At 63.3% G+C, this 68,748-nt stretch overlaps 1 protein-coding gene across 1 annotated transcript; it reads left to right on the top strand.

Annotated features, from left to right (window-relative positions):
• The first annotated feature begins 12,573 nt into the window (after positions 1 to 12,573).
• FOXO6 (forkhead box O6) lies at positions 12,574 to 52,250 on the top strand. The gene is made up of 2 exons (XM_054223700.1): positions 12,574 to 13,011; positions 49,986 to 52,250. The coding sequence occupies exons 1-2, from the start codon at positions 12,574 to 12,576 to the stop codon at positions 51,396 to 51,398; spliced, it is 1,851 nt and encodes a 616-aa protein (XP_054079675.1). The 3' UTR covers positions 51,399 to 52,250.
• The last annotated feature ends 16,498 nt before the right edge of the window (positions 52,251 to 68,748 follow it).

Here is a 68,748-nt window from a genome sequence, read left to right as displayed (position 1 = left end):
CCACCCAGCGTGCCCCGGCGGGGTGAGGCTCGCGGAGACGCCAGCACCCGCCTAAGGCTTCCCGTCAATCCTCTGGCACGGCGGAGCAGGGAGCGGGCCCTGCGCTGACCCGCTCGGCCGCACCCTCCTCCCCGCCTCGCACCGGCTGTTTTCCACTCGGGATGCTCCCCGTGATCCAGCCGGGCTGGCAATGCTTGCACTTGGCATCCCGCCGGTGCGGCTACCGTCCGGCTGGCAGCTGCGCTCCCATGGATGGGCTTCCATGGATGTGGGGTTCTGGCAGGAGGGGGATGCCTGAACCTGGCTGGGGCTTCGGCAGGCGAGAGATGTCCCCCCGGCACGAGCCTCAAGCCCAGGCGTGTGGTTTGGAGGTGGGAAATGCCTCTCAGCACCACTTCTGCCTACTGAGGGATGGGTTTTGTGGCAGTGGGGGCCATGGGTGACAAACTCCCAAACCACAAACGGGCTGCCCATCCCCACGGGAGACAGAGGGGAAGCAGCGGCTCAGCGCAAGGGGAGTGAGCGCCAGGGAACAGCCTGGTGAGGACCGGGCAGACGGGCTGGGACAAGGCCGGGGTGCCCAGGCTGTGGGTGCAGGACTCGGCCCCGTTCGGTGACCCGCAGGCAGCCCTGGGGACACCCCCGCTTTGTGGACACGCCGCGGGAGCCAGCCCCAGGTGGCTAGTGCTGGCTGGAGGGGCAGAGCCACCGGGCTGCCTGGGAGGGTATGCGTGTACCTGCCTCGGAGCACAGCCCTCCATCTCACCCAGGCACGGCGGAGGGTCCCCAGGCGCTGGGGGACACCCAGCCCTCCAGCATTTGGCCCTCCTGTGCCTCCCCAGCCCAGCCTCATCTCCTCTGCAGCCTTCCCCAGGGCTGTGGCATCACTGGCAGCATCTTTGCCTCTGGGCGGGCTCTCCCACGCTTGCTCTCTCCTGCCGGGACCTTCCTGCTCTCCCTGTGCCCAAAGCACGTCTGCCTAGGGGAGCCGGGATCCTCAGCACAGGCTGGGGGGGGATGTGGGGGTGGGCATGGACATATGCCCAGTGCAGAGACCCAGGAGTGCAATGGCCCTGGCAGATCTCCCTCCCGGCTTCCCCCGGTCGGTGCAGGGCTGGCACAAGGGTGCTGTCAGCTCCCGGCGACCTCGGGGATGCAGGACCCGTCTGGGTCTGGTGCTGGGATGGGGCGAGACGGTGATGGGTCCCTGTAGGAACCAGGTTTGTGCCTTTGGTGGAGGTGACCTCCCTCCTGCAGCGTGGCGCTCGCAGCAAAGCCCAGCAAAGTGTCAGCTGGCCGTACCAAGAAACGCTTGGAGCAGGCTGGACGCTGACCCACGCTTGTCCCCACGCTGTCCCCCCCCCTCCACGCCTCATGGCACGCAATGATGAGAAACACGTTCCCCCGCCACGGTGACCGGCAGCGCTGCCTTCTCCACCCGCCGGTCGCTGGCTCCCTGCCCCGCGCACGCAGAGGATGCTTCATTCCTGGCTGATGACCCAGCTGCCTGCCCCGAGCATCTGCTCTCCCGGGGGCAAAAGGGGATGGCTGGGCTGCGTGGGGCGAGGTGTGGGCACGAGGGCAGCACTGAGGGGCAGCTGGAGCCTGGAGCTCTTCCCAGGGCTCTCCAGGAAAGCAACAGAGAGCTTTGGTACTGTCATTATGGCAGGGAGCTGGCTGTCCCCGTGCAGTGGTCAGCATGGGTGGGAGAAGGTCCTGAGCACTGCGGCTGGGTGCTGCGTGCTGGTCGGTGCAGTGTAGGACCGGGCTGGGTGGCTGTGGGAGACCTGGAGCAAGGGGTCTTCAAGGATCTTGGGGATCTTGGGTGATTCCTGACCTCCTCCTGGCCGCTGTGGGGACACAAGGGGCTCTCTGGGGTCCACGGACACAAGGGCTCTGCTTCGAAAGGGGGCCCAGCTCTGCTGCCGGAGCAGCGTGGCCCAGGGCAGCCAGAGGGACGGGCTTGGGGCTGGAGCCTGGCCCAGTGGGAAGAGCCAGGGCCTCTGAGCAGGTGCGTGTGCGTGTTTGCATGGTGCATGTGTTTGCATGGTGCATGTGTGTGTTTGCATGGTGCCTGCATGTGTGCCCGTGCTCCTGCAGCCCTGCTGCTTCGCTCCGGGGTCCTGCCCACCTCCCCGTCAACAGGCAGGGCATGCGTAGCCCCTTCCTGCTGGCGTATGCTCCTGCTCCCTCCCTTGGAGATGCAGGTATTTATATGGGAAAATATGGAAGCGCGTTCAGCCCCTGCTCGGTGACTTTCAAAACCATCCAGCAAATTCAGCTTGGACCGCAGGCCCAGCCAGATGGCCCTTCTCAAACACGCTGGCCGTGCAAACTGGGGGTTTTACTCTCGATTCCTGCTCCCGCTCCAAGGCAGGCTCGCGAAACAGCGTCGTCAGTATGTGCTCTGGGAAGGCAGCCACGCAGCCCCGCGCCGAGGCGACGGCAGTGGGGAGAGCGCCAAGCCGGGGTGGGGAGGGACGAGGCTGCCGGCCGAGAGGCTTTGGGGTTCCTTGCTGAAACGTGAAGCGCAGCCCGGAGTTTGGGGGATCCAAAAAGGGAGGGGAAGGGGCTGGGTGAGGGCACCCAGGGCAGCTGCCAGGTGCGCGAGCGAGGCGGAGGGTGGTGGGAGACATCTCTGGTGCTGGCAGAGAGAGGAGCCCGTGGGGGTGAGCGGACGGCGGGGAGCTGGGCAAGCCCAGTGGGGACCCCTGAAGCCCAGGAGAGGAAAGAGTAAACCAAAAAAACATCACCTATCGGAAGGGAAGGGTTAAAAGACCTGCCAGAGCCGAGCCTCTCTGGAAACATGGGAGACAGCTGGAAAAGATTTAAATAACTCTTTGCTGTGTGTCTGCAAGCCGTGGGTGCCAGCGAAAGGTAGTCTTATTTCTGATAATATCTGGTCTGACACACTCAATGTGTTTAACAGTTTTCAGTTCACTCAGGCAGATGAGACTAACTAGGAGGCAATCATGCAGGATGCCTGGATGCTGCATTAGCATGCAACCTCCGAGGAGAATGTTTTCTCCTCTAAATGCAAATAGAGGTTGAAGCTATTGAAGAAGCTGCGACTGAGCTCGGTCTGAGGAATCAACCTCGCGAATTCGGGGGGAACCAAGCCCCCGGCGTGGGTGCCGTCGTGCAGGGCAAAGCCCAGCAGCGACGGTGGGGACCCCTCCGTGCGGTGACCGGGGAGGGCCGGGGCTGGGGGGCCTGTTGCCCACCTCCGTGCTGGCCACCGACAGCACCCAAAAGGGGAGACACTGGGGGAGGTGGCCAATGCTGGCCGTTTCCTACAGGTCACTGGGACCCTGGCAGGACACGGGGCAAAGCGGAGCCGAGGGACGTGGGGCACGGTCCCCCGTATGGAGCTGGGAGGTGGAGGAGGCTCCCCGAAGGACCTCAACTGCTGGTAAGTGCTTCCCATGGGGATCGGCACATCCCTGCTGGGTGCTAACGGCGTAGTGATGCGTCCAGTCAAAAACTGAGTCCCTGGCAATGGTTTCGTGCCCTCACCTGTGGGACGCCAGCGCTAGGAGCTGACCACATCCCGCTAAGGTCTCTTGCCAACACAGTCCCCCTTTAGATGATGGGGGGCTCTGCCTGGGGAGACGGGGAGCGCGACGAACGACTGTGAGCTGCCGGGGTGATGCTGAGCCCGGAGGAGCCGCTGCGGGTGTGGGGCGAGGGAGCGCTGCGCTGGGCTGGGGAGATTTCACCGCCTTTGCATTCGGCCGTGGGAGCTACGCCAGGAGGTGAGGTTAGAGGGTTCAGGAACTCATTGCATGACATACAGAATCACAGAATCACAGAATCATCTTCAGAGTTGGAAGGGACCTCTAGAGATCATCTAGTCCAACTCCCCTGCTAGAGCAGGATTACCTAAAGCACATCCCTCAGGGCTGCATCCAGGTGGGTCTTGAAAATCTCCAGAGAAGGGGACTCCACAACCTCCCTGGGCAGCCTGTTCCAGTGCCGTCACCCTCACCGTAAAGAAGTTTTTTCTCATATTTGATCAGAACTTCCTATGTTCCAGCTTGTGCCCGTTACCCCTCGTTCTGTCACTGGGAACCATTGAAAAGAGTCTGGCTCCATCCTCCTTCAACCCACCCTTTAGATACTTGTATGCCATAATAAGGTCTCCCCTCAGCCTTCTCTTCTCCAGGCTAAGGAGTCCCAGCTCTCTCAGCCTTTCCTCATAAGGGAGGTGCTCCAGTCCCTCAGTCATCTTGGTTGCCCTACGCTAGACCCGCTCCAGTAGTTCCCTGTCCCTCTTGAACTGGGGAGCCCAGAACTGGACACAGTACTCCAGTTGTGGCCTCACCAGTGCAGAGTAGAGGGGGAGAATGACCTCCTTCGACCTACTGGCCACAGTCTTCCCTACGCAGCCCAGGATTCCATCGGCCTTTCTGGCAACAAGGGCACATTGTTGGCTCATAGATAATTTACTGTCTACCAGGACCCCCAGATCCTTCTCCTCAGAACTACTTCCCAGCAGGTCCACCCCTAACCTATACTGGTGCTTAGTGTTCTTCCTCCCCAGGTGCAGGACCTTGCACTTACTTTTGTTGAACCTCATGAGGTTCTTCTCTGCCCAGCTCTCCAGCCTGTCCAGGTCACGCTGCATGGCAGCACGGCCCTCTGGAGTGTCGGCCACCCCTCCCAGTTTGGTATCATCAGCAAACTTGCTGAGGATAAACTCTGTCCCGTCATCCAGGTCATTAATGAATATACTGAATAAAATTGGACTGAGTATTGACCCCTGGGGGACACCACTGGTTACAGGCCTCCAACTGGACTCTGTGCCGCTGATCACAACCCTCTGAGTTCTGTCACTCAGCCAGCTCTCGATCCACCTCACTGTCACCTCATCTAGCCCATACTTCCTCAGCTTCCTAATGAGGATGTTATGGGAGACAGTGTCAAAAGCCTTGCTAAAGTCAAGGTAGATGACATCTAGGGCTCTCCCCTCATCCAGCCAACCCGTTATAACATCATAGAAAGCTGTCAGATTGGTCAGGCATGATTTACCCTTGGTAAATCCATGTTTACCACTTCCAATAACTTCCTGTTCCTCAACGTGTTTGGAGATGACATCCAGAATGAGTCGCTCGTTTTTCTATCTATATTTTCAAATACGCCGTTTTCTATCGAGCAAAGGTGTATTTAATCACGTGGAATTGTGACCAAGGATTAACATTGAAAACTATTATTAAGCATTACTGTTATTAAAGAGCAATTTTTTTCCCTAAAAGCCATTCTGGAGCAAAATTTAATACCCATAGCGTACACCAATTGTTGTTCAGAAATTTTCCACCCAACTCACGTAAAGAAATGGAGCGATCGGCTGCACGGGACGATTCCTAAGGTGTCTGCTGAGTTTTTCAGCAAAACTCCAGCCTTTCAAACTGCAATGCTTTTGGTTTTCAACTAAAGACACTTCTCCTTGAAATTTCCCCAAGTAAAAGTACAAAGATTTAGTCCCACTGGGATGTACTTGGTTTGACGTGATGTGAGCGTGAGGTAGGGGACAAGCCCCGCTGCTGTTGGGCTGCCGGGGCCGCTGGTACGGACCAAGGGCTCGGCATTGGCCCTTACGAGACACTGGAGGATCCAACCCCAAGGTGTGCAGGGTGCGCCCATCCCTCCTCAATCCCGCCCTTCCCCAGGCAGAATGGAGGCAGCTTTCCGTCCTTCCCTCCCTCCCCACCGCGGCTCCGGGAAACGGCTCCGGTGCCTGGCAAGAAGGTGACCCAGGTCTCTCCTGGAAACCTGCTCCCCGTGCAGGGCTGAAGGAAAACATTGTCCGGAGCGTTTTTCCATCAGAAAACAGGGGTTTATTGAAATCAAATCTTTCCCCGGGAACTTGTCGATTTTGCTGCCATTTTCTCCAGGAAGAAGTCTAGCAGAATCACTTTGACTTTCTTGTTTCAGCAGTGTCAAAATGTTTATTCCGATCATGTCAAAACACCAAGCTCATTTCAGGAAAGTAAAAATATTTCATTTCGACTTTATCATTTCATTCGCTTAACTTCCACTTTATGTTCCGTGAAAGGATTTTTTAATACGCGCCCCTTGAGATCCCTTTGCGCCGCGACGCCCAGGCGCTCTGCGAGGAGACGGCGTGGGATCGTCACACGCGGCGTTTCAAAGGCCTGAATTAGCATTCGGGTGAATTTTCGTTTCGCGGGACGTGCTGCACGTGCGGCTTTGCCTCTCAATGCGGAGCAGGAGCCTTGAACGCTGCTGGGATTTTCTCGCTGCTATATCCCCTGGTTCTCTCTGGCCGCCCGTGGGAAATTTTGTCTGCCGGTTCCTGCCAGAACTGGGTGCGGGGGGTGGCCTGGGGCAAGGGTGATGGGCTGTGGGGCGCAATGGGCACCCTGGCAGGGCTCCCTTCTCCCTGGCTGCCGCTCGCTCTCCTCTCCCCGGCCCAGACCGTGGTGCTGGGGGAGCGCCCTTGCAGCCGGGTACCCTCTGTTGCGGTGCTGGAAGCGGGATTTTTCTTTGGCGGCGAGACAAATCGGCCACAAACACAGTCCTTGGAGCCTGCTGGTGTTTTTTTTTCGCACGGGCAGATATCCCCATCTGCCTTCTAGTGGGGCACTGCCCAGTGCGGTCCCTCCTTGGCTCCCACGCTGGCTCCCACAGCTCCATCACCCTCCCGGGGGGCTCTGCCACAGGGCCTGGGTACCCCCAGGAGGGGTGGTGAAGGAGACAGGGGCGTCAAAACAGCCCTCGGGTGTAAACGAGAGGGGGAAAGAGGGCGGAGGGGGCCTGCACGGGATGTTGCAGGAATGATTCGGGTGGAAGAAAGATGGAGGTCCTGCTGGCCTGGTAGGACAGGAGGTGACGCCAGCAGCGAGCAAGGCCACCAAGCCTTGGCTCTGCTCAGAAAGAGATGGTGGAGCGGGGGCTCGTCTGCACCACCCTGCCCGAGATACAGTCATAGAATCATAGAATCATAGGGTGGGAAGGGACCTCTGGAGATCATCCCGTCCAACACCCTGCCAGAGCAGGGTCACCCACAGCAGGTGGCACAGGAACGCGTCCCGGCGGGTTTGGAATGTCTCCAGAGACGAAGACTCCCCCACCTCTCTGGGCAGCCTGTGCCAGGGCTCTGCCACCCTCACAGCAAAGAAGTTCCTTCCCATGTTGGGATGGAACTTCCCATGTTCCAGTTTGCGCCCGTTACCTCTTGTCCTGTCGCTGGGCCCCACTGAGAAGAGCCTGGCCCCATCCTCCTGACACCCACCCTTTAAGTATTTATAAAGCATTTATAAACTCCTCAGTCAGTCAGCAGATGCCTGGAGCAGCAGTCCTCCTTCCTCCTCCTCCTCCTCTTGCTCCTCCTCCTCATCCCACAAGGGGCCCCTCTCCCTTCCCGCCTCCCGTCCGTGGGTATGATCCCCCCCAGCTCTCCCTGCTGTCCCCCATTCCCCCATCCAGAGGAGGGTTTCCCCTGGGGAGCAGATGCTGTGGGGCTCAGCATGGGGCACGCTGGGGGTCCTCCTGCTCAGACCATTCTGGGACCATCCAGACCGGTTTTGCAGATGACTTGCAGCAGCCGAGGCACCAGAGCACCCACCACTCCCCAGGCACCAGAGCATCCGTGCTGAGGGTGGGCACAGACCTGATGCTTTCAGGGGGGCAGCGCTGGGACAGGGCAGTTACAGCCCCCCTCGCTGCCAGTGTTACTCGCACGGAGCAGCTCACACGTGCACGGCAGGACGTACCAGAGCCGGTCCTGCTCGCTCCATCCCCACTGGGCTCCCGTTTTCCATTTCAGACTCATTCTCCCCACCTCAGAGGTGCCGGGCACCTCACCGGAGCTGGACACATCCGTGTACGGCACCCCTTCCCTCCCTCTCCTGAAGCATGAGCTTCACAAGGTAAACCAAGGTGTTGAGTGGCATCATCGTCATCGAGAGCAAACTGGTTCCTGTCCCGCGCACGGACCGGGGGGCCAGGGGAGCCCCGTTTTCCGGCCAGCGGGGAGACAGGGGGGAGTCCCGCACCCCACGGGACGCCTTTGCCCCGGTGCGGCAGGGAAAGGACAGAGCGGGGCGCTGCGTCGGGCGGGGGCTGCGCTGGCCATGAGGAGGATGCTGGGGAGAGATGCGTGCCTGAGTCCCGTGGCCCCCGCCACCGCCATCACCCCCTTCCCTGCTCCTCAGCCTGGCTCTGCTCTGCTCTGCCCCCCAGACCCGCTGCTCTGGTGCTGCCCCCGGGCCCCGGTGCTCACTTCTGGGAAAACAGGGCTGGAGGAGCAGGTGAGAGATGTGGGAGGGTTTTGACTTTTAAAAATCTCTGAAACCCCAGTGCTTACCCCGCAGACCCCCACTCCCCCGGCTTCCAGCCTGGCATCTGGGATGGGGCAGCGGGGACCAGGAGGGGACGCCGGGGTGTTGGGAGAGCGACACGACAGCTCGGTGTCCCCCAGTTCTGCTCCGGAGACTCCTCTTACCCTAAAGCTCTGGATGAGCAGCGAGGCCTGCTGCTTAACGGGGACGGTGGCAGCGTGCAGCTGGCTTAATGGCGCTGCTCCTGCCTGCTGCCAGGCGGTTAAGTGATAATTAAGCAGGTGCTGGGGATGGTGGTGCGGGAAGCCAGCCCCGCGCTGCTGCTGGGGGGCGGAGGGTAGAACACCCACCGGTGTGCCCCCCCCACCCCCCGCCCCAGACCTGCGGGTGCCTTGGCCGGGACCGCGTGCACCCAGAACCGCGCCGCTCCGCGCCCTCGGGGACGAGTGAGGAGGACCGTGGGCAAGCCAGGGGTGGGAGCACTGGGCAGCTTTTGGGCACGAGGAGCCACACCGCCGCCCGACACCTGCCTGTCCCCCTTGCGCCAGGGTAAGTGCTGCTCCACAGGTGCGGACGCTGAGGCAGCGGGTGAGGGAGAGCAGCGCGTTTCTGCAGCGTTAGGTAGTGATAAAGCTCGGTGGGGACCTGGCAGCGCTGAGCACTGTCGCCCAAGGGAGGGGGTGGCTCAGGGTGGCCACAGGGAGATGCGCCCGCCGCAGCGGAGGAGGAGAAATGCTGCTGGAGAAACCCGGCGGCACCGGGCAGGGAGAGACCCCCGCGGGAGCCGCGCGGGAAGAGTTGTGCAGGATGGGACCCTCCCACCCGGCTCGGCACTGGGGAGCAGAGCCTGGGCTGGAACAACAAGGCTGGAAGAGCAGGTGAGAAATGTGGGAGGGTTTTGACTAATAAAGGCAAGACCCAGGGAAGAAACGCCGCCGGGCTCCAAGTGGGGAAAAGGAGAGAGGAGGGAACGATCCTGCCTGCGGGTAGGGGAAGGAGAATGTGGGTGTGAGCTGTGGCAAGGGAAATTTGGGATAGATCCCAGGAGAAACGCTCCGGGGAGGAGGGAGGCACAGGGAGATGTGGGGGATTGCTCCACACTGGAGTCTGTGGGGTCGGGGCGGGGGGGGTTTTGGTCCGTCTGGAGGCTGCTCTGGCACCGCACGCCCCGTGTGACCAGGGCACGTCTGGTGGCAGCCTGGCTCAGGCTCAGCCCGGCCGGACCAGCTGAACCGGTGGATGTGGGGCTCGGCCAGCAGGTCCCGGTCTGCGGGGCAGGGGGTGGCGAACGCAACCCCTCACCCCCCGCGAGCTGGGATGTGCCTCCAGGGACGCTGGGGCACCTGCAGCCACCGCCACCACTTGCAGTTTGCGTGAAACAGAGCACTTGTCAAGTACCTCCTGTACATTGTATTATATTTATTACATTATATTATATTTATTAGATTATATTATACTTTATTATATTATTAGAGCTGTCAGGCCAAGCACTTCAAGGCCGGAACAATCAGCTTCAGAGTTGCTTGGGTAACCTTAGCCCGTCCCCTCGGACAATGAACGGGGCCGCAGGAGGAGCGTGGCATGTCACCATGGCGCTAAAGGCACAGGCCCAACCAGTGGCAGCCAGGGTGACAAAGCCCCAGCGCAACCCGGGCTGCTGGGTGGCACGTCCCCATGGCGGGTGTGGAGGGCTGGGTGGGGGGTGGGGACGGTCAGAGCAGGCAGCGTGGGGGAGATGGCCTGGGTGTGCGGTGGCGGGGGGGGGGACACAGAGGTGCTGCGGACACCAGTGGGTGCAGGGGCATGTGTGTGTCCCCAGTGGGTGCAGGTGTGTGTCCTCAGTGGGCGCAGGCGTGTGTCCCCAGTGGGTGCAGGGGCAGGTGTGTGACCCCAGTGGGTGCAGGCGTGTGTCCCCAGTGGGTGCCGGGGCAGGCGTGTGTCCCCAGTGGGTGCAGACGTGTGTCCCCAGTGGGTGCCGGGGCAGGCGTGTGTCCCCAGTGGGTGCAGACGTGTGTCCCCAGTGGGTGCCGGGGCATGTGTGTGTCCCCAGTGGGTGCAGGCGTGTGTCCACAGGGAGTGAAGGGCAGGCGTGTGTTCCCAGTGGGTGCAGGCGTGTGTCCCCAGTGGGTGCCGGGGCATGTGTGTGTCCCCAGTGGGTGCAGGCGTGTGTCCGCATTGGGTGCAGGGGCAGGCGTGTGCCCCCAGCGTGTGCAGACATGTGTCCCCAGTGGGTGCCGGGGCAGGCGTGTGTCCCCAGTGGGTGCAGACGTGTCTCCCCAGTGGGTGCAGACGTGTCTTCCCAGTGGGTGCCGGGGCACGTGTGTGTCCCCAGTGGGTGCAGACGTGTGTCCCCAGTGGGTGCTGGGGCAGGTGTGTGTCCCCAGTGGGTGCATGGGGAGGGGTCCCCCCTGGTGCGGTGCAGGCAGGGGGTGGGGGGGGTCAGGCACGCACCCCCAGTGGGCGCTGGAACCGGTGCGTGTCCCCGTGGGCGCGGGGTGAGCGGACACCACCGCGGGTGCAGCGCCGGGGGGAACCGACCCGCCCCCCTGCCGCCCGCCTGGCCGGGGAGGGGGGGCTGCGGGCATCCCGCTGGGTGTGACCTCATCGCCACCTCACACCCCTGCGGTGACGTCACTGGGGAGCCACCGGCCGCGCCGGGACCCCTGGGGGTGTGTGCGGGGCCTCGCGCCGGGGGCGGGGCCTCTCGCGGGGGGCGTGTCCCGTGTCCTGCCGGGGGGCGTGTCCCGCCCGCGGGGGGTCTCCCCGGCCGCGCGCTGGGGGGGCGTGGCCGCGGGGGAAGGGGGCGTGTTCCGTAGTAAAGGGGCGTGTCCCGCGGACGGCGTTGCCCGGGGTGACGCGCGGATGCGGCCGGCACCCCTGACGTCACACGCGGGGCGGGGCCGCTCCCCCCCTTACCCAATCCCCCCCCCCTCCGCCGAGCGTCCCGCCGGCGCCGCGCCAATAGGCGGGCGGGGGGGGCGTGTCCGCCGGGCGCCTCCCACCAATGAGGAGGCGGCGGCGGCTCGGGGCAACAATGGGGGGCGCCCGGGGCGCACGTGGGGCCGCCGCCGCCGCCGGGGGTCCGCGGACCGGGGTGGGGGGGGTCGCGGTGCCGGGGCCGCTCCGCTCCGTCCCGCCCCGCCGCTGCCCCGCGCGGCGCCGGGGCCCTCCCCGCCCCCGCCCTCCCCCCGCCCCTCCGGGCCCTCCCCCCGTGTCACGGCGGCGGCCGCATTCGGGGCCGGGCACGGCGGAGGGAAGGAGGGCAACGGAGGGACGAACCGAACCCAGCGAACCGAACCGAACCGAACCGAACGGCGGCCGCCCCAGCATGCGGCCCGTGGCGGCAGCGCGGCGGCGGCGGCGGCGGCGGGCAGGTGCGCGGCCGCTGAAACGGAGCGGGGGGGCGTAGGGGCGGGGAGCCGCCCGCCGCCCGCCCGCCGCCCGCCGCCGCCCTCGCCCGGCGCTGTCAGGTGCGTTTGCCGCCCGCCAGCATGGCTCCGCCGCGCCGCCGGACTTAGCGCCGGGCCCCCCGCCGTGCCAAGGGCTCCCCCCGCCCCATCCGTCCGTCCGTCCGTTCGTCCGTCCATCCCGCTTCTCCCCGCCCAGGTGCCCCGCCGCCCGGAGTACGCCGGTCCCCGGCAGAGGATGCCGCCCGCCGCCGGTCGCTCCGGTTCATCTGTTGCTGCCTGACCGCGCCGCCAGCCCGGTGCAGCCCCCGCCGATGGATGCGGCACCCCCCGCGCCCTGCCCGCCCGCAGCCGCCCCGCCGCCTTTTGTGCCGGGAACGACTCCGGAGCTCCGCGGTTGGTAAAAAAACAAAACAAAACAAAAAACAACCAAAAAAAAAAAAACAGCGAACCCCCCCAAAAACCAAACCAAAAAACCAACCCCCCCGTCTCGCCCGGGGCCGGAGAGGCGACCGATGAATATGCAGCGTCCCCCCCGGCTCGTCTCTCCCGTTAGCCGCCCGTCCCCCGGCGCGGAGCCGGGCAGAGCCGCCTGCTAGAGCTGCGCCGGACCCGGGGCTGCGCTGCCCGCGCCCCGCCAGGACCCGCGGCTCCTCCTTCCCTTCTCCCCCGCCAGCCGGGCTTGGAGCCCTTCTTCGCACTCCGCTCCAGCTCGTGTGTTTTCGTTTTGTGTTTTTTTTCTTTTTTATTTTTTTTAAAAAATTTTTCTTCTTTTTTTTTTTTTTTTTTTGGGTGGAAACCACCAGTAACTCCGGGGAGGGGGTTTGGGGGGGAGCGGGGTGGGGAGCGGCGGGGAGGGGACCATGGAAGAAAAGCTCCAGGCGCATCAGGTGGAGATCGACCCGGATTTCGAGCCGCAGAGCCGGCCCCGGTCCTGCACTTGGCCTCTCCCGCACCCCGACTTCGCGGCGGAGGAGGAGGATGGGGGCGCGGCGGGGGGACCCCCGGCGCTGGCGGCCGGCGGCGGGGAGGGAACCGAGAACGCGGCGGCCCCGGTGGAGCGCAGAGGAGCCGCCGCCGCCTCCCTGCCGCCCCCCGGCGCGGACGTCGGGCAGCTCCGCAAGGCCAAGACCTCCCGGAGGAACGCCTGGGGCAACCTCTCCTACGCCGACCTCATCACCAAAGCCATCGAGAGCTCCCCGGAGAAGCGCCTCACCCTCTCCCAGATCTACGACTGGATGGTGCGATACGTCCCCTACTTTAAGGATAAAGGAGACAGCAACAGCTCTGCCGGCTGGAAGGTACCTGACCCCCCCTGACCCCCAGTGCAACTTTCCCCCCCTGCTCCCCAAGGTGCACCGGGGCTTGGATGCTTCCCCCGGAGCTCGCCCTGGGCTGGGGGGGATCCCTGCTTTCCTCGTGGTTGGGGGGAAAAGGGCTTGGTCAAGTTTTGGGGGGAGCCGGTGCTTGGAGGCGTTGCGTGTTGGAAGCGGGGTGGTCTTGTCCCCGGTTCACCCGCTGGCCTGGGGCTGGGTGCCATGGAGCCGGGTGCCATGGAGCTGGAGCGCCGAGCCGCCGTCCTCCCTGGGGAGGTCAGGGAGAGGGGGATGGCGGCGGGGAGGGGGCCGTGGCCAGCTCTCCCGCTGGCCTGCGAATGCTGGGGTACGGTGAATGACAATCCTGCCGCCACGGCTCTGCCTGACCTTTCCTGCGGGCACCCCGTCCGTGCCGGGTCCCTGAGTGCTGGTGGCATGCCCGGGAGGACAGCTGGAGGGAAGGCTGTCCCCAAACAGGTGTCTCTGGGCTGGCTTTTACCCAGTTCTGGGCAAAAAGATGCGCTTTTACTCAGTACGTCTCCCCTGTCTTGGCCCTCCCCTTCCCCGGGGCCGTGTCCCCCTCCCGGGGGCCACACACGGTCCCCACGGCTCCACGCTGGCTCTGCTCCCAGCTGGCACCATGGGCTTGTCAGAAATCCCTGGCACAGGGAGCAGTCCCCTCTCGCTGGGTGCCAGCTGGGGCTGCATCGCGTGGACCATCCCGGCACCGCGTGAGGGCATGGGGGGTGCCCGCTCCTGGGGGTCACACCGGCCCCAGCCCCTCCGGCTGGCGCTCGCCTGGCTCCGCACTGGGAAGGGGGAAGAGATCGCCTGTGTCCAGATGGTGTCAGTAAAAAGGAGACGGTTTCTCTTAAGCCCTCCCCTAAGCCCTGTCACCTCCAGTGTGATTAGTGTGTAACGAGGCTTCGGGGGCTCTAATACCAGCCTGTGGTCCTGGCACAACGTGCCCTGGCTCCGTCTGAGGTGGCTGGACCCGGCCTGCCCCGCTCTCTTTCTTGGTTGCAAATGGGGCTCTTTTGGGGCAGGGAGGCCGGACTCCGTCTGTCTGCGGCACCTGCGGCGGGACTGTGGGAGCTGGTGTCGCGGTGGAGGCTGGGCGTCTTCTCTGCCTTGCTTTGCTTGTGACGGGTGGGCAGGGGGCAGCTGGCGTCCCCCCCCACCAGTGCCGAGAGTCACCCGGGGAGGCCGTTGTGGGCTGCGGAGGTTGCAGGAGGCTGATCAAACCTCCACCTGGGGTGAGACCTGCCTGGCCTTGGGCGTGCGCCGAGGGAGAAGGGTCTCCCCAGGACTCGCACTCGTTGGGGACAGTGGGGGACACTCACCGATGGGGTCTGGGGACATGACCGGAGAGGTTTGTCGGGGCTCTGGACGGGTGGCCGGGGAGGGCTGGGATGAGGAGCGCAGGGATTCCTGGGGAGTTGTGCGTCACTGGGGGTGTGGGACACTTGGGGAGCCCCTGGTGTCCCTGAAGGGCGAGGGGACAGCGCTGGGAGGCAGTTCGTGTGCCCGTGGCCGGGAGGAAGCGGGGAAAGGGGAAGTTCGTGTCTCCTGGTGCTGGCACAGGAGCCAAAGCCATGGAGCAAAGCCCTCCCGGGGCGGGAAGGACCCGGCTGGGGACAGCTGGCCTTGTCACAGGCAAGTGCTGGGGTTTGACCCACCTCCAGCTTGCAGGGGACGGAGCAGTGACCCGTGTCCTCTCTGGGCATGCCAGGGCGTGCGCGGGGGACAGTGGCAACGCGCGGGTGTGCCTGTGCGGGTGCGCGAGGTGGCACAGGCTTCCCGTCCCGCTTACGCCAGCACCGGCTTTGGCCCCTGGCGTGGGGACAGGCCGTGACGGTAGCGCTGCCTGCCCGCATCAGCCTGGGGAGAGGCCACCCTGGAGGGCATCCTCCTGGGAAGCAGGAGTGGCCTTTCCCTGTGTCACTTGTCACCCGGGGGGGTGTCCCCTGATGTGTCCCAGAGTCACGGGGGACCCGTGAGCCACCACCTTCTCCCGGCAAAGCCTCCACCAGGGAGCGTGTGGGAGCAACGCGGGTTGTTCAGCCCTGTCCCTTGCCCCCCACGCCCTTCCTGGTGTCCCTTGTCCCTTGGAGTAGGGATGGTGCCGGGCCTGTGTCCAGCGCTGCCTGGGGTGCTGGCAACGGAGCCCTGTCACCCGCCATGGGGCTTGGTGGCTTCCCTAAGGGGGCTGCGTCCCCAGAGGCTTCATAGTGTCTGCTGTGCAAGGGGGGGTACATGCTCGGGGTCCTGCTGCTGTTGGGCACCAAGGGACATTTGCAGGAGCCACTCGCTCGGGGGGGGTTCGCCTGGGTGCACCCCAGGATGGGATGCTCCCTGCCTCCACGGCCTATCTCCAGGTCGGAGTGGCTCCGCTGTGCCTCTGCCTGTCTTCCCCTGGGCTGTGGGCAGGCGGATCCGCTGCCCGGGAGGCACCATTGCTGCCCCCTCCCTCCTGGCAGCCCCCCTTCACCCGCCCTGGCACTGGGGCTTAAACCCCCCGGCCCAGCCCGGCCCAGTGCTCTCCCAGTTGCTGGGCAGGCGGGACACGGAGGACCACCCGGTGACCCCCCCTGCCTCACCCCGGCCTGGGGGTCGGGTACCTCGGGATTGTCCTGGTGCTGCAGGTGCCCGATCCCCAGCTGGGCGCAAAGGCTGGCAGAGCCCCGGGTGAGAAGCGGCGTGCGGAGCCCCGCTCCGCTCGGCCGTCTCGGACACCATCGTGGCAGGGGTTAAACACCTTCCCCACAGCCCCACATCCCTTCTGGCCCCGGACCCCCTGGGTGCCCCCCAGCGTCCCTCCCCGGGGCGGGCTGGCAGCTCCTGGTGCCGGGGCAGCAGCCGGAGCGCTGGGCAGTCAATTCTGGAGTAACGAGCTGCTGGCGGCTTATTAAAGAGCCCCTGGAGATGCCACGTCCCTCCTGCCCCAGGCCTGGGAGTAGCATCGCAGATTTAAAGCGTTTCATTACCCAGCGCAGCGGTGTCGGAGGGGGGTCTCGGGTAATGGGCTGCTCCTTTAATTAGCTCCTTTGCAGCCTCCCCGCGCTGGGGAGAGCGGGATTGCAGGGGTCTGGGAGCCCAGCCGAGGGCACGGCATCCCCGTGGGGTGCTGCCTGCGCTGCTGCTGCTCCGGCAGGACTTCTCCAAACCCCACTGCCCTGCTCCGGGGCTGGGGTGCTTTCCCAGCAGGACCCATTCCCGCATCCAGCTGGCCATGGGGATGCTGCACCCGTACCCGGCCGTGGTGTCTGGTGTGTCTGTCGGGGATATGTTCCCCCAGGCTGGTTAATTATCTCTTGGAGGGGAAGGATGTGGCCACGGGGTGCGTTTTGGGGCTCAGGCCTCTCCTTCCGCGCCAAGCTGGGGGTTGCATTACATGGTTGTATGTCGAGGTAAACTGAGGCAGGGCATCTGAACACCTCAGCTGTGCTCAGCATCAGGCCCAGGAGCCCGGTCTCTCTCTCGGGGAGGGGGGGATGCTGCGGCCGCTGCCCCCCCCCCCACCTCCCCGGCCCCGGACTCTGCGGCCCCCGGGGCTCCCCTGCGCCGCAGCGGGCTGGGCTGGCACGTTGGGCTGGTGCGGCGGAGCTGCTGCTGCTGCTCCCGATGCAGGGCAGCAGGCGCCCGTTGACTGACAGATCTGCTTAATTAGGGAGTTGTTATTTTATCAATTCCAAAGCGCTTGAAGTTTTCTGCTCCAGCTCACGCTTTCCACTTGTTAATGGGAAACCAACACCCTCCGTCAAAAAGGCAGCAGCACTGATGCATTTTAAAGGTTTCTGCTTGCTCCGGTTTGACATCCAAAATATAACAATCAAGCAATCAGCTGGTGGATGCCTGTTTGATGTGGCTCTGACAGCGCTGAAAACCTTAATTTCCCAGCCCTCCCCGACACCTCCTCCTCCTTTACCTCTCCGGGTCGGTGGCGTGCTGGGCAGGGGCCGGGGGAGCCGGGAGCGCGGTGTGCTCGGGGCCGGGGGCTGCCAGGCACAGCATCCCCCCCCTCGCCAGGAGCCACATTCCCTTTTGCAGGGCAGGATGGAAACGAATTGGGGAGAAAAAGGGCTGGAAGGGGTGTTTGGGTGGGGGTGCGGCGTGAGTGCCCCGTGCCGCCCAAGGGTCTGGGTGCACCCAGGGGTGCTTCCCCTCCCTGCTGGGCACGGAGACCCCCGAGGGATGGCCCTGGCCCCGTCCCTGCCGGCGCGAAGCACAAAGCCACCCGGCACTGCAGGGACACAGCAAGAGCATCCCTCGGGGGAGCTGCTGCTGGCTCTGCACGCTCTGTCACCGATGTCACCCCTGGCCTGAGCCCCTGCTCTTCCCCTCTTGCATGGGGGCTAGTGGCTAGTGCATCTGCCTGGGACATTGCCCTGTGCGGCTGGCGAGGCTCGAAACCAGCGCCTGGCACCAATGGGGATGGCTTTCCCCTTGCAGCGGGCAGCCCGGGTGCCAGCGAGGGAGCGGGTGGTGTCATGGGGGGGGGGTGACACTGTGGCGAAGGGGGGAGTTCTGGGGAGGATGGGGTGACAGGGCTCAGGGGTGACACGGCTCTGGTTTGCACAGCGGGCTCGCTCCCGTTTGCACCGGGCTTAGCAGCGTGGGTGCCACCCGGCCCTGGGGGGCTCGGCAGGGGGGCACAGCCCCAGGCTGAGCATGGGGGGGTGCCTGGTCGGGGCTCCCATGGGATGGTTTGGCTCGGCTCACGTATCCCCATCCTCTCCATATATGGCGATTTTTCCAGCGGCACGGAGAGCCCGATGCTCCCCGGAGAGCTGCCCACGGCTGGGAGCAGAGGGGCTGGGGAGCTCAGCTGTCCGGGGGGGGCTGAGCGGGGCTGGGAGGAGCTGCCACCTCCTTCACCCTGGGGAAACCCTCCGCTTCATCCCCCTGGAAAAGCCATCCTGGCTCTCCAATCCCCACCGATGCAACGCGAGGGGCCCCCCCAACCCTTTCCCACAGTACAGGTGGGGTTCCCCCGGGATTCTGGGCGGGGGTACCCCACCCTTTAGTGTCCCGGGGCTGGAGCGGAGACTCCTTGTGTGTCCCTGACTTCACACGGTGGTGGGGGCCCACGCGTTCCCCCCGAGCTGCCGAGACGTGCTGCTGGTGGCACGGCCAGGAGGGATCCCCCGGCTCCTCTCCTCCTTCCCGCCTCGTTTTTCTGTCTCCTTTTGGAGGTTTTCATCTTCCTTCTAATTTTTTTTGTTGTTTCATGCCCCCCCCCCCCCCGCCCCTTCTTCTGGAATGGCTTTTCATGCAGCGCTAACTGCTGAAGTAACACAAACCTGCTAAATGGTCCGGCTTTATGATAGCATAAAAATGATACTACAGCAGTGAGTGGGGCTTTATTAAACCCAAGGGAAAGGCTCCAAATGAACAGCTTGCTCTGCTCTTAGCTTCCCCATCGCACCCCCCCCCCCCCTTTATTTTTAATAACCGCTGGAATATAAGCTACAGTTAAGATCCTGCGGAGTAGAAGAGCGCTCGCAGCCTGGCGTTTCCTCCATCCATCCCTGCGTGCATCCCGCCCTCCCGCTTGCCGGGCGCTGTGACGGGAGGGCCAGCGTCCTGGGCTGGGAAGTGAATTAGTTTCCCGGTGCTTGGCTTCGTACTTCTTAAAAAGCCTCGTAAATATTTCGCAGGGAGGCCGTGCCCGCAGCGGGTCGGGCCGGGCGGGATGTGGGAGCGAGCTGGAGCGCCTTGGCCCCGTTTCCCATCCTGGTGGGATCCTCGCTGGGATGCTGCCGTCAGCAGGAGGTACCCCAAGCTTCAGGAGCGGGGTTGGACCCCTGTCACCACCGTGTCCTCGCAGAGGGGGCACGCAGGAAGGGGATGAATCTCCCCTCTTCACCGCCGCAGCAGGGTCCGGGCACGGTCGGACCCTCAGCCCCAGGCTGCTCCCTCCATCCCCGGGGTCCATCCCAAGCCGTGGTGTCACCGTGCCCTTGGGTCTCCCGTGGGGATGCTCTGCAGCTGGGTATGGGGTCTCCCCCTTGCCCTGCCACCCCACTGCACCCCGGCCCTGCCTGCGCGGGGAGGGGACAGGGGACACAACAGCCTTCCCCCGTGCCCTCCCGCACCCACCGCCGTGGGCTCCCCGCTCGCGTTACTTTTAATTAGCCCAACACTTCCCATCGGGTCCTCTCTTCCCGCTGAAGGTGCCTGATTAGTGCCGAGGTGAAAGGCACTTTGGGTTACGGAAGGACACGCGGGGAGGCTCGCCTGTCTGCCGCTGAAGCTCATTTTGGCCAGCATCTGTTCATTATTATGTGGTGCCTTGGCCGGGCGCCAGCCAGGAGAACTGAAAGCCCCGGCACAAAGCTTGCTTTCACCCGCCGCGGGGAGGAGGAGGAGGAGGAGGAGGAGGAGGAAGAGGAGGAGGAGTACAAGGCAGCCAGCGCTGGGAAGGGGGTGCCGGGACCCCTGAAGCGGGCCGGTCCTTTCCTTCCCAGTGGGGATGCTCCAGCATCCCAGAGCACCCTGAGCTGTCGCCCGCTATGGGTCTGGCCATGGGGTGTCCAGCCCCCCTGGGACTGCTGGCCGTCCCGTGGGGCTGGGGGCTGCCCTAGAGGGGTTAGCAACCAGGATGGGATGATGTTGGGGTCTGCGTGGCTGCTGCCCACTTTTTCAGGAGGGGGCTCATCCTTTCCCCCCCCCAAGCCCTCCCTGCCACCCCCCCGCACCCAGCTGTGCCCATGGGGCTGTGCTGGGGCTTGGCGGCAGGGAGGCTACAGGGCGCTGCTGCCCGCTGGCCCTCAGGGTGTGGGTGCCGGGGTCGATGCCCGTCACCGCTGCCTCCCACGCTTTGCTCCCCCACTTATGCCCCCTCGGGGACAGAGGTTTCCCAAACAGCCCCCGGTGCTGGCAATGGGGACATGCGGGGGGACGCCAGGACGCGCATGCCAGCCTCAGCTCTGGGCTCCCTGGGCCAAGCAAACCCTTGCCCGTGCCTGCCCGCCGGGCTGGGCAGAGCACGGGGAGCTGCGGGCAGCGATGCCGCGGGGCATCCGCCGCCTGTGCACGCACGCCGGCACTCGCACGTGTCCACTCGCACGCCCGTGCCCATGCGCTCGGGGCGTGGTACCGCCACACGTGGTGCACGTGTGCCGGGCTCCCACGTGCGCCCGCGCCCTGCGGTCCGATGGGCATCGGGGGGGTGGGGGGTGCGCGGGGACGGACCGTCCAACGCACCTCGGGCCGGCTCACGCCGCTGCATGGCCATCGCAGGGGCACGGGCTGGTGGCAGCATCCGGGTGTCCTCAGGGGATGGGGGGGGGGACAAGGTGGCCGTGCTGTGGGGTGGTGGGTGCCGCAGGGGGTGGGTGCTTTTGGAGGCTCCGCCGTGGCCGGGCAGGCGGTGGGGAGCCCCAGCCAGGGCGCCGAGCAGCCGCCTTTGATTTCCTGGGAAGCGGGGGCGGTGGGGGGAGGGGGAAAAAACCAAACAAAAAACCCAAACCACCCAACCCAACCCCCCCCCCCCCCAAAAAACAAAGAAAAAAAAGAAAAGCCTCCCCCCAAGAAGAGGGAAGAAAGGCGAGGGTTGTTGGGAGCCGCCTGGCGCGGTGCCAGCCCGGGGACGCTCCGGAGCAGACATGCCAAGCTGTAATTGCAGACAGGCTCATTTCAAGAGACGAGACGGTTATTTTTAACTCGCGTTAAGGTAATGCACTGATCTCTCCCGCCTGCTGGTTCAAAAGTTCAACCTCCCCTTCCCCAAACCGCCCCCACCCTCTGCTCGCCCACCCCCTGCCCGCACCCCCTAGCCGGGCTCTGGGTGCCCTCCCGGCAGGTGCCATCCCCTTGCCCGCAGCCCCGCTGTTGGTAGCCCAGACCCTTGCCCTCCCGGAGGCAGCCGTGGTGTCTCCCGGGGAGTCTGTCTCCTCTCCGGCGGGACTGGGAGGAGATGGGCGTTCGCGGGGCTGTGCCAGTTCCCTGCCCAGCCAGGGTCCCCAGGGGACGGTGCCGCGGATGGGCACTGCGTGCCGGCGTGCCGCATCCTGCTTGGAGTCCAGTGGGAAAGCCTTGCAGTGCTGGGAGTGGTGGCACCGCTGACGCTCTGAGGTCCCCAAGTGCTTTCCAGTCATGCGCTGGTGGCCGTACCACCCCGGGGACCGCTGGCATCAACTCCTGCAGCCGGGCTGGCAGGGACGGCAGGGTGGTGCAGGGATGGGGGGATGCGGGTCCCCCCTCCGCGGGCTCCCTGGGCATCCCCATGGGGGAAAGGCTGAGCCTCTGGCCCCCCGTCTGGTTGGACTGGCCACCAAGCCCAGTGCTCCCAGTGCCACTTGTCGGTCCGCGCCAAGGACCGTGCAGCCACCTTGGTCCTGGCTGTTGTCCGCAGGAGAGCCCAAAAGCCAGGTGCAGGGATATATCACCTCTTTTTTTTTTTATTCCTTAAAACATATCACAAGGTGCCAGGGGGGCCTGGATGGCCTCGGCTCCTGGGGCTTTGCGACCCCGGGACGGGATGGCACCGGCTGCACGGGAGCCAAGTGGTGCCACGCTGGCGACCATGGGGACGAGCCTGGCACCTGCCCCCCGACCCACTGCCCAAATCATCCGAAATGAAAATGGAGCAGAAACGCTCCACAACACGTCAGGTTTGGACCTGTAATAGCTGTAATTAATCCTTTACCCCCCCCACCCTACCCCGCCCCAGCCTCCCCAGGAGTTCAGCGGCTGGGATCCGGCGGGATCGGAGCCTCGGGGCGCTCCTGAGCAGGAGCAGCGTGTCCGTCCCCCTGTCCCCAAATGCCCTCTCGCCCGGGTTGGTGGCGTCAGCAGTTTGCCAGCCGGCCGGGAACTCCCTGCGTGGCTGAGACGTCTGTTGTCCTCGGCCATCGCTGGGCCGGGGCTGCCAGCTGCAGGTGCTTCACTTCCCCCCCGCTTCCCGCTGCTGCTCTTCCACGTTTCCCTCCCCTCGGATGTAGCTGCTTTCAGCAGGACCGCTGAGATTCGGGGGGACCCGGCGGGAGCTGAGACCTGCTGGCCACTGTTCATGGTGTTTTGCAGCTTGCCCAGGCTCATCGCTGGCCGGAGCCGATAAATCCGGGGGAATAGTCCGGCTGCGGCTGCGTCAGCGGCGAATGGTGGGGCTGTTATGTGTAATGAGTTCACCGAGGACGGCACGGCGCGGGCCACGGGGGAGCCTGGCCGGGGTTCTTCTGGGCTGTGACCCTGGCAAAGTGGGGGGCATCTCCTAGCCCGGAGGGGGGGTTACGTGGCCACATGCTTTGCCGCTCCGTGTGTACGGACCTGTGCGATGGGACGGGCTGTCCCCTCTGCAGGCAGGGACGGGGAGCGGAGGGGGACTGGGGGCCACGTGGGGACCGTTGGCTCCGTACCGGTGTGTCGATGCTGGCGGGGGCGGGCACCGCATCGGTGGGCGCCGATGTTTCAAGCATCCCTGGAGCCTGCCCAGGCTCTTGGGTGTGTTGGGGAGCGTGGGATCGGAAACGCCCCGTGCAGCCTCCAATGGTGGAGGTTGGGGAGACCACGGTGGGGACCGTGCTTGGGAGCACGCCTGGGGCCGCGCCTGGCACCTCCCTTAGCAGCAGCTCCGCTGGCTCTGTCCCGCAGGGCCCCGGGAGCCCGTCCCATCCCGCCACCCAGCCGCGACCCTGCGGGGTGACGCGGGATGAAGAAGGGCAAGTCCCCGGCTCCGTCCCCGCGTCCATGGGGTCAGCAGCCAGGATGCTGTGTCACCTCCTGCCTGCAGCTCGCCCGGCTCTCGCGCCCTCCCTGCCCCAGGTGGAGAACGTGTGCGGAGATGGAAGGAATTAACAAGCTTGTGGAGCGACAGGCTCATAAATTTCGGCTTTTTTTTTTTTTTCCTTCTTCTTCTTTTTTTTTTTTTGTTTGAGACTGTCAAACCTATGCCTGTCCCAGGGATGTAAGACAGCATTTTATTGCTGCCTGCTTGATGGTTGTTCCCTTCTCCTCTGCGGCTGTGATTTATCTCTGCACTTTGCGCTGATTGGATTAGAAGTTTAAATGCTAAGGGTGCATAACAATATATTTTTCTTATTAATATTAAAAAATCATTATTGGATTTTTTATAGTTCTGTTTTGAATTGAATCCCCTTGCTTGATTTATTCTCTCTCCCAGAGTAGAATTTAATGCTAATAGGAACAATCATTGCTTTGTTTTGAATCTTTGACTGTTTGGAAAACTTTCCCTGCAAAGGGAAATTACAGCATTATTAAGAGTCCATTAAAAGAGGGTTTGCCCATTCCTGGCTATTACCTGCGAGCTGGAGAGAAAACAAAAAAGCAAAGACAAAGAGTCTCTTTCGCAGGGCTTTCTGCTTACACCCTTCCCTAGGTGTAACGCAATTACCGTGCCAATTATTATAATCAGCTCCATTCTATCGCAGGTATTAATTGCAGGTCCCGGGGTTCGGTTTCTGGCGGGACGCTGGGCGGTGGACGCGCGTGCGTGGCAGCGGAGCGGGACTCGCCCGCGCTCAACTATGGACGGGGGGCGACGGGGACCACGGGGCTGCTCTGCTTCCTGCTGGATTTCATATTTTTAAGGCAAATATGGAAGCCCGACGGCAGCCCCCACCTGATGCCTTGCGCAGCCTGTCACCAGGGCTGCGGGTACCAAGCGGCGGGATGCAGGATGCTGGTTTCCCTCCCTGCCGTGCCCATGGCCCCAGCGCGGAGGCTGGGCGATGCCTCTGCCTGTGCCTGGGGACCGGCCATTGCCCACCCAGCGCCGTGCCAGCCCTGGGATACATCACATCCCTGTGTCCGTGCCCGCCGTGCCCGCCTTTGGTGCAGCTGTGGGGCTGCGGCAAGCACCGGGGCTGGGGACATGCCCTGTGGGCAGCCCTGGAGAGCAGGGGCGGGCAGGTGGGAATGGGGCAGCGGCGGGTTGGGGGGGGTGGGGAGGGGGGCACACGATGCCAGGCAGCTGGAGACGTGCCCGGGCTCTGTGCACGGCGCTGGGACGGGCGCAGCGGTGGCGGGGAGCCGTGCCAGGCTTGGCAAGCAGCCGGCGCGGTTGGCACGGGGAGCGCAGCTTGCCCGGGCACGGCTAGGGCAGGCCCGGTCAGCGGCAGCCCCCAGGAGCCCCCAGGCTGAGCGGGGAGCCTGGCGTGTGGGGCGGCTGCCGGGGTGTGGGGTGGCTGCCGGGCGTCGGAGGGAGCGGCGGGAATGTCAGCCCCAGGCACGCGGGGTCCCGTGGCGGCGTGAACCCCCCCCACCCCCCGCAGCACCGCAGCGTGCCAGGCCACTGCTCTGCACCCCGAAACCAGCACCCTGCACCCCACACCCTGCTCCCCAAAGTCTGCATCCCGCCTCCCCAAAACCTGCAACCCGCTCCCCAAACCCTGCAATCTGCACCCCAGAACCTTCACCCTGCATTGTGCCCCCCAAACCCTGCACCCCGCACACTGCACCCCCAAACCCTGCGCCCTGCATCCCAAACCCTGTGCCCTGCGCCCTGCACCCTGCATCTCGCACCCTGTACCCCCACACCCTGCACCCCAAACCCTGCATCCCAAACACTGCGCCCCAAACCCTGCGTCTTGCACCCTGCACCCCAAACCCTGCACCCTGCATCCCAAACCCTGCAACCTGTACCCTGCACCCCCAAATCCTGCACCCCAAACCCTGCACCCTGCACACTGCACCCCCAAACCCTGCGCCCTGCATCCCAAACCCTGTGCCCTGTGCCCTGCACCCTGCATCTCGCACCCTGTACCCCCAACACCCTGCACCCCAAACCCTGCATCTCGCACCCTGCACCCCCACACCCTGCACCCCAAACCCTGCATCCCAAACACTGCGCCCCAAACCCTGCGTCTTGCACCCTGCACCCCAAACCCTGCACCCTGCATCCCAAACCCTGCAACCTGTACCCTGCACCCCAAACCCTGCACCCCAAACCCTGAACCCCGCACACTGCACCCCCAAACCCTGCGTCCTGCATCCCAAACCCTGCGCCCTCCACCCTGCATCTCGCACCCTGCACCCCCCACCCTGCACCCCAAACCCTGCACCCCCAAAACCCTGCGCCGTGCGCCCCACCCGCCCAGCCTCCCACCCAGACGTTGCCCGTTGCAAGCCCGTACCCACACCCGCTGCGCACCCCGTACCTTGAACCGCCCCCCCGTGCACCCCATGCCCTGAACCCGCATACCCCAAACCCCACCCCTGCTTACCCCGTACCCGCATCCCACTGCCCTCCTCCCCCCACTCAGCCCCCCCCCGCCCCGTGCCTGGAGCTCATCTCCCTGCGGCACCCTCCCTGCTAACTGGGGGCTGCTGGGTGCGGGCAGGGGGTGCGGGCAAGGGGTGCAGGCCGGAGGGTGCCCTCACACCCTGCGCCATGGGCTTGCCTTTCCTGGAGCTGCTGGCCCCCTGCCCTCTGCCCCACGCACCGTGTCCTGGGTGAGGTCTGCGCCATGGAGTCACGGCTTGGGCACCGCCGCCTGCCCTTGGGTGGGATTCCCAGTTGGCCCGGTGCACCCTGGGCACTGGGAAGCTCCGTTTTCCCAGGTCATGGAACGTGGGTGATGATGCCCACGAGCCCCGGCGTGCTCGACTCTGCCTCCCGTCCCCTCTGTGTTCTGTGGGGTACACAGAGTGTCACTGCAAAGTGCCTCGTCTGGAGGGGACACCCCTGTCCCCCCTCGCCCCGTGGCATGGCAGCCCGAGCAGTTGGGATGTGCCCCCCCGCTGTGGGTCTGGGGGTGCAGTTCCCACGCTGCAAAATAGGGCTTTTTCCACCGCTGACAAGGCCGTGGCAAATGCACGCGGCGCAACAGCAGCCCGCGGTGGAATGAGAAAATGCCAGAGGGGTGTGTCAGCGGCCGGGCTGGGGGGACCCCCCTGTTACCCCATGCTGTGGGGTCCGGCTCACCCGGGTATGGGGCTGACCCCTCCTTGCATGCCGGACCCCTCCTTGCGTGCTGTGCCGGGAAGATGGTTGCTCAGAGGTGGTCCAGCCACCTCCCCGCTGCCACCGGGCCAGCACCGCGGGGCACACGTGTGCCCCCCCTTGCCCCGTGCTGGCGGGTGGCAGTGGGCACATCTCTGGTGGGGCTGCCGGTACCCGAGCAGCATCCCTGGCCTCCGACCGCGTGTCCTCCCACGCACCGGGACCTTCTGGCCGAGGTTCCCCACGCCGCGGTCATGGCCAGGCAGCGCTGGGATCCCGGCAGTAGGATCCACTCACTCCCCGTGCGTGTTTTTTGGCTGACCCCCCTCTTGTTTTCCCTCCATCCCGGAGCCTGAGCGCGCCAGCCAAGGAGCGGCTGTACGGGGAGGCTGCCAGCCCCCTGTGCCGGCTGCGGGGCTGTGGGGTTTATGGCAGCGGCAGCCCCGCGTTGGGCTCGCGGTGGCGGCGACAGGGTTTGAAGTGGGGGCTTGGCATGGGGGGGCACAAGGGGTACCCTCGGGATGGGTGGTGGGGTCCCGGCAGGTAGCCCTGTGCCCGTTGTGCCCATCCCCGTAAGGCAGCGACACGTCTCTGTGCCCATGTGGGGCTCAGGGAGGGTGACCCCAACCGCCGGGGTTTGGGGAGCGAGGCGGCGAGACATTGGGGTACAGCGCTGTGGGGGGACCGCGGTGCAGTGCTGGGGGGTTCGGGGTACGGGACTGTGCAGTGTGGGGCGCAGGGCTGGGCAGTGTGGGGTGCTGCAGCCGCCACGGGGTGGGCAGCGCCGGCGGTGGGGCCAGCCTGGCTCCCCAGAGCTGCCAGTTTAACCAGCAAGGCATCCAGCTGCGGGGGTCTGGGGCAGGGGGCTCCTCAGCAGGGGGGGGGCAGGGTGCCTGGGGTCCCCTCCTGCCTCGCTGGGTCACCCCACAGCCCCAGGGAGATGGGGCTGGTGATGGCCGCAATCCCCAGGACCCCTGTCCCTGCCCCCCAGCCCTCCCCACAGCACGAATCCTGCTCCTGCCCGCGGCGCGGGAGCAGAACCAGGGGGCTCCTATAATTATCGTCGCGCTCTGAATAATTCATGGCAGCCTTACTCCAACAAAGCCTCTCCCTGCTCCGGCTCCTCGCCACGCTGCCGGCCAGCTTTGGGGGTGACATGGTTGGGGGGTAGGCTGGCTGGGACGGTGGGGTGGGACAGAGCGGTGTCTGTCACCTGCTGCCAGGGGCTGGGGAGGAGATGCAGGAGAGGGTTTGAGCGTGTGCCCAGGAGCATCCTCATCCTCTCCCTGACGCTGCGTGCCTCAGTTTCCCCCTTGTCACGGTGCTGGGCGGGGGAGGTGGGGGGGGGGGGCAGGACCGGCAAGCGGGTTGTTTCGCTGCCCGGCTCGGGACACCCCATCTTTTGGGGGGGTTGTCTCTGCACAGCCACACAGCACCCCCAGCCCTCCAGGCATTCCTGCGGGGCTGGATTTGCCCGGCAGAGGGTGTGTGTGTGTGAGACCCCCCCCCCCCCATCCAGCCGGGATCCGGCTGCGGGGCCGGGAGCAGCGAGGGGTTAAACGCCATCAAAACCGGTGTGAAACTTTTGGCTGGGGAGCGGCAGGCAGAAAGTGCATTTGTAGCCGCAAGTGGCCGCCTTGAAGACGATCCAGATCTGTCTGGGAGCCGTCTGCTGCTAAAACCCTTTGATCCACTTACTCCTCCCCGGGGAGCTCCCCGCAGCGCTGCTGCTAATGCCCCCGTGGCGACAGGGGCTCCGCTGCCAGACGGATGCAGGAAAGACCCCCCCCCCCCCCCCTTTCCCCAGCCGCCAGGGAGGAAAGCAGCCGCAAAAGAAAAAAGTGCGTGTGGGGGGGTGTCCAAAAAGAAAAAAAAAAGAGGGGCTTTGGGGAGGCAGGAGCGATGCCATCCGGCTTAATCGTGGGGTGCCTGGAGGTGGGAGCAGGTTCGGCTGTTGCCGGGGTATGGGCAGGGGTGTGAGCAGATAGGGGGATGGAGGGATGGTGGGATGGAGAGATGGAGGGATAGGGGGATGGAGGGATGGAGAGATGGGGGATGGAGGGATGGAGGGATAGGAGGATGGAGAGATGGAAGGATGGGGGATGGAGAGATGGAGAGATGGTGGGATGGAGGGATGGGGGGATGGAGAGATGGAGGGAGCAGCGCTGGGTGATGCCAGGGTGTGTGGGGGGGGCGGTGGTGCTGTCACGGGGAGGGTTTGCATTGCTGGGGGTTCCCCAGGAACTGCAGAGCTGGGGGCTCCCAGCCCTACGGGCGACTGCCCCAGCGCAGGCCGTGAGGATGCTCGGCAGCCAGACCCGCCGGTGATTTTGGGGGTGATGAGGGCCCTGCCCAGGCGAGCGTGTCCCTTCTGCCTCCCTGACAAGCCCCTCTGGGGCCTGGGGAGGCAGCGGTGGCACATGTGGCTGTAGGGATGCTCTTGGGGACACGGTTGCTGTTCATCCTCACCCTTTACAGCCCCACAGCTGCGCCCAGGCGTTTTGGGGTATTTGTATTTGTACCATTCCCAGCGTGAGCAGCACTGGGATCCCGGTGCTGGCCGTGCCGTGCTGTGCCAAGCTGGCGGGCGTGGGGATGGCTCCTGGGGTCAGTGAAGGTTTGGGTTGTGGGGAGCTGGGTTTTGGGTCAGTTGGGCAGCATCTGCTGGTGGGGAGGCTTTTGCCACAAAGGAAAAGCAAATTTGGGTCAACCGGCCAAGATAGCAAATTGGCTGAAAGGGGAGGGCAGGAAAACGGGCGGCGCTGGGCAGCCGGGAGCCAGCTCCCGCGGGGCTGAAGGACGGGTCGGCAGCTCTGGTTCCTAGCGATTAATTTGCTTTTACTGTAGAAAATGTTTAAACTGGGAAGCTGGAATGAACTGCTGTACTGGGATCTCAAATACTCATTTCCCAGCGGTGTCAGGATTCGAAGGATGCTCAGCTCTCCTGCGCGGGCAGCTCGGGGTCCTGCCCTCCCCACATCCCCATCGCTGGTGGGTTTCACCCCTGTGTCAGCGGGGACGGGTGTCCCCGGGGGTTCTGGGCAGGGGGGGATCCGTGCTGTACGGCCGGGACAGCATCAGCGTGGGGAGCGGTGGGGCTGGCACGGCGCTGAGCCCTGCGAGGGGCAGACGTTCGCCTTGGTTGTACCCTGCGCCCCGCAAAACACGCGGGTGAGTTATGGATGGACCCGTTAACCATGGGCTGTGCACGGAGCAGGATGAGGCCGTGAGCCGGAGAAAGGGCACAACGTCCTCCTGCCTCCTGGGCGATGGGGTTTGGGAGCTCTGGCGGGTACCCGATGCTGCCTGCGGGTTTGGAGATGCCGGGCTGCCCTGACAGCAGGACGGCATCGCCTCTGCCGCGGCCAGCGCTCGCAGGGAAGGAAAAAGCCATCAAGGCGGCGACGGAGCTGTGGGAGAGGCCAGGGGACGGTCACAGCCAAGGACGGTCACGGCCGGGTCCGGAGGGCGCGCGGAGGGGCCGAAGGGGTGGGATGGAGGTGTGAAGGGAGGCGAGCGGGGAAGGAACAAAAGCTGCATTGAGTGACAGGGCCCGGCCGCCAGCGGAGCAGGAGCCCGGCCAGGAAAAACAGGGCCTGGAGCGGGGAGCACATCGTGTCCCTGGCTGGGGCTGCAGGGCCCTCGGTACATTCTGTAGCGGAGGAAGCTGGCGCGGGGACGGGCTGGCTCGCCGGCTGCTGCCGCGCAGCTGACCCCGCCGGGGGGAGGCGTGGGGGGTGTCCCCCCTGGGCCCTGTGCCCTCCAACCGCATCATGTGTGTAACGAGCCCCGCTGAGACCGGCCAGACCCCCCTCTCCCACTCCTTCGCTCGGGGCAGGGGGTGGTGGGTCGGATGCTCCTCAGTTCTGGGTCAGTGCAGGGGGAGGAGGCGATGGGGTTGGGAGCGGGGGGGGGGACGACGGGGATGGGCTTGCAGACAGCGAGCGGGCGCCGTGCCCAGGAATTCGAGGATGGTTTGCAGGCTGCGCTGCCCAGGCAGCACCGTCTAATTCAATTAAAGCTCAGTGTCACGAAGGCGGGAGGCCGGCAGCGCGTGGGAGCCGGGTGGGGGCCCCCGCGGGGAAGGCGGCCGTTTGAAGGGCTGCCAGGTCCCCTGGGAAACAGCCCGGACGTCACCGGGATGGGGGTGTCCCGTTCCCCCCCTCCCCGCCAAATCTGCCGGGAGAGCTGGCACGCTGGCAGGGGGTTGTAGCCGGGCTGGCACCGCTGGCAGATGCCCACAGCCCAGGGACCCCGTGGAGCTGCTGGAGGTGTCCCCCCCAGTTAGAGGTGTTGAGGCATGACTCCGGGTGCTTGGACCCCTCGGGATGAGCTTCAAGGTGACAGGAGTTCGGAGGGAGCCTTCCTGCTTCCCACTGCTTCCACACCTTCTCCCTGTGCCTCGGCATCCTCCGTCGCCCTCCCTGGCACCCCAGCCCATCGCTCCCCCAGGAAAAACCCTAAAACAAATGTCCAGGAAGGCTGTGGATGGGGCTCAGGCGCGGGGCTTCGTCCCCCTGCAGCCCAGGGCTGGTTTGTTCCTGGGGCACCATTTCCTCGTGCCCCTTTTTGGACACTTTAACACCACCACAACCCACCCCCGACACGTTTTTTTGGTGGCTTTGGTTCCAAGTGTCTGATTCCTCCAACTGACAGACAGCCGCGCTGGCAGCGGGGACCTGAGGAGGGTCCTGGGACCGCGAACGCTGTGGCAGCGAGGGGCTGCGCCCCGTGGCCCACGGCGTCGCTGCCGGTTTGCCGGCGGGGCGGGTTGGGTTCTCGGGGCCTCTTGCTCCAGGGAGACTCAGCAGCACTAAAAAACAGCCCCGAAGATGCTTCACGGCCTGACCTGGAGCATCTCCACCCGCCGGCCCCCGCATCGTTCAGGGTGCGAGCGTCCCCCACCGGGGCTGTGGCAGCGTGGGGACGGATCCTCCCTCCAGCGCCCGCGGGACCCGCTGCCCCGGCAGGCTCCGGCTGATGTAATTTTTGCCATTGCAGGTTAAACTGCTCCGCCTCGGGTGGCTGAACTCCTCCGAGGGGGGATTGTTGTGTTCCCGTTGCCTTGCAGCATCCTACAGGGAACCCCGCTGCCTCCCCAGGTGCGGCTGCCTCCTGCGCCGGCTGCCTGCGGTTGCTGATTCATTTTCGGGGCTGTGCTTGGCGCGGGGGGCGGGTAGAGGCTGCATCGGGCATTTTACCCCCCAACACCTCCCGTTGTGGCTCCGCTGACTCCTTACCCCTGGTCCTGCTGGTTTTATGCCTGGTCTGGGAGCATCCCTGCAGCTCGCTGCCTGCCCGGCGCCTACAGCCGGCGCATATGGAAGCGCAGCCCAGAGACCGCCGTGACGGGCTGCGGCGGTGGCTCTCCTGCCCACCCCGTGTGATCAAATGGGGAGGGGGGGACGACACCCTGCCTGAGGTAACGGTGCATCCCCACTGGGGGCAAGCAGCTGTTTACAACCACAGGTGTTTGGGGCATCGGGGGAAATCTTGGGGCGTCCACGGTGCTTCTGCCCCCTTGGAGGGAAAAGCAGAGGCTGCAGTTTAACCCAAAGGCAAGCCGGGAGTGCTGCTGGGGGTGCAAAGCTCCCTCTCCCTGGTGGGGGGGATTGCTCCTGGCCCCCGGCAGCCTCCCGAAGGATGGGGTGATGCTGGGGAGCTGCAGGCAGGGGAAGGTGTCCCCCATGGCTGCGGGGAGACAAAGCGAGCGGGCAGCGGCGGCGGGGGAGCGGGCAGCAAAGCGCTCGCAGGGCTCCTCTCCCTGCTGCCACCAGCCCAGCAGAGCAGCCCCAGGCGGGGTGACAATGTCCCCAAGGGGAAAATCCCTTCCACATCACCCGGGCGGGGGTGGCAAGGTGGAGGCCAACCCCATTGCCCACCCCCAGGGCATGTTCCCACCTGGCACAGGACAGGGACCCCCTTTCAGGAAGGGAAGGCAGAGGGAGCCGGGGTGCGTTGCCGGCCCCCCGCTTCGCCACCCTCCCTCACCTGCGGGATGTCGCCCGCCGTTTCCCTGGCAACGGCGATGGCATCCCGAACACCTCGGGCAGAGTTTCCCTGCCTCCCCTGCGATGTCATCCGCCGTTTCCCGGGTAACCCAGCATCCGGGAGCCGGCGCTGGCAGGCAGGTAGAGGAGGACCTCAGCCCACCCACCGCCTTCTGCCGTGCCCAGCCGCTCGCCACCCGAAAGCAAAGCACCCATGGAAGGGCCGTGCCTGTGTGGTGGCCCGTGGTGGCCTTGGGTGGCTGTGGCTGAGCGGTGGAGACAGGCTGGCAGGTCCTTTCCAGAGCCAAGGATGGGAAGATACGGCAAATGGCCTTTGGGGGGTGGGAGCCCTGCCTGGCACGCACAGATCCGGGTCCCTGCTCTCCTCCCTGAAGGTGCCTCGTGGGTCAGCCTGGTGCTGGGGAGCCCAGTGGGTGGGCAGCTTGAGGTGGGAGCAGAGGCAGAGACTGGGGACACGGCGCCCGCCACGTGTCCCACCCCCTCCCTGCACTGCAGCTGGGGACTGTGGCTGGGCTCGGGGGGAGTCCCTGTTCCCGAGGGGAGAATAGCCAAGGGAGGCTGAGAGTGTCCAGGAGAACTGGTAATTCCCTTTCCTGGTCACCTCCGAGCGACTGCTCTTGGCAGGAGTTGGTAACCTCCAGGAGGGCACTGGTGAGGCGTGTGGAGCATCCCACTCTGTGCTGGTCCTGGGGCCGTTTTCCACCAGGCGATGCCCTTCATGCCGTGAGCCCGTCCTGGGGTGAACGCAGCGGGCAGAAAAGTGTCCTGGCAGATGCCATCACCCCCCTCGCTCTATTAACAGCTTTGCTCCATCCCATCCCAAGTGGCAAATCCCTCTGCTCCCGGGGCGAGTCTCGGAGGGAGCAGAAGCCCAGCTAAGCCCCACTGAACAGGGGGAAGCGCTGGGTCCCGGGGCGGGGGGGGGTCAGGAACCCCCCCTCACCGGTTGGGAGCCCTCTGTGACAGTGGCAGCTCCAGGTGCTGTCTCCAGCAGCGGATCAGGAGCCTGGAAATTCCCTCGCTGATGCAGGAGACCTCAGCCCTGCCCGGGCCAGCTGCGGGGGCCCCAGCCAGGCGCCGCGGCCCCGGGGCCGGGGGGGTGGATTGTATTTGGATGAAATGGGAGCCTGCAGTGCGGCGGTGGCCAGGATTTCCCCGTGGATCCTCTGCTCTGCCCTGTGCGCTGGGGCCGGGGGGGTGCATGCAAGCAGGGGCTGTCTGCGAGGGGGGATTCTGGGGGGGGAACCCCAGACCTGCTCGCAGACAGCACCTCTCCTGCACCCCCGCGTGGGGTGCATCGCCTCGGGCAGGGCTGGCTCGCTTTGCACTGGCCTGTGCTGCCTGCACCGAGGAGATCCAGCAGAGCGGGATCCTGCGGAGCTGCCGAGGCAGGGGGATGTCCCACGGGGGGGTCCCTGTGGTGGAGCTGTGCTGACAGCACCAGCCCCGCAGGGTGCAAGCACATCGGTGCAACCCTGCATGCGCGTGTGAGTGTGTCGATGCGGGGTGACGCCAGGGGTCCATAACCTGCCCAGTGGCCTCCTCGGCCGCGGTGGCACAAGTTGCGGACAGGGCTGTGTGTGCAGAATCACAGAATCCCAGACGGGCAGGGGTGGGAAGGGACCTCTGGAGATCATCCCGTCCAACCCCCTGCCAGAGCAGGGTCACCCAGAGCAGGCGGCACAGGAACGCCTCCAGGCGGCTTTGGAATGTCTCCAGAGACGGAGACTCCCCCACCTCTCTGGGCAGCCTGTGCCAGGGCTCTGCCATCCTCACAGCAAAGAAGTTCCTCCTCATGTTTAGGTGGAACTTCCCATGTTCGAGTTTGTGCCTGTTACCTCTTGTCCTGTCGCTGGGCCCCACTGAGAAGAGCCTGGCCCCATCCTCCTGACACCCACCCTTTAGCTCTTGCTGAGCATTGATGAGATCCCCTCTCAGCCTGCTCTTCTCCAGCTGAACAGCCCCAGGGCTCTCGGCCTTTCCTCAGCACAGAGATGTTCCAGTCCCCTCATCATCTTGGTAGCCCTTTGCTGTCCCCTCTCCAGCAGTTCCCTGTCCTTCTTGACCCGGGGAGCCCAGAACTGGACCCAGCGCTCCAGATGTGGCCTCCCCAGGGTAGAGCAGAGGGGGAGGATGACCTCCCTTCACCTGCTGGCCACGCTCTTAATGTCCCTCAGGAGCCCGTTGGCCACCTTGGCCGCAGGGGCACATTGCTGGCTGATGGGCAACTTGGTGCCCATCAGGACTCCCAAGTCCCTCTCTGCAGAGCTGCCCTCCAACAGGTCAGCCCCAACCGGTACCAGTTGCCCAGTGACCCGACAAGGACTCAGCGGGTGCCTGGAGGCTGCAGGGTGCCGGCGGTGGGGAGCACTGGGGTGCGGGAGCAATGAGTGGCACGAGCCCCACGCTTGCTGGGGCATGGCGGGGAGGTTGCAAGCCCCCCCCCACTCCGGGCAGCTGATGTGCGTGGGGGTGACCCCCCTCCTGCCGGCTCCCTGCGCTGTGAGTAAGCTCAGGCTGGCGAGACCCCAGCAGCGAGGAGCTGCGGGGGCGGCCAGAGGGGGGGCCCGTTCTTGGCAGGTGCGAGGCAAGCTGCTGCCGGGGGGGCCAGTGAGTCACAGCGCAGGCGGCGTGCGTGTCGGGGCACGCGTCTGCATGCTGGCGTGGGCGGCGGGGGGCACGGGGGGCTGGGGATGACGGGGTGCAGGGGGGGTGCTTGGGCATTGTAGGGGGAGGTGTGGGTTTGGGGGTGCACACATGAGGGGTGGGTGCGTGTTGTGCCCCTGCGCATGTGCCGGGGAGAAGTGTGACACCTCGCTGCAGGCTGGTGACATCCAGGGGCAGCAGCCGGTGGCTGCTCTTTCTCCCTGGCCCCGGGAAGATGGAGCGTTTTCCATCTCCCCTCCCAGACCGTGTTGGATTTTGGCTCCTGTTCAGCATCAAATGGGGGCCGGGAGCCCCCGGGGAGCTCCCTGGCTGCCCCCATGGCACGCTGCTATGGGTGTTCTGCAGGGCAGAGCAGGGATGGATCCCCCCATCCCTCTCCTCCTCCAGGACCCTCTCCCGCTCACGAGCCGCCCGCAGCCGTGAGCCCCTCACCCCGTGTCAGTGAGCCCTAAGAACATCCCCCTCGGGGAGCACCCCAGGGTGCCATCACCTCCCTGACCGTCTCCGTGGGTCCTGGCTGTGAGCAGGGTGGGGACACAACGTCTGGGATGGCCGTGGGGCAGGGGCTGAGGCTCTGGGCCATGGCAGGGGGCAGATGGTGGGGAGAGCGCTGCCTCCTGAGCAACGGCTGAGAAGCAGCTCTGCCGGCGACCCCCCTCTGCCGCAGCCCCCCCCCCCCCGTGCCTCAGTTTCCCTTGGCCGCAGCAGCCCTGGGCTGGGTGGGTGAGGGCAGCATCCCTTCTGCCTGCCAGCGATGGGGCTGGGGCTGCAGAAACGTCCCCGGGGCCCTGCGGTGACCTTGCTCTGCGTGCGTGACTTTGGCTCGCCGAGCGTGTGCTGGGGGAGGGGTGGGGGGGGTGGATTCAAGATGCGACGAGCGTGTGATGTGGGACGCTCGGGGCGAGGGGGCTGCGCTCGCCCCCCCGGTGTCTCCTCGCCGTCTCTTGCAGTGGGGCCTGCGTGCAGCCGGGGACCGCAGGGTGCAGCCCTGGCCACAGACCGAGACTTTTTGGCTGCCTGGGTGACGCTGAAGGCACGACAGGCTCAGCCCCGCTGGCAGCTCCCGTCTCGCCCGGGGGTCCACGTCTGCATGCGTGAGTGTGAGCACACGGCGCAGGGGGACTCTTGTCACCGGCAGCCGCCTGCTCCGCGACACCTGGGGGACAGGGCTGCTGTTTCAAAGGTGCTTGATGTCCCTCGGGGCCCCACAGCAGAGGGTACCACGTGCGGTGGCATCTCGGCTGTGCCGGCATCTCCAGGTTGCCTTTCCCTCAGGGAGGGGGATGTGGTGCGCAGATCAGGACCTGGTGCCTTCAGGCTCGCCTGGGCCGGGGGGGACACACATCAGCGGGAGGCCGTTTCCTGCTGTGCTTCTGGCTCTGCGGGGACATGGTGACAGCTGTGACAGCATCTCATGCCATTGCCTCCCTGTCCCCATCCTTGCGGGACGCTGGCTCCCGGCGTGGTGCCAGGGGGGTGACCACAGGGGTCTCTGCTTCCTGCAGGGGCTGGTTCCTGCCTGTCCCAGGTGGGCTGTGCTGGTGACACAGGGCTTTGTCCCCTCTGTGTCCCATGCACACAGGAAAAATGGAAGTTGGGAGTGGGAAAAAGGGAGTTGTGTGGGTTTTGGGAAGGTTTCTGTGCTGCAGTGTGTTGCCGAGGGGGGCGCTCCGCCTGCAGGGGCTGGTGTGGGGCAGCTGGCACTGGTGGAGGGGACAGGCTGGACCCCGCCGGGGTGGCTGGGGATGTGTCACCTCACGTGGCCGAAGGAGGGGTGGCTGGAGCCGGCCTGCGGCGGGCGTTGCTGCGTGCTGGGGTGTGGAGCAGTGTCCTGCGAGAGGCACAGCGGCGTGGGGACAGCGGGGACAGCGTGCGAACCTGCCGGGATGGACAGGGGTGCCATGGGCTTGACCCGAGCAGGTGGACCCGGCGCTGCTGGTGGCTGGAAACTGCTCGTTATTGTCACAGACATCTTTTAAATAGCGCTTCTTGCAACATCGCTGCGCTGCGCAGCCGGTCCCCGTGATGGATATTTTCTCCTGTCACCCAAAGGTGTTGCGTTGCTAAACCCTCTCCTGCCCCGCCTTTTGGGCCTAAAACCTGCAAATTAATACAAATACTTGTTTTCTTGAAGAAGTGGGATTTTTTTATCAGGATAAAACTCTTCCATGAAATGTCTTTCAGCCGAGAGCATTTGGAAGCAGGGATGTCCCCGCTGTCCTGGCAGCCTGTCTGGTCCCCGTCCGCCTCGGGGCTGGGACCCTGGTGCTCCCGCGCTGAGCTCCCGGCCGTGCTGGCTGGTGGTGGGATGGAATCTCTGCAGGCATTTTGGAAAAGGCACTTTTTCATGCATGGCCTGACCTATCTCCAAGGGCCGCCCTGAGATGCATCTCCCTGCATCTGCCCAGAGTTTGCTGCCGGGGAGTTTGCGGAGCACGGGAAGCCCGTCCCTGCTCTACAGCCGGCACAAACCTTCTGGGATTGTGGGTGGGACACAGCGTGGCAGAAAGTCCTGGTGGACAACAGGATGACCATGAGCCAGCAATGGGACGGTCATCCTCCCCCTCTGCTCTGCCCTGGGGAGGCCGCAACTGGAGTGCTGGGTCCAGTTCTGGGCTCCCCGGGTCAAGAAGGACAGGGAACTGCTGGAGAGGGGACAGCAAAGGGCTGCCAAGATGATGAGGGGACTGGAACATCTCTCTGATGAGGAAAGGCTGAGGGATTTGGGTCTTTTTAGTCTGGAAAAAAGACGACTGAGGGGGGATCTTATCAATGCTTATAAATACTTAAAGGGTGGGTGTCAGGAGGATGGGGCCAGGCTCTTCTCAGTGGTGCCCGGGGACAGGACAAGAGGTAACGGGCACAAACTGGAACATAGGAAGTTCCACCTAAACATGAGGAGGAACTTCTTTGCTGTGAGGGTGTCGGAGCCCTGGCACAGGCTGCCCAGAGAGGTGGTGGAGTCTCCGTCTCTGGAGATATTCCAAAGCCGCCTGGAGGCGTTCCTGTGCCACCTGCTGTGGGTGACCCTGCTCTGGCAGGGGGTTGGACTGGGTGATCTCCAGAGGTCCCTTCCAACCCCACCAGTCTGGGATTCTGTGAGTCTGTGAAGGGGTTGGCTTTGCTCTATGGGCCCTCGAAAGACCCATGGCTGGAGCTGAGGGACTCACGTCTACTCCGAGCACCCCCGTGGGGCTGGTCCCCGCGGCTAGTCCCTGGGGCCGGTGTGGGGCCGTGGGGCAGGCAGGGATCTCCTGGAGAGTGAGTCCTTGGGGGACATGTGTGCCCCAGCGTGTGGCCCCGTGCCCAGATTTCCTTGCTAGTTTGGGTGCAGTCCAGCCATGAGGTAGATCACCGGCTGAAAAGCAGTGCAGCCTTGACTGGAGGATTTTGGGGGGGAGGATGGGGCTGGATGAAAACCCCCCAGCGTATGGGGGTTCTGCTGCCGCTCAGGCCAACGCGGTGCTGCTCAGGTCGGTGCATCGGGGCAGGACGCAGGGGTGACATGTGGCTAGGACCCACATCTCTCCCAGTTTTTCAAGTGACCCGAGATGAGGTGGTGGAGGCCCCGTCCCTGGAGACATTCAAGGCCAGGCTGGATGAGGCTCTGAGCAACCTGCTCTAGTTACAGATGTCCCTGCTGACTGCAGGGGGTTGGACTAGATGGCCTTTAGAGGTCCCTTCCAACACAACACACTCTATGGTTCTATGATTTTATGGGGTTTCCTGGCACCCCATAGGATGGTCGCTTCCCACAGGTGTCCGAGCATCATTGTGTAAAGCGGGATGGTGCAGGCTGAGCCCCGCTGCTCCCCTCGCCTTCCTCCTGCACGCGATGAAGAGGAGGCATGTTGTTTCTCTCCCGGGAACAGCCGGCTCCTCTGCCTGGTGGGGTTTGGATGCCCTACGGGGGCTCAGCATCCTGCTTGGGGTGCCTCCTGCATCCCTGGTGGGTGCTGGGTCTCCCCGGGGTCTCTCAGCGTGGTTTGATCTGTGTTGCCTTTGGATCCGGAGCGGCTCGTGTTGGCTCTGGGCGTCCTCGGTGTGGGCACAGGCAGGGCTGCCGCCGGTGCCCGCTCACACCTTGTCCCCAGCAGCCACAGCCCCGGTACCGGGCAGCCGAGGGGAGGCGGCGGGGGGCAGCCAGCGGGGAGTTAAAATGGTACCCGAGGAAAAGGGAGTGCGGCTGCTTTAATTATTTGGCTGCGGTGAGAACTTGGTGTGGAGGAAATTGAACCCAGGGGAAAAAATACTGTAATTTCATGCAAAAATTACATGGCAGCTCCGAGTGATTTACTGCAGCTATTTTGGTGGCCAGCTCTGGGGTGTAATTAGAGTATTACTGGATAAGTGGCTGATGGTGGGGAGGGTCTTTCCAAGGCGTTTCACCTGGTCCTGCGTGTTGGAGAGGGGTCTGGGCAGGCTGGGACTGGGGCACTGGGGGGCGGGTGGGTTTTGTCCCCAAGGGCAGGGGGCTTGATGTCTCCCAGCTGGATGCAGGCACCTTGCGGAATGTCTCTCACCAGCACCCTCGGGACCCTCGAGGGAGGCTCCAGGTCTTCTCCGGCTGTGGGGTGGCTCTGGGGGGGGGGACGGCGCGGCCAGGCTGTGCGGGTCTCTCGGGGAAGGGGTTGCCTGGGCTCAGCCTGGCAGGGGATCTGTGCTGGGGTGGGGGTGGGGGGGCAGTTCCCAGCACGGGGCTCGGCGCCACGAGGTTTTCCAGGGAGCTGGGAGAGGACGTGTTTTCCAGCTGCGAGTGTCGGGGTGCTGTGAACTGGGAGGCTGGATGTGGGTGCTGTGCTGGCCTGGGAGGGCGGGAGATGCCTGGGGCTATCGCAGGGCGCTGCAAAGGGGGCAGAGCCCGACCCCATGCTCACCCCCTGCGAGCCCTCTCAGCCCCCCAGCCCACGCTCAGCATCACCACGGGGCTGGGTACGAGCAGGGCGCGCAGCGGGCTCTGGCACAGATCCCCAGGCAGCAGCGTGCCCGGAAGCACCGCCAGGTCCCCCTGCCATCTGGCCAGGGCAGGTGGCCCAGCAGCCCCCGGCTCCGCCGCAGCCCAAAGGCGAGCGGGCAGCTGTGCCCGGGCCAGCCGGCTCGGAGATGTGTGACACACGGCCACAGCTCATCTGGTCCATAGCCACCTTCCCAGCACCCCACCGAGCCCCCCCCTTCCCTCTTTTGGCGCCGTGTGACGGCAGGGGCACGGGCCATGTGTGGGGCTGGGGGCAGGGAGGGCAGGCAGGAGGAGAGCAGAGGCTCCTGGCTGTCCCCTGCCTCCCACCGAGGCCCGCAGCCCGTAGCCAGGGCGAGTGTGGAGCCAGCCCATCACCTCGGCAGCGGGGCACGCTGCAGCACCAGCCCCGCTCTGCCCGGGCCATGTCCCTCGGTGGCACCCGGTGCCGAGGCCAGCCCGCAGCTGGGCTCCCTGCACCCACCGCTGCGTGACTGCCCCTGGGGTGCTGGGAAAGGCTCCCCCGCAACGTCCCGTGCTGAGCTCGGCCCTGGGCTCTGCACCCCAAATGTGCAGCCCATGCCTTTACCAAGGCGGGGGGCTGCGGGGACAGTGACACCGGACTGGGGCCAGGCCACCGCCTGCTGAGCCCCCCGGTTCCCGCAGGAGGGTCCTCGGGCTCCCCAGCCCTGCCCACTCCCTGCCCGTTCCCTGCCCGCTCCCTGCCCGCTCCCTGCCCACTTCCCCAGGAGGCCATCGCGCCTGCTCGTTATCCGCAGCCACCCTGCTGCGGGCTAATGAGCCCTTTGGGGAGTGTGTGGGGCAGGCCAGGGGGTGCTGGGGGGATCCAGGGAGACAGCAGTTTTGCCGGGGATACAGAGGGATTACTGCGTTACACACCATCCCCAGGGGTCCACCGCTGCCCCCGCGGTCCCTCTGCTCCCCCCGGGCACAGCCTGGTAGCTCCAAGGATGGACGGTCCCAGCTGGGAAGACATCACGGTCCCCTCGGGGTGCTGGCTGTGGCTGCCCCATGGGACAGGGCTTGGGACAGACAACGTGGGGTGAAGGGACCTTTTCCCCACCAGCCGCAGCGGGGACTGGCACTTCGGGTCCCCCCGGTCCTGAACCAATCCGGGGAGGGCTGTGGCTGGAGGAAGAGGAGGAGGTGTCACGCACAGCCCCAGCAAAGTCACGGCGGGTTTCGGGGCTGCGCTGGCCCCATCAGAAGCCCAAGGCTTTGGCCAAGGGAGCAGCGAAGCGGCGCGGGGGGTGTCTCTGAGCAGGCTGTGGGAGCGGAGGTGTCATCCAGGCGTCCCTCCAGCGCCGAAACCACCCGATGCCAGTCTTGACGCTGCCCCCACGCATCCGCCCCCTTCCCCCTGGGCTGGAGGAACCCAGCCCCCGAGTCACCTCACTGGGACCTGGTGGCTGGGCTGGTGTGAGCCCCAGTAGCCGTAGTGGGAAGAGAGGAAGATGCTGGTGCTGTGTTATCCCCCTGGGCAGCAGAGGAAGGCTGTCCCGCAGGGGGTGGGCGCTGCAGGTGCTCCCTGGGCTCTCAGCGAGGTGCCCGGAGACGGGGACAAGGCAGGACCCGCCGGGGCAGGGAGGATGCTTCTGGTTTTGAATGGGACATGGGGTGATGGCAGCTGGCTAAAATAAACCGGCTGCCATGGCAACGGCAACACTCCCATTGCAGAACTTGGTAGCAACCAGCTGTTTGGCAGCAGCGGTAACTGGGGCCGGGAGAGGGATGCTCAGCCGTGGCGACCACCTCTGCTTTGGTGGCAGCCCTGCCACCGCTGGGATGGTTCCAGCCTGGGCATAAGGTGTCTCCTGATGTGGCCAACCCGCGCTCTGCCAGCTCTGTTCTGGCTGGAGGGTGTGCAGGGGGTCTCATGGAACGGTTTGGGTGGGAAGGGACCTTTAAGTCCATCCAGTGCCACCCCCTGCCCTGGGCAGGGACACCTCCCACCAGCCCAGGTTGCTCCAAGCCCCGTCCAACCTGGCCTTGAACCCCTCCAGGGATGGGGCAGCCACAGCTTCTCTGGGCAACCTGGGCCAGGGGCTCACCCCGCTGCATGGCCCCAGCACAGAAAGGGCTGAGCCAAGCGCCCACCCGGGGCTCGGCACCCACCCGGGGCTCTCTGGCTTGTCCCAGTGGGGCACGTGGGGGCTGCAGCGTGGGAATGCCCCGCTGAGCATCCCCGGGCTGTGGGGCGAGCGCTGGGCACAGGGGGCTGCCTGGGGGGTGGCGAGTGCTGTGTGGTTTGATTTGCGTCAGTCGCTTCTCCGGTGGGTTTGGGAATCGCTTGCGGAGCCCGTGGTCAGGGAGGCACCGAGCCAACTGCGAAACGCAAACTGGGCTGCCGAGTCCAGCGGGGTGGCGAGGAGGAGCATGGTGTGGGAGGCCCCCGGGGGTGGGGGGCCGCAGTGAGCCACGGGGTGGTGGCAAAGGTGGGCCAGGACCAGGCCGGAGCCAGGCAGGGGACGGGCTTCTCCCTGGGGACCATCCAGTGCCCATCTCTGTCCTGAAACCTCCCCGGAGCCCAGGCGGCCACAGCCAGGCTCCTTCTGGCTTTGGGGGTGTGGGATGGGGCTGGTGAGTCCTGGCTGTGGGTCGGGGTCACGGTGATGGTTTCCACCTGGACCTTCTCCTTCAGGAGAGGTTGGTGTTGGCGCATCATCCCCCAGCCCCAGGGGATGGCAGAGGAACATGGGCAGGGGGCAAGCATCTGCCCCAGGCTGGCCCAGCCTGGCCCCACAGCGCGGGTTCCCAGCTCCACTGCTACACCCCACAGCTTGGGGCTTGCCTGGAGCCCCGCTTTGCCCCACGGCATCCTGGATCTATGGGGCAGGAGGGCAAGGCTGGACCCCCTGCCTGCTCCCTGCCCCGCTCTGCCCCAGGGGGCGTCTGGAGAGGGGCTGTGCCCGGGGGGTGGGTGGGGGGTGGGCTGCAGCCTGGGGACCCCGTACGCCCCAGCTGCCCCTCTCCACGGCCCAGCGCACGCCTGGGGGATGATTAGCGGCTCCTAATGAGATGTTGGCTGGGCTTCGCGCCGGCCGTGGTGCCTGAGGAGGCGGGAGCTGCTCTGGCCCGGCCATGCTGAGCGGCCTCCAGGCTCCTTGCGTGTCAGCCACCTGCGACGGAGGGTCTGGGACGGCCGCGGCCCGTCACGCCTCTAATGGGCATTTGGTTCAATTAGCAGCACGTCAGAGCGGCTCTGCTCAGGCGACGCACTGACCCGAATACACTCGCCTCCGCTCGGCAGCCGCCGGCGAGACCCCCGCGGCGGGGAGGCGGGAGCCCCCCGTCTGCACCCGCCGTGCCCTTCCCGGGGGCACCGGGCAGCCCCTGCCGTCCCCCTGCCCAGCGCTGGCAGCCATGCCGTGGGGAGGGGGGGGACACGCTGGGGGGCGACACAGCCCCAGCTCCCCAAGGGGGAGATGTCAGACCCCAGCTGGGGTGCAGCGAGCTGGCTGTGGGGCGCATGAGAGACTGCAGGGGGGTGGGGGGTGGGGGCTTGTGGGGCACTGCAGGGGGGCTGGCTGTGGGATGCTATGGGGCACTGCGAGCGGTGATGGAGCGCTGCAGTGGGTTTGCTGTGAGATGCTGCTATAGGGCGCTGCAGGGATATGGCTGTGGGGTGCTATGGGGCGCAGCATGGGGTGCTGTGGGGCATTGCAGAGAGCTGGTTGTGGGGCAGCTGCATGGCTACAGGGCACTGCAGAGGGCTGCCTGGGGGTGGGAGGGGGCAGCGCAGAGGGCTAGTGGGGGGGTGCTGTGGGGCAGTCCCACGCCAGCGTGCTATGGGGCTACCACACTCCAGCATGCTGTGGGGCAGTGCAGAGCACAGGCTGAGTTTCGGAACAGAGGAGATCCCATGCACGCGGCAGCTCCTCCAAACTGCCTCGCTGAGCCCCGTGCCGGGGGCTGCTCCTTGCCGGGGAGCTGGCATGTGCCACCCCAGCCCGGGGACGGCGGGGAGATGGGGAGATCAGTGGGGCTGCCCGCAGCAGAGCGGCCGGTGGGGATTCACAGCCCTCCTGAGCCCCGTGCGCTGCCGCTGCCAGGCTGCATCCCGTCCTTGGGGAGCCTGGTGCGGAGCCGTAGGAACCTCGTCACGCGTTAGGCTGGATTTACACTGCCCTCGCCCCATCTTTCTCCTCCGTGCCACTTCCCCCCCCTCGGGGCTGGCGCTGGGTTCACCCACCTGCGCAGGGGGGGCTGCCGTGGGTGGGGGGGGGGTGATGTGCCTCGGGGCTGTCGGGGTTCTCATCCCGCATCCCGCTCGCTGCCTCAGGCAGCTGCTGTCAGCACGGACTGTCCCTCCTGGTCGCAGGGTTGGGGGGGATGCTGTGAGCATCTGGGGTGCTTGGCATCCCTCTGGCGCGCGGGGCGGGCGGCCATGCTGTGCCAGCTGCCATCTGCTCGCCAGGCAGGCGTGGGCCGGGCTCAGGATGCGGCGCTTCGGTGCCAGCGCTGGTGGGCTGCACACCCCCACCAGCCGCTTTTGGGCAGGAGGGAGGGGACAGGGCCCGCACCGATGGTGGCAAGTAGGGCTGGCCATCCCCGGGGGATGGTGCCAAGAGGCCATGGTGATGGCCATCCTGCACTTAGGTGCTGGTGCCCATGGGCAGTGCCGTTTCTTGGGCGATCACTACGTCTTTAGGAGTGTCACCGGTGACTGTTCCGTGCCACCGCCAGCCCTGCACGGCATCCCCTGGGATGAGGCACCATCAGGGCTGTCGGCAGCATCTGCCCCCTGGAATATTTCCTCCAACGCTGGCAATTTTTATGTGTGAGAAGTAAATAAGCATCAATTAACCCCCGGAGCCACCCTCGTGCTGCCAGCGAGCGGCCGGCAGAGCGCTCGCTCGTTAGTGGCCCTGTCGCTGCTTCCTCCTGTTAACCAGCGTGCGAATCCCCGCCAGGTAACGGGCTCATTAGCTGGATGGACCAGCAGCCCTGACAGACAGATGGACCCCGACGCGCCCTGGCTGCAGGGCTGGGGGTCACTGGGAATGCGCAGGGTCTCCGCGAGCACGACTGGGCTCTGCTGCCATTGGGAGGAGTAGATTGCGCCGGTGGGGGGAAGGCTGGGGTTTGGGGGTTTTACTCAGAAAAACCCCGGGTGAGGGGGGGTGGCAGTCAAGGGGGAGTGACGGGGACAGCAGATGGGTGCAGGGGACGTGGCAGGGTCCACAGAGCCCCCTTCATTTGCTCTCCCCAGCTCTGGCCCGCAGCAGGGCTTGTGCAATCGTGCTCTGGCTGGAATTGCGCTTGTTTCCCCCAGCCCGTTCTCCCCCCGGGACACGCAGGAGAATGTCCAGCCCCCCCTCGCACCCCGAGACCCTGGGGGCATCCCCAGGCTGGATGCGCCACTGGGATGCTGGGGATCGGCGGGGCGCTGGGGATGCTGCAAAGGGCACCTCGGTGCCTGGCGTCGATGCCCGTCTCGGGTTCCCCCCGCACCCGCCGCGCGCCGGGCACAGCCCCGCGGGCAGCGTCTGGCCCCTCTGAAGGACACGGAGGGGGACACACAGGATCCCAGCCATCCCGGCCATCCCGGCCATCCCAGCGATGCAGCAGCAGCGGCAGAAAACATCGCTGCCAGATGCAAATTGATAGTCAAGTCACTCATCCAAACAATAGGGTCCGGCTAATCCTTTTACAATGGGACTAATTGCTAATCAGACCGATTTCACACTGGCTGTTCCCCTGACAATGAAGCTCCGTGGAGAAGGGCTCCTGGGGGGGGGGTGAGGAGGCTCAGTGAGTGCCCACAGCTCCCCCCAGCCCCCTCAGCCCCATGGCAGCCCCTGCAGCAGGGCCAGCCCCCCGGCAGACGGGTACCGGGATGGCACCCGGGTCTTCCAGCTTGGCAAAGCCTCCAGCAGCCCGTGGCCAGGGGCTGGCACGGGCTCCAGCCTCATCCTCCCTTGGTGCCAACCAGGGCTGAGCAGCACCTGGGTCTGCCTGCAGCACCTGGCAGCCCTGGTGCCACCTCCAGCCCTCACCTCCATCACCCCGAGCATCCCCTGCCCCTCCGCGGAGCTACGGGGGGCGAGGGCTGGCGCCTGGTGCCGGCAGCGTGCCCAGGTGGCCAAGAAAGGCAATGGCGTCCTGGCTTGTATTAGAAATAGTGTGACCAGCAGAAGGAGGGAGGTGATTGTCCCCCTGTACTCAGCACTGGGGAGGCCACAGCTTGAGTATCGTGTCCAGTTCTGGGCACCTCAATACGAGAGAGATCTCGAGGTGCTGGAGCGAGCGCAGAGGAGGGCAACGAAGCTGGTGAAGGGCCTGGAGAATAAATCTGATGAGGAGCGATGGAAGGAGCTGGGTCTGTTCAGTTTGAGGAAGAGGAGGCTGAGGGGAGACCTCATCGCTCTCTACAACTACTTGAAAGGACACTGTAGAGAGGTTGGTGCTGGTCTCTTCTCACAGGTCATTAGCGATAGAACAAGAGGGAATGGGTTCAAGCTGCAGCAGGGGAGGTTTAGGCTGGACATGAGGAAAAAATTCTTCCCAGAAAGAGTGGTCAGACACTGGAATAGGCTGCCCAGGGAGGTGGTGGAGTCACCATCCCCGAATGTGTTTAAGACTCATTTGGATGTGGTGTTGGGGGATATGGTGTAGGGGAGAACTCTGTAGAGCGGGGTTGGTGGTTGGACTCGATGATCCCAAGGGTCTTTTCCAACCTGAATGATCCTATGATCCTATGATTCTATGATTCTATGATTGGGACATGGTGGATGTCACCCCCTGGCATGGGCTGGATGCGAGCTGGGTACTGATGCTCCTTGCCTTGTGCCGTTTGGGTACCGTGGGGCTGCGGTGCCACGTAGGGCCAGGGTGCCAGGAGGGTCTTGCTGCTTTGGCGAGGGGCCTGAGCCGTCGGAGCAGGGCAGGCAGGGCATGGCAGGGCGACATGGGGACAGATGGGGACGGGGAGGGAGACACAGCAAAGGTGCAGGGCCCGGCCAGCCCTGCAAAGGTGCAGGCTGCTGCGGGAAGCGGCGGGGCTTTGGGTCGCAGGGCAGAGAGGGGCAGAGCAGTGCCGGAGGCGTCATGGAGACCCTGGGACTGGCATCAGCCTTCGCCTGCTTCCCCTGCACCCAGCCGAAAATCTGCCAGACACTGGTGCAAGGCAGCTGCTGCCAGGGAGGTATTGCCTGCCCTGATGTCCCCTCACACATTTTCACACTGCCAGGGCCTGGCCAGGAGCTGAGCCCCACATTTCGGGCCGTGTTGTCATGGACTGCTCCCTGCCAGCCCGGGGCTGGGTGCTGTGGGATGCTGGGGGCTGTGGGATGCTGGGGGCTGTAGGATGCCGGGGGCTGTGGGATGCTGGGGGCTTTAGGATGCCAGGGGGCTTTAGGATGCTGGGGGCTGTGGGATGCTGGGGGCTGTGGGATGCTGGGTGCATTAGGATGCTGGGTGCTGTGGGATGCTGGGGGCTGTGGGATCATAGATGCCGGGGGCTGTGGGATGCTTTAGGATGCCGGGGGCTTTAGGATGCTGGGTGCTGTGGGATGCTGGGGGCTGTGGGATCATGGATGCTGAGGGCTTTGGGATGCTTTAGGATGCCGGGGGCTTTGGGATGCTTTAGGATGCCGGGGGCTTTAGGATGCTGGGTGCTGTGGGATGCTGGGGGCTGTGGGATGCAGGGGGCTGGGGGCTGCCGGGGTGGTGGTGGGTGAAGAGGTCCCTGCCTGCCTGGTGTTAATAAGCTCCCATCCCGCCCCCGTGCAGCCCCCTGCCCTGCGCCGTGCACCCCGAGCCATGGCCAGCTGAGCACATCGGGGTGCTAATGAGGAGAGAGCCAGGCTTGCCGTGCCTTGCACTTAATTGCTGCTGTCTTTTGGCTGTTAATGAAGCTCCGCTGCAGAAGAGGCAGCAGCCTGCCCTCCCCTCCTCTCCCTCCGCAGCCTGACCCCGCCAGCCCGGTCCCCTGCCCGGCACCAGCCCCGCCATGGCTCCAGGTCCATGGGTGGTGCTGGGTGCCTGCGTGCCCTGTGCTGGAGCTGCCAAGCAGAGGGAGTTGCAGAGGAGGTTATCACCCTGATGAATGTCACCCCCGTCCAGCCGTGGTGTTCCCAAACCCCCCAAACCCTGCTCCCTCTCTCTGTGCCAGGCACAGCAGCTCGGCCCCAGTCATGCAGAGCTGCAGCATCTCCTGCCGCTGGGGCTGAGCAGACCCGGGGAGCGCTGGCAGCAAGGGACCCCCTATGTCGGGGGTCCCCAAACCTACAAGGGTGCACAGCAAGCCCTGCCGGGGTGTCCCCACACCCCTGGATGATGTGTGTGGGTGCAAGGTGGCACCACGGGGCTGATCCGGCTGGGGGCTCTGGCTCTGCAAATGCAATGATGGCCACATGCTCTGTCCCCTGCCACTTGCATCACGGCTCGGTGGCATGGAGAGGAGCTTGGGTCACCCTGTGGCTGAAGGGAGAGGTGTCTGGGGGGGTCAGGGAGAGCTCTCCCTGCCAGGTTGGCTGGCCCAGGGCTTGGCTTGCTCTGGCTGACGGCGATGAGCAGTGGCACGGGCAGCCACCGCCGCCTGTCCCAGCCTGTTCCCGGATCCGTGCCAGCCACGGCCTGCCCCCTCCGCAGATGTACCGGGGGCCGTGCAGGAAGGGGTTAACGGCTAGCCCATACCTGCAGTTGCATTTTAAAGATGTGAAATTAAAGCCCGTAATTTATTCTCCCCACACACGAAGGAGCAATTAGTTCTAAACACGGCTTAATCAGTCAGCGCGAGATTGATTTCTGTAGACTTGGATTTGGTGGCTGCTGGCGAGGAGCCAGCCTGGGAGCAATCTCCAAATAAATGAAGTGCAGAGAAGTAAGCCATTACATAATATGATAGATGAGGCTGGAGCTCACTCGCCTCTTCATTAGTATTCCGCTGTACGCCAGCAACGGCACCAAACTTTCTCCCCGGCACTTTGGTTCCTTCCCCCTCCCCGTCCCCCCGCGGCTGGGCAGGGGCAGGAGCAGCTCCCTGCCCTCAGCAGCCCCTGCCGAGCCCCCAGCCCACGGCAGCGCCGCAGCACCGCGGGGTGATGCTTCTCTGGGCTCTGCGTCTTCCCTTTCCCCTGTGGACCCTGGGGAAACTGAGGCACGGGGAGCTGGAGCGGCATCCCACGGGCTGCAAGAGGCAGATGTCCTCACCCCCGCTCTTCCCCTGGCCGGAGCTTTGAAGGCATCTCCCCAGGGGCATCCCAGCATGTCGCCCCGTGGTTAGAGGCAGCTGGGGATGTTCGCGTTGGGATGTGGCCCTGGTGCAAGCTCCCTGCCTCCTCCTGCCTTCTGCACGGCCATCCCCGCTCCGGCCCGTGTGCTGCTCGGCGCCACAGGGCAGACGAGAGCCAGAGGAACGTAGTGCTGCTCGGTGTGAACCCCTCCGCGACGCTGGGTGTGGATGCAGGGAGCCAGGATTGTCTGGGAGCAAAGCAGTCCCCCGCCTTGTGTGGGCAGTGGGGTTTGTAGCTGGCATTGCAGACCCTCTGTGCTGTGGTACCCCCAGCTTCTTGGGCAGGGCTTGTGTCTTCTGTCCCTGTCCCAGGCTGCAGAGGCGCAGGGAACCAGACGCCCTCCGCCTGTGCTCCCGGCCCTGCTGGCAGAGAGTGACGGGCGTTTTGGGGACAAGGTCTGGCTTACTCGGTGCTGACACGTTGCTTTGGGCTGTGGTGGTGCCGATGCATCACCCTGCCCGGCGGTGAGGGAGGAGGGAGCACATCGCAGAACGATGCCGGGCAGGAACGTGGGTTTGGAGCCAGCTCCAGAGGGTCGGTGTGGGGCAGTGTGTGGGGAAAGGGAGTCCCTCTGCCCATGGAGCTGGTGGGGTGGGGACAGGGGGCTGGGGCCTCTGCCGAGATGCTGGTGGGCAAGGCTGTGTGGGGAGCATCCTGGTGGGCTCTGCTCCCAGAGTGGTTGGCCAGGGCTGGGAGGGACGGAGAAGACCTGGACCTGTGCATGGTCCTGACTCTGCCTCTGCTTTCCTTGTCCTTTCTATGTCCTCTTTGCCTTGTCCCTCCCCAGGCTCCTGCCAGGGAAGAAGAGTCCCCCGAGACCTGGCCTTGCCTGCTGCAGGGCTGGTGCAGGTCCCTGGGGTACATGCTAAAGACACTCCCCCCACTCCCTGCCATGACAGTAACCATGCTGACAATAGACAGCGGATGGATGCAGCAAAGGGCCATGACCCGTGGGCTCCTGGGCGTGAAATGCCTGGCAGCGCTGTGGGAGAGACCCCCCAGCTGAGCCCGCTCAGCCCTGCCCCTCTGTGATGTCCCAGGGGATGGAGCCCAGGTCCCCCATGATGCCCCGGGTACCCCCAGCCCTGTGGTCATCCCCCTCCTGCCTGGGGCTCTGGAGCCGCTGCTGACCGTCCCCTCTGTCCTTGCTGTCTCCGCAGAACTCCATCCGGCACAACCTCTCCCTGCACACCCGCTTCATCCGCGTGCAGAACGAGGGCACCGGCAAGAGCTCCTGGTGGATGCTGAACCCCGAGGGCGGCAAGACAGGGAAGACGCCCCGCCGGCGGGCGGTCTCCATGGACAACAACAGCAAGTTCCTGCGCATCAAGGGGAAGGCCAGCAAAAAGAAGCAGCTGCAGGTGACGCAGGAGCGCGGGGAGGACAGCCCTTCCTCCCAGCAAGCCAAGTGGTCGGAGAGCCCCGCGTCCCACGCCAGCGACGAGTACGACGCCTGGGCGGACTTCAGGACGCGGGCCAACTCCACGGCTAGCACACTGAGCGGGCGCCTCTCGCCCATCATGTCCAACCACGAGCCGGATGAGCTGGAGGAGGACGACGGTACCCCCTCCTCTCCACTGATGTACCCCAGCCCCTCCAGCACCATGTCTCCTTCCCTCAACGCCCGCTGCTCCGTGGAGCTGCCCCGGCTGACCGACCTGACCGGCACCATCAGCCTGAACGAGAGCCTCGGGGAGAGCATGCTGGAGGACCTGCAGGACGGCTACACCATGAGCCCTTCGCAGCAGCTCCCCCCAGCCGCCCTGCGGCAGCGCAGCTCCAGTTTCACCTTCAACTCCAAGTGCTCCACCATGGGGGCCGCCACCAACACCTACTGCGGGACTATCTACAGCCAGCCGGCCATGAGCCTCATGCGCCGCCTGCCCATGCAGACCATCCAGGAGAACAAGCAAGCCACCTTCTCGCCCGTCAGCTCCTACAGGAACGCCTCGCTGCAGGACCTGCTCTCCTCCATCTCCTACGCGCACAAGGAGAGCATGGTCCCGGGGGACCTGCCCCTGCCGCAGGCCAGCCCCATGGTGCCGGCCCGTGGCCACAGACACAACCCGTTGCTGTGCGGGAGCGGGGAGCAGGGTTTGTCCTCCTACCCGTCCCACTCGGGCTCTCTCATGAAGAGCAATGCTTTGTACCACCCGTCACCAGCCGGTCACCACCCTGCGGTCAACACCAGTGCCTTAGCTAATCCTGTCAGCCTTATGAGCTTGCCCAGTGACACGTGCAGCATGACGGCCATGCCGCACCACGGGCACCTGCATTCCTACGCTAATAACCAAGGGGCACACATGAGCTTGCTGGATTCGCTGCAGGGCCCCTACCCGGGGGCTGTCCACCCCCCAGTGTTGGGCCAAGACAGGTTCCCAGCAGACCTGGACCTGGACATGTTCAACGGGAGCCTGGAGTGCGATGTGGAGTCGATCATCCTGAATGACTTTATGGACAGCGATGAGATGGACTTCAACTTCGACTCGGCTCTCCCACCGCAGAACGGGCTCAACGTGCCCGCGCTGCCCGGGGGTCCGCAGCCCACGAACCAGAGCTGGGTGCCCGGGTGACGCCCGCCCCGGGGTGGGGGGGCGCTCACCACCGAGAAGCCACGAGGGGAACATTGAGACTAACTTTTTTTTTTTTTTCCTTTCTCTTCTGCCTTTGTTTGTTAAGATGGGCTAGAGCCATCGGCTGGAGCTTGAGGTCGAACACGAAACACAAACCGTAGAGTCACATGTTGAGACGGGGTAGGGCCCCCAGCCCACACGCATGCCCCATCTGCTGGGTCCTCCTGCGAGCATCCTCCGCAGGATGCGTGGGAGAGGCAGCTGGAGCCCGGTGGGTGCAGGGGCGGAGCAGGAAGGGAAAGCCTTTCCAGATGGTCCCAATGCCCCGCTGCGACGGTGCCAGTTTGGTTTGTCCTTGGGCTGGTTGACAGAGCGGCAACGGCTGGTGGCGTGGGAACCCCCTGTGTGGGCACCGCGCTCTGGAAAGGGACCTTTTCTCTGAGCCACCACGGAAAATGAGTCCTCTGAGTAGAAGTATCAGGAGTAGGGAGCCTGCCCCAGGGCAAGGGAGAGCTCATCACCCTTAAATCCAGGTGGAGATCCGAGCTCTGCCAAGCCCGCGCGCCCAGGCCACCTCTGCTGCGGGGCTCCTTGCGTGGCTCCAGGCAGGTTTTCCTCCCAAGCAGTGAGAAGGGGGGGGGTTGGCGATGGAGGGCGCGCAACCTGCAGCCCTGGGGACAGCACCTCGGTAGCCCAGGTGCCCGCCGGTGGCTGGGGGTGCCACGGTCATCACGCCTGCCCATGGGAAAGCTGCAGCGGCCTGCCCGGAGCAGGCATGGGATGCTCCTGCAGGGGATGGTCCTGCTGGGAGTGACCGCTGCTGGCCTGGTCCCCTGTGCCGGAGGCTCAGGGGGAGCTCACAGGGTCGGGGAGGGGTGGGTGTATTTATTTGATTTCATGCACTCTTTTGCCATTGAGTTTTTGCGTTGGAAGGAAGGAAGGGTGGAGGGCAGGGAGAGGAGGAGCGGGGCCGTGGGCAGTGGGGAGGGCTGTGCCCCATTGCAAGTCTCATCTTGGCTTGGCCGTGGCGCTGGGTGTTGGATGGTGGCGTGGAAGCTGGGGGGGCTGTGATGTGGGTCATGCCGGAGGAGGGGGTGTGTGCGCGAGAGGAGGGGAGGGATGCGGTGGCTGGTTCACCCTGCCCCAAGCCTGGGGGACCCACGCTGCGTCCCCTACGTGCAGAGCTCAGGGAGGTGCCACAGGGCTCGCAGCCGGGGCTGTGGGGGTTTCTGGGGGGGGGTCGCTACTGGTTTCAGGAGTGACTCCAGCCAGCAGCCAGCATGCCTGTCCCGCGGGGCTCGCTGCCCATCCCCAGGGATGACAGGAGAGCTGGTGCGGGGGGGTGGCAGCAGGAAGGGGCAGCCCTGGTGCACCCATCTGAAAGGGCCAGTGCTCCAGGGGGATGGGGAGCAGGAGTCACACCTGGTCCTGCTGTGTGTGGGGACCCCAAACTGTCCCCACTGCTCTGCGGCCAGGGGTGAGCCAGGGACCCACCGCCCTCCTGCACCGCTTGGCGAGGACTGCGGGCTGCGGGGAGCTCAGCCCTGGGGCAGCGGGGGTTTGGAGCACGGTGGCCAGGCGGAGGAGATGGAGGGACTGGGAGGAGAGGTGGTGGGAGCTGCTGCTCTGTCCCCCGGGGCTCAGCCCGTCTTCCTTCTGGGCACCACAGGCTTTCTCTAACCCCCCCCTCCCCACCCCTGGGCTGCAGCAGGATTATTCCACTGAACCAGCACATCCTCCTGGCCCAGCTCTTCCCTCGCTCCAGCACCACCTCCTCCACCGTGGGGCGGGCGCTGGGTCCCACCCGGCCCCGGGGGGAAGCGGGGGTGCTTGGGGACGGCAGGGTGGGACCCAGGGTGGGCACCTCCTGCTTCTCTCCTGACCCACCCGGCTGTGGCAAAGGGCGACAGAGGAGCCCCATGTGCCACCATTCACCTTCGCCCTGAGCACACGGCGGGCATGGTCTCTAAAGACATTCTTACAGGTTAATTAATTATGTTTACATTATTTGATCATGTACAGAATTTAATATATTCTATTATATATAATCTTTCTTGAATGCTTTTTTAAAAAGGATTATTCTTTGGTCAGGATCATTACCGCATTCGTTTTATACACCACCTCTCGTTTCAGGCGTACTTAAAATCGTTGGAAACTGATGGCAAATGGCTATTTAATACCCGGGACCCGGCTCTGCGCATGGCGGGGGTGGGGGGGAAGGAGAGGCAGGGAGGGCAGCTGGGGCTGCCAGGGGAGAAAAGGGGGGCTCTGCCCCCTGAGCATGGGAGGAAGGAAAGGGGTCCTGGCTCTTCCAGGCATCCGCTCTCCAGGCACACCTCCAGCAGCACACCAGCAGCCGGGCAGCGCGGGCCGGCGGGGGCTGCCCCCGGCAGTCGGGCACTTGCAGATGGGATGCTCAGGCACAGAGACACCCCCCCCCAGCACAAACCCCTTCAGTGTCACAGATACGGGGCCGACCATCATCGCGGAGGGGAAGTCACACCAGCAGTAGGAGAAATGCCCCCCCTTCATTGTCCCGCGCCTGCCCCGCTCCCCCCGGCTTGCCTCCCCCTGCCCTGCTGCGTGGTGCCCCCGGGGCATCCACCGCCCCCGGGGCGCGTCCCATTGCCAAGCTGTCTTTGTGGTTCGTGACCGTGGGGTTGTCGTGTGTGCGGTGGAGTCGTGTTGGTAAGCGTCGTGTGTACAGTCTCGTCGTGCGGTGCGAGGGACGGCGGGCAGCGGGAGGCAGGAACAGAGACCACCCCCCCCAACCCCCCCCCCCCCAAAGTGGCTGGGACCCCGGGGAAGGCTGGAAGGGGAGGCGAGACGGGCTGGCCCCGCCGCAGAGCTGAGGGATGCCGGGACCATGGTGCCCGGATCGGGTGGTGGTGGTGATGGCACGGGGGCGTCAGGGCTGTGCCCATGGGGCAGGCAGGTCCTGGGGGTGCTGGCGCAGCCGTGCCCCCTGCGGCTCCCACCGCCCCGCTGCCGGCGCTGCTGGAAGGGGAAACCAGGGCTTTATTTCCTTGGCAGGGGCTACAGGTTCCCTCTCTGGAAAGAGCTCCCTGAGCACAGGCCACCTCACATCCCACCTCGCTTGGCTTCAGCCTCCCCACTCCATCACCCCCTCTCCCTCCCGGCCCCCCCCGCCCCACAGGACAGCCTCTGGGGACAAGGAGCATCCTCTGCTCCCAGCCCTGCTCCCGCCAAGCCCCAGCCCTTCCCAGAGCGAGGAGCCGGTGTCGAGGGGACGCTGAAGGGACCCCACCGGTTTGCTTCATACGGCAGTTTTCGGTCCGTCCTTTCCCTCGTATTTATAACTGTACAGACTGGGGGGGAGGGTCTCTGACAGGCGTCATCTCTCACCACGCATCTATCGTAGGCAATGGTAACTTTCTTGATCGTGCTATTAGAGTTTGTGTATGTGGCAATGTAAAGAACTGTGTATAGTGCATTGTACAGCATATTTTCATGAATAAAATTGTTTTAAATATTGCTTATGTGTGTCTGAACTGGGGCAGTGCTGGACCAGTGAAGCTGGGGGGCCTGGGGAGAGCCAGCGAGGAGAAGAGGTGACGTTTGGTGAAGCTGAGCTTGCAGCCAGCGTGGGGACGGTCGGGCCGAGGTGCTCGTGCAGTCCCGCCTGAACACAGAGCTCCGGACATTCTCCTGGGCAGTTTATAAATATACATATTTGCTGACTTTTAACAATATTTAACAATATTTTCTGAGACCGACGGCCTGCCTCAGTGTCACCGCTGCCCGGTGCAGCGGTGGGTGACAGTGCCCAGCTCGTGGTGGTGCTCATGCCCTGCACCTGCCGCCCCAAGCCCCGTCGCTCCCTGAGTGCAGCCCCAGCCCCTGGCCTGGAAATCCCCTTTTCCAGCAGCTGTGGGAGCTGTTTGAACTGAAACTTCCCCTTCTTGTGGGTGAATATATTTCCTGTCCTGGGAAAAAATTGCCAAAGTGACTGGAGTCTGTGGCTCCTAGTTTGGGCAAGGATTTGGGGTCTTGGGGCAGAGTGGGTTGGGAAGAAACCTCTGTGGTTGAGGGCTCAGGTTCAGGGATGGGTCTCTGCTTTAAGACCCCTCAGTCATCCCCGAAAAGCGGACTTGGCCACTCAAGGGGCTCCCCAGAGCTCATCAAAGCAGGCTGGAGAAGCTGAAACCCCTCTGAGGACTAACCTGATCTCCTTCTGTGACAAGGTGGCCCGCTTGGCGGATGAGGGAAAGGCTGGGTGTTGTTTACTTGGACTTTAGTAAAGCCTTCGACACGGTTTCCCACAGCGTTCTCCTGGAGAAACTGTCTGCCCATGGCCTGGACGGGCGTACGCTTCACTGGGTGAAAAAATGGCTGGAGGCCGGGCCCGGAGAGTGGTGGTGAATGGAGTTCAATCCAGTTGGCGTCCCGTCACAAGTGGTGTTCCCCAGGGCTCGGAACTGGGGCCTGTTCTCTTTAATATCTTTATCAAAAACCTGGGCAAGGGGATCAAGGGCACCCTCAGCAAGTTCGCAGGTGACACCGAGTTGGTGGGAGCATCGGTCTGCTGGAGGGTAGGACGGCTCTACAGAGGGATGTGGACAGGCTGGATGGACGGGCTGAGGCCAATGGTGTGCGGTTCAACACGGCCAAGTTGGACTTTATGATCTCAAAGGTCCTTTCCCACCTAAAGGATTCCATGGTTCTAGGGGCTCTCAGGCACAGAAAGCTGCTGCCAGGCACCGAATGGGCCAAGGGGACGGGTCCCCTTCCAAAACCCCTGTTCCCATCCTAGCGCTTTGGCCAGCCGATCTCTGCTCCTCATCCTGCCTCTCCTCGGGGAGGTTTTTGGATGGCTTCTCTGAGGGCGCTGCAGGAAAGGCAGGACTCATTCCAGGTCACTCAGCACCTGAGCTCCCGATCCCATGCATGGCTCGAATTCAACTTCTCCCCTGATAAACAGCTACAAGAAAGGTGGGGAAACTGAGGCAGCCTCCAAAACCTATTTCGAAATATCCCCCCCCCCCCCATCTCCCCATCCATCTGGTGCCTGGGGGAAGGGGCTGTTGGATGTGGTTTGCAGGAGTCTGTGCACACTATGCACAGCATCTGAACAATATGTGTCCATCATATGGCACTTGTGGCCAAGCACCCCAGTGTCACCAGTTTAGCCACCTCCACTTGCTGGTGTTGCAGGTGGAGCATCTTTCTTCGTTTCTGCTCTTGTGGATCGTCCCTATGTCACTGCCATGTAGCAAAGTGCAGGCATGGAGAGTCCTGGCGAGGAGGCTCGAGGCACCCAGTTCTTGTCTACTGATGGTCTTTTGATAACTCAGAGAAACAGCCATTAGCGCGGCGGGGCGGTCGTGCCTCAGAGGTGCTCCCAAAGACCTGGCACATCCCTGCAAGCTTGTGCCTCCAGATCAGTCTGGACTCAACCATGAAAGGGAAAGAAAGAGTTCAACTACTAAAGACTTTCCTATCAGAGAATTCAATTAGTGCAGAACCTAATTGCCATGGGTCGATGGATGAGAAGGTTCCAGCCCCTGACCCAGCAGTGAGCCTGGCTGGGTGCAAGAGGACACTGTCCTTTGCCCCGTGCCGTCACGGGGCACGCAGGGACCCAGCACCCCAGTGCTGTGGTGTGAGTCGTGTAACAGCAGCTACTTCAGAGCCAACGATCTCTGAAGTGTGTGGGGTCTGTCTCTGCAGGGCCGGAGGAGCGGTGCCGCAGGGGAGCCCCCCTGCCCAGCCCAGGGTCCCCCTTGGGTGGCTGAGCAACCTGGGACAAGAGTGTGTCCGGGATGGGATGTGGGATTTGTGTCCTGAGCGGGCAAGGGGTGGGAGCAGCCTGAACATGCCACGGGCGAGCTGCAAGCGCCCCACGGGATGTCACCCCGGACGTCACAGGGGGCTCAAATGCTGGGGACGTCACCCGGGTGTTCACTGGGGGAGGGCGCTGGGATCCAGGTGTTTCTCATGGGTTCCCACGGGGATTTGTGCTTGACATGAAGCCACTCACCCCTCGCTGGAAGGAAACCCGCAAGGTAACCCAGGATCGCCGCCGGCAGCACCTGCGGAGGTTACAGGGCTGGGAAGCCCTCAGGTGAGGGGCTGGGCTCTGAACTGGGATTAGTTCTGCATTTGGTAGGAGCAAAGGGCAGAATCGGGGCTGGTGTGACCAGGGCTGGAGCAAAAGACACCGGGAAGGGTTTGGGGGCTTGAATACCATTACATGAGACAGGGGCTGCAAATGGGGCCAGAGGAACAGGGACACCCTTAGCACACAGCACAGAGGTGGACGGATCCTACAGGTTTCTCAGGGAGTGGGGCCAGGAGCCCACGCAACCTCTCGCTCCCCTGTGCCACCTCTGCCGTGCGGGAGAGGTGAAGCCAGGGTGTGCTTTCACCAAGAGAAGATCCGTCACTCTTTGTCTGCGTCCTCCGGGATCCCTGCCCTGGATCTTACACCACCCAGCACAAGACACAGGTGCGGGAGAAGCAACTCCAGAGAGCAACAGAGGGAAACGCAGCTTTTATTCACATTGTTCCTTTCCACCAGCGTTATTAGTCCTTTCCGCGGCAGCCTGGTGCAAAGTGCTCCCCACTTTGCAAATCACCCCCAATGTCCCCCCCCACCCCCAGCCCCATGGGTGACTTCCCAGCAGGACATCCCTCCTCCCAGTGGGCGCTGCCGGGATGCAGACATCCCAGTGCATCCTCCCCATCACCGCTGGGACCTGCCAGGGGAAAGCGTCCCCAGCAGAGCCCTGCAGTGGCAGTTTGTGCCCGCTGCTGTGCAGCCCAGCCCGTGACTTCTCCAGTCTGAAACCACCCCACACGATGGTTTGGGTTTTCCTGTTTTTCTTAAGAAAACACCACATGGTGCCCAGGTGACCCCTTGCTGTTCTCCGTGTCCTCAGCAAACCCTTCTGCCTCACTGGGGAAACTTGTAATCCTGGATTTAAAGAGAAAAAAAAAAAACATCAGGAAGAAAGACGTCAAGTTGGTTTGACAGGATCTATTTTCCATAAATCCCTGTTGATTGGCATTAATTATATCACCCTTTCTGATTCTTTATTCATTGCATTCCATATCAGCCATTCCATTATTTTGCCTGGGATCAATGTCAGGCTGACAGACTTGTAATTACCCACGTCGTCCTGTTTCCCCTTTTAAAATATTAGGCCAACCTCCACTTTCCTCCCAGGGCCCCGGAAATTCCCGTGTGCTCTGCACCATCCTGAAACTCAATGGCAGTGGTCCAGGACGTGCTTCAGCCAAGTCTCCTGGCCAGTGGCTGTCCTCCCTGGAAGACTGCAAGCCCCCACACCGGGCATCTCCTGAGCATCTCCTGTCAGCTCCTGAGCAGAGCCCGTTGCTGTCCTCCCCGTGATTATCCTCCTTCCAGATGCTCGGCAGAGCTGCATGCTGACAGCTTCTGCCTGCTCTGAGCGCACTGACCTTCTCCCAGTGCCATCTCCTAATGCCAGCAGCGGGAGCCCAGCAGGGTCAGCATCTCCGCGGCTCCCAGTGCACCAAGAGCCCTTGTACAAGCATGAGTTGCAGCCAGCTGCCAGGGTGGGACTTGATGTTGTGCCGAGAGGTTGGACAGGATGGATCAGTGGCTGTTGTGGTCTGAAACATGGTGGGAATGCAGCCTGGCTCACTTGCAACCTGGCCCCACTCCTGCTCCGGTGACACCCTCACCCCTCTGCGGCCCCTCCCAAGGAGCGGGCTGCTCTCCTGCAGTCATTTCAGCCCTAACTTCGCCTTTCCCAGCTTCCCTTGACCCCGTGCTCAGCCCACTCTTCTCCTCAACTCCATCTGCTCCCTGTGCTCTCACAATCCCAGGTCTGCCCAGAGCTGGCCTCCACCTTGAGCTCTCTGCTCCCTGGCAGCTCTCACGTCCTTCTGCTCTGCCCTGCCCTGCAGTCCTGCCTTCTGCCACTTCCCCAGCCTCAGGTGGGAAGGTGAGCACCACAACATCAGGCTGAAGAACTGCATCCCACCAGTACCTCTGTCATGGTACATGGATGCCCCGGATGCGACCAGCCCATCATGCAGATTTCGTAAGCCAAGGTGTCGGTGATGTCCTGGTCCATGGATGTGCTTTCCTAGCCATGAGCTCAAGGCTACCCTGCAAATGGACAAGCCATCAACCAGACGTAGTCCCCAGTGTGGCTCTCAGGCTATGGATGATTTCCATCTGACTGTAAAGATGGACTGCTCTGCACATGTCCCACCCTCTCTCCCACTCTGGGGATGGGGAGGAAATGGTGGAGCAGGACCATGTGTCAGCTGCGCCGTCCTGAGCCAGGATCAGCTGCACGCAAGGTGCTGGCAGTGTCCCACTCCCGCGGCCATTGCAACAGAGAGGCTGCACTCGCAGTGTTGGTGGCTACCACTCTGTCAGCTGTCCTTGTGTCCCGCTCTGCAAGGATCTGCTGTAGAAGTCCTCATCTGGGATGGACATCAGCTGGAGGTGAAGGGGATACCGGATGGCAGTGAGCTGGGCAGATACTTGGGATCAAATTCAGGTCAGGTCTTAAAGAGGAAAGCTCTGGGGATGCGTAACACAGCTGAGAGAGGAAGATCTGATTGTCCAGTTCACACAGGACTGCCCTGGCTGGCCAAGGAACCCTTCAAAAAGTTGCACAAAAGCCATGGTCCATGAGAGCCTTTCCTTCCCATCCCACCCCTCAAAGTGGGCTGGATGAAGTCAGCAGGCTGAGGAAGGCGTCTGGCTTGGCCCCCACCTGTGCAGCTGGGAAGACATTAATTTATATCACTGGGAAGGGGATGCTCTTTAGAGAGCATTGCCCAAGACCTGTCCTCCAAAGGATGCCCAAAACATGTCAGCGAGGAGGCCTGCTAAAAGAGCAGGAGGTAGTGTGGACTACACTGCCGTGGCCAGCAGATCCAGAGAGGTGATTCTGCCCCTCTGCTCCACTCTGGTGAGACCCCACCTGGAGTCCTGTGTCCAGCTCTGGAGCCCTCAGCACAAGAAGGAACATGGACCTGTTGGAGCTGGGCCAGAGGAGGACACGAAGAGGATCCGAGGGCTGGAGCCCCTCTGCTGTGAGGACAGGCTGAGGGAGTTGGGGGGGTTCAGCCAAGAGAAGGCTCCGGGGAGACCTTAGAGCCCCTTCCAGTGCCTGAAGGGGGCCTACAGGAAAGCTGGGGAGGGGCTGTTTGCAAGGGTATGGAGCGACAGGACGAGGGGCAATGGTTTAAACTAGAGCAGGGCAGGTTCAGATCAGCCATTGGGAAGAAGTTCTTTCCACTGAGGGTGGTGAGACACTGGCCCAGGTTGCCCAGAGAGGGGGTGGAGGCCCCATCCCTGGAGACATTCAAGGCCAGGCTGGATGAGGCTCTGAGCAACCTGCTCTAGTTACAGATGTCCCTGCTGACTGCAGGGGGTTGGACTGGGTGGCCTTTAGAGGTCACTTCCAACCCAACACAGTCTGTGATTCTTTGATTCTATGGTTCTATGACCCCTGAGCATCCATGCAGAGCTGAGGGGAGGGATGCGGGAAGGTGGGCGGTGTTGGGGGGAGCAGGATGGGGAACGGACGGGGCAGTTGACCTCCTGGGGAGGGTTCTGACACAGGCAGCTCTTCAGTGTGAGGAGCCAGGGGGCCCAGGGCAACCTGGGCAGGGAGGTCCTGGTTCCCATTGACACCAAAGCCTTCATTCTGCCCCCAAAAAGGCCTTCATTGGGGCTGCCCCAGGGGCTCTAGGTGCAGGGCAGGGAGATCCACGCACCCGCCGCCCTCACGCCCGGCTGTAAGCCATCGCTGCCCTGTCCCGTTCACGCAGGCAGTGCCAGCCCATCCCAGTGGCACAAGGGAGGGGAGAGGGTTTTGGAGCCAAGGAAGGCTGAGACCATTCCAGCAAAACATCGTCAGGGATCTGCACGCTGGTGGGAGGCGGGGAGCGGGGGCAGCCCCCCAGGGAGCAGCGCCTGGCTGAAACGTGCTGCTGCCCAGCAGGAGGAGGGACGGGCTCATCCCACCGGCTCCGCAGCAAAGCTGGGCCACCCCAGGCACTGCCCGTGTCCCTTCCCATCCCCTGGAGCGTCTAGGGGGAGAAAAGAGAGATCAGCATCCTCACCGAGACCCGGGGAACGGGGAGAGGTGGAAGTCCGGCATCTCTTCTGCTGTCCCTGCTCTCCCACCCCGTGCCCGCTCCGCTCTGCCTGCTGCCTTCGCCTGCCTGCGAGGCAGGGATGTCCCCGCGGGGCAAAGGGGCACATCTGGAGCCGCAGAGAGATTTGTCTTCATTTACAGGCTTTGGGCAGGAAAGCGGGAGGGTCTCCAGCAGCTGGAGCCGAGCCTCTGACCCTTCCCACCCCGTCCCGCCTCGGCAGAGCTGGGGCTGGTTTCATCTCGCTGGCGTTGGCTGCAGGCTTGTCCTGAGAGGATACTTTGACATATTTTCCTATTATATGAGATAACTGGCACTTGAGAGGCTTAATTGGAGAGCTGCAAAAGTGTGTTGCTTTCTAATCCTTTCAAGACAGCAGCCCCTGCGTGGCCATGAATACTCTCTCGGCTGCACCAGTAGCCTCCCCGTCGCCCCTGTGTTTCGTTAACTCGGCTCCTCAAAGCTCGCGGATGAGCCGGAGGGATCCAGCCCACAGGCACTGCGCTGCTTTGTCCCTGGAGCTGAAGGTCAGGTCCTGGGGAGGGAACGGGGGCTCCCGCGGGTGACGGGGGGATGGGAGCCAGGCCAGGGCGCAGCATCCCCCTCCCCGCGATCCCACGGGCAGATGTATCCACAGACGCCCTTGGAGCATGCGGAAGAGGATGAGGACAGAAGGCTATAGACAAATAAGGAGGAAAGCCTTCAGGAGCATGTGTCTGTCATAAGATATTCCCTTGCAGAAATCTTGGAAACCTTAGAAAGAGTTTTTGCTCAATGTTATTAATTAAGGCAAAAGAATCCCCATATGGAAAGAGAAACAGTCAAGTTATATTTTTGCTAAATACGCGGCACCATATGGTAACATACAGAAAATTGGCCACATAGGCAGCCTAGAATATATGTTACCATATGTTCATATGTACTTTATAATTTCTTTGTTTTTGAAAGAGGGCATTGTCTTACGGGGCAAAAATGAGCAGCCCACCCCAGGGAGAAGGAGAAACATCACAAGCTGCTTTTGCTGAATTAAGCCCAAGGAAGCAACCCAACCACCTGGCCTGAGGGCTGCCGGCGCAGGCAAGAGGGATGAGGCAGCATGAGGCCAGCGTGAGCTTCTGCCCTGCTCCGCGTCCTCCGCCGTACCTCCTCAGCATGGGCTGCTCTGCCAAGAGCCTGGAGTGTATGGGGAGACCCGAGGAGGAGGAGGAAGAGGAGGAGGAGGAGGAGGAGCGAAGAGCCTCCCGTTGGTGCTGTCCCCAGGAAACCTTAATTTCCCGGCAGCAAAAGCAAGAGGGGAGAGAGGGAAAGGATCTGCTGGGAAAGCAGTGGGGACCTTGGGAACACACAAAGAGGTTCCGTGTGCTGAGCTCTCGCTGGGCTTCTCCCCCAGACCAGTCAGACAGAGGATCTCCGGGGTGCGTGCGTGTGCGTGCAGGCACGTACGTGCACGGGGAGGTGTCATTTACCCCGAGGGGACATTGTCACAGTGGCAGAGAGCCCATGGCATGGCATAATGTCAACAGAGACCAGGTCCTCAGAGGTCAGAGACTCCGGTGTCCCCCCGGACATGTAAAGGTGCAGTGGTCCCCCAAGGGGACCGGCCAGGGGCGAAGCGCTGGCACAGAGCTTTGCTGTGCAAAGATGCCCCAGCATTTGGCCCCACTCAGAACAGCCCTGAACACTTCACTAATTGTTGTTTTTTTGGTTGTTTTTTTTTTTCTGCTCCATTTTCCACTCCATCTGCCCTTGGTCCCCCTCCGAGGACAGGCAGTTTTGCCTTCCCGGCGTTGCACAGCACTGACCCTCGGACCCTCAGCGCAACCCCAGCCCCAGCAGCACCCGTCCGGCTTCGTAACGCCCTGCAGCTCCTCAGGAAGCCATAACTCAATCCACAGCCCCCAGAGCGGGGCTTCAGGGCTTGTGGCCAGCTGATTAATCGTCAGTGAGTCTGCGGGCTCCTGGCCTTCCTGCCTGCCGCTGCAGAGGGTTTAATGCAGAGCTGCAGAGAGCCCTGCCCGGCGGGGATTGCTGAGATGCTCGCCGAGCTGTGGCAATGCATCCTCCTTCCCAAAGCCACCAGAACCCCTGGGCTGGGCCCTCAAAAAATATGTCTGGGGGGAAATACGTGGGGCCGTAACCAGGTGGGCAAGGCAGAGGTCTGTGCTAGCAGCTGGCTTTGCTCCTGTCACCACTGGGTGTTTGGTCCCGGGTCTGTTTCAGCTCCGGTGCGCGGCCCACGGCTCAGCTCTGACAAACACACCTGGCAGCTGCTACAGACTTGCGGTAAATGCAAACCTCTGCTCCACAGCGAGCACCAGTCCGTCTGGATGGAGGTTCCTTGGCTCTTCTTGTGCCGCCTGCCCTGTGCATGGAAAGGACTCAACTACAAAAATGTCCCTTCGTCCCAGGAAAGTGAAGGTTGCAGTGAAAGTGTGTGTCCCACCGGGGAATAAGGGCTGTTCCTGTCTGAGTGCAAGCTGAGGGGGTGACACCCAGTGTCCCCATCCCATCCAGCATCCTGGGGGCTCAGCCGACTCCCCACTGTGTGGCTTTGCTCCAGGCATCGGGCAGGGCAAGTGACAAAGAGTCCCTCTGTCCAGGAGCATGTCATGAGCTGTACGATCTCTGTCACCTGGTGCTGCAGCTCAGGAGATGATCGGGAGATGCAGGAGGCCTGGAAGCTCCCTGGCCAGCCTGACTGTCCTTCATGGGTTGTGACAGGCTTGGCTTGTAAGGTGGCGTGTGCCGGTTGTGGGCTGAGACCCTGGACATTGGCTGCCACTGTCCTGCAGTTATCGTAGAATCATAGAATGGTTCGGGTTGGAAGGGACCTTGAAGCCCACCCAGTGCCACCCCCTGCCCTGGGCAGGGACACCTCCCACCAGCCCAGGTTGCTCCAAGCCCCGGCCAACCTGGCCTTGAACCCCTCCAGGGATGGGGCAGCCACAGCTTCTCTGGGCAACCTGGGCCAGGGGCTCACCACCCTCACAGCCAAGAATTTCTCTCACAGATCCTATCTAAATCTCCCCTCTTTCAGTTTAAGATCCACAGGGTGTCTGGGGTGGACGTGAATCTCAACCTCCTTGCACAATGCAGGGTGAGTACGGGCAGGGGCTCCCCCCCTGCACCCACATGGGGAGGGTTCCTGAGGGCTTCTCCTCACCAGGGTCTCACTGGCTGCAGGGTGGGCTGTGCCTAGAGGAGGGGGGCAGTGGCCGGCAGAGCCCAGCGCCCAGGGCTGGGACATGGCGCAGGGTGCTGTGACCCCGTGGTGCTTGGACCTCACGTGCCCTGCAAGGCAGCCGCCAAATCTGCAGCCGTGCCGTGACACCATCCCTTCGGGCGGCCGGCGTGGGACGTCTCCAGCTGGAGCAGGGAGATGGTAAGAACCCTTTGCAAGGGGGCCATCTGTTTGCCCACCTCCCCATAGAGGAGAGAGCCATCGTGGGGGGAAAAAGCAGGGTGCAGAAGGAGCTGGGGCCGAGCAGAGGCCCCGTGCCCCCACCGAACCCTCGTCTTGGACCGCAGGCAGGAGGAGGCAGACCTCCCCCCTGCCTTCACGCCTGCCTGGAAGGCCAGCAGGACCTCCCTCTCTGTTGGGGCCGGCTCTCCCCGGCACGCAGCCCAGCTGCGAGCCCTTTGTGCTGAGGTCTGGGTGGCTACCGCCGCCCAGCCAGCCCTCCCCGCCGCCCGCCGCGAGCCGGACTCCACACACGCAAAGGCAGGGCTTGCTTCCAGCCCCACTTCTAAGCCCCCCCTCGGCTTTGGAGGAGCTTCATTAAAAGGAAACACAAACCAGAAGCAGAAGGAAGCACTTTTAAGTTGCTGGCAGCTTTGCCTGTCTATGAGTTATGAGGTCTTGCTTTATTCATGGGGCAGAAAAAAATGCTTATCTCCTCAGAGTCCATTATGTTTCATTTGGAGCCCGGGTGCAATCGGTGCTTTGGCAGAAATATCCCCCTGCCCCGCTCGCCCTCCCGAAACTTTATCTCCCTATTTCATTACTGGGAGTTGCGCTTGCCCCGGTTTATCAGCGGTGATGGAGTGGATTGCTGACTTCTCTGCTGTCCTAGCAAAAATGAGGATGGAGACATTCTGCTCCAGGTTCCTACTATTTTCAGAGACCTTGGCTGCATGATTTATTCATAAAAAAGCCATTATTTATGCCAAAGAAAGAAGACAGAATGGGTTAGCTTTTTAAGTGCTTATAATGCATTATATGGTACCTTAGCCTGCCAGACATCATTTATAATTGTAGAATCCCTTAACCTCCTTTTTCTCTTTTTCCTACCCTTCACATCAGTGCGGAGGGTGATAGCAAACTCGGTAATTAGCAGAAGTTGACAGATGTGGCAAGGAGAGGTAAGGTGAAATATCATCGAAGGAGACGTTTCTCCAGCACCTAAGTGAAGAAAGACCCTCCCTCCTCCCAGCCTTGATCTCCCAGCAAGGCAGTGCCAGGAGATGAACGCCATCACAAAGGCATTAGCTCCTGGGGTCTGATGCTGGTGTCCGTCCAAGCCTCCAGCTCCTAGCCTCCATCTTTTCCCATGCCCGGCAGGTATCCCAGCTGGTTCCCGTCTTGAAAAGGGTCCTGAGAAACTCATCCGTGCTCTCACTGGGAAACAGCAGCTTTGGATGCTCTGGGTTCCCAATACTGTCACCAGTACCTTGGCCACTGGGGCTCCTGGTGGAGGTTGGCCAGCCCTGGGACACCCCGGGAACTCACTGTGTCACAGACATGGTGAGGTCCCACCAACCGCTCACCCTCACTGCAGTCCTGGGGGGGAATTCAGGCCCTAAGCCCCCCTTCCTTAGCTCTTGCACAGTGAAAACAAATGTCAGGACAGCATCAGCCAAAAAAACAACCCCAAACCTGTAAAATGTGATGGAGCTACAGAGCGGGGAGGCTGTGGGCTGAGGCTGGGCAGGGCTTGGAGCTGGTGCATCAGCAGGAGCTCAGCCACCCTCTGCTAACACCATAGCAGCTGCCGGCGCTACAGTTTCTCACCAACCAGAGCTCTTGGGGTTTGACTCCTGCAGCCACGAGCACTTTGGACCCTGTTGCCCGAGCTGGGTTGGACGGGTCCCTTCCAGCCGACGTGCTCCTTCTGCTGTATTTCTACCTTCAGCCCCGGCCGTGTCGTGAGAAACCACGTCCCGTCCCAGTGCGACCTCCAGGGCTGAGTCGTCTCATGCAAAACGAGGCACTAAGGTGGATTTTAAACCTCTCTGGGTCTCCTGGTCTAATGTCACCTGTGTCTCCGCATCACTGCTAAGGCTCCCATCAAGGCTGAAAGCAGCGGGAAAGGGGATCACATCCTGGGACTTGGAGGAGACCACGGCATTCCCAGTAGGACTCATTCTGGGGTGGGTGCGGAGGTGTTTTAAGAGGCAACTTTAATTCTCAGGAACTGAATCTGCTGTGTGTTTGGGCCTGGCCTGAGCGGCCGCCCCGTGCCTGGATCCTGGCATTGCAAGGACAGGAGGAGGGGAGAGGGCTGTCCCAGCAGCGCGGGAGGAAAGGGGCTGACTCCCCGGGTTGAGGAGTCAGGGGGGGCTGCCCGGCACATTCCCCATGCGGCGCAACGTGATGGCCAAGGGGACAGAGCCCCCCACCGGGCCACCCCAAATCAGGGTGGGGGGACCATGCTGTGCACATTCCCACCTGGCACGAGACACCCACACTCTGGACTGCGAGACGAAATGCAAGAAAAACAATTAACTACTTGGAGGCGCGAGGCTGCCTTCCCCTCCGGCTTCTCGTCTGAGCTGGTTTCAAGTAGGAGAAAATCCCCATTAAAAGGCAGTGCCATTTCCAAGATCCTTGAGTTCAAAAGCAGAGACAGAAATCTCAGCTCTGATTTTGCTTTTTAAGCCTAAGATAAATAAAAATGTAAGAGACGGGAAATAATGTAATGTAATCATCAAGGAGAAGAGAAACCAAAGGCTCAACTCTCACACATGCACGCAAATATAAACACACACGCAGAACACATTTTAAAACCAATTAAAATCCCTTTGCAGAGAAAGCTCTTTCACCCACTCTCCGGGATACAGGCTATCTGCTTCCTTGGCGCGCTGTATATGAATAATTAAAAGCTAAACATATGTTAAAAAATGCAAACAGTACATGATCCTGGAAACTTCCCCTCCTTATTATTATTTCCACAAGAAAGCTGTTAAATGGTTATAAGACTCGTGAAATACGCCAACCTTGGCATCTTGTGCGATTCCCTGCTTTGGCTAGGAAGGAGTTAAAACCATTTGGCAGAGACTAACCCATTAGGCCTAATAATTATGAAATTATAGAGGTACTCAGGTGACTGTTAATTTCACACATACTGTTCAGCTCTGTGGCTAATGAGAGCCTGAAGAACTCAAGTGCCTCATCTTTCTTGTTGAATGGTGACCTGCAATTAATGAGCTTCTGCAAGAAAAGGCAGCATTTTGCACTTGGGGCTAATAAGATGGCTTTTGTGCGGCAGCATTGTGATACCAGGAGCTTTCGAATGAAGATTAAGAACTTTTCCCCTTATTTATTTATGAGCGCTACGCAGTCCAAGAGACCACACATGCAGAGAAGCGGCCCTGGTGTGAGTCTTGGAAGAAACTTAAGAGCACAGTTGCTCCGAGGCAATGGCAAAAATCCTCCATCTCCTGCGCTGCGCAATAATAAGATGGAGATAGGAGGGAAACAACCGCGGAGCGATCTCCCATGATGGGGAGGATCCGGGCAGGTGTGGTTCCAGGAGAAAGAAACGGACTGACACCCCCCCACTTTGCCCCCATCAGTGCACACAGGCACTCACAGGCTCACCCATCCCTGCCTCAAAGACCCCAAAAAAGTCCCTCGCGGTCAGGAGTGTCCAAGCGCAGCTCCTGCCTTAGCGGCCATCTCCAGCTCAGGACCGGCACCGAGACCCTGAAGCCAACCCCAGAGGTTTACAGAGATGTGGACATCTGCCTGTTTCCAGCCTTGCGTAAAGCGCTCTGAAAATAGGACGCCGCGATGTGCGGGTGCGAATCCCCAGCACTGTAGCTACTGGGCGGCAGCAGCCCGGTTACCCCCCGCCAGCCAGTCCCAGCCTGAACCCATCGGCCGGCTGCAGCTCTCCAAGTACACACACTGGATGGAAATGGGGATCTCCCTGCCCTCCCTCTGTCAGTGTTTGTGTAGTTATTCTCGGTGGCAGCATTATCATAATCATTATTATTAACA

The sequence above is a fragment of the Rissa tridactyla genome, chromosome 18 (assembly GCF_028500815.1).
Source record: "Rissa tridactyla isolate bRisTri1 chromosome 18, bRisTri1.patW.cur.20221130, whole genome shotgun sequence".
Taxonomy (NCBI): Eukaryota; Metazoa; Chordata; class Aves; order Charadriiformes; family Laridae; genus Rissa; species Rissa tridactyla.
This window is presented reverse-complemented; position numbering and strand designations above follow the sequence as displayed.

Bases quoted from the DNA above. Each gene is read 5' to 3' on its own strand.
- FOXO6 (XM_054223700.1), top strand. From the start codon at position 12,574: ATGGAAGAAAAGCTCCAGGCGCATCAGGTGGAGATCGACCCGGATTTC. The intron at 13,012-49,985 runs GTACCTGACCCC...CTGTCTCCGCAG, and splicing joins ACAGCTCTGCCGGCTGGAAG to AACTCCATCCGGCACAACCT.